The sequence below is a fragment of the Saccopteryx leptura genome, chromosome 5 (assembly GCF_036850995.1).
Source record: "Saccopteryx leptura isolate mSacLep1 chromosome 5, mSacLep1_pri_phased_curated, whole genome shotgun sequence".
Taxonomy (NCBI): Eukaryota; Metazoa; Chordata; class Mammalia; order Chiroptera; family Emballonuridae; genus Saccopteryx; species Saccopteryx leptura.
This window is the reverse complement of record NC_089507.1, coordinates 156,320,690-156,392,778: the sequence shown is the minus strand read 5'-3', so window position 1 is coordinate 156,392,778 and position 72,089 is coordinate 156,320,690. Positions and strand designations below refer to the sequence as shown.

Below are 72,089 nucleotides of genomic sequence, written 5' to 3'. Positions count from 1 at the left end.
CCTGAACCCAGATGTTAACGGTTAAAATTCTTGTGGGGCCAGACAATGGGCCCTGAGAGCAGCTCTGGGGGCCTGCGGGGCAGGAGTGCCCGAGCATGCAGTGGGATTTTTCAGGTCCCCTTTGGGACACTGACCCCAGTATTTACTGAGCAAAGCCACATGCTGGGGGGGGGGGGACAGGGTGCTCTGGGGGCTCAGGCCTCCCGGGCCCCTCACTTTGGGCGGGCTGCTCGCTAGAACGAAACAGGATCCAGGATCCTGCTGGCCTGAGTCAGAGCAGCTCATTAGCTGGAGGCCTGAGTCCTGCAGATTTATGGTCATCTGGGGGAAGGTCTTTGATCTTAGCTCAGGGTGAGGGGCAGGGGATTCTGGGTCTTAATTGGCATCAGTCAGGCTGATGATGACCAGGACCCCATCCTGACCAGCCTCTGCCCTGGCCTCTGTGACTTACGCTGACTGGGGTGCAGAAGGCTAGGGGAAGACAGTGTGTATGGCATTTATCCTGGCTCTTGAAAGGGGAGAATTAACAGCCCCAAGGGTCCTTCTCCCTGCAGCCCCTCCCAGCCTTGACCCAACCTTGACCTCTTCCCCTTCCTACTCTGACCTTGCCCGGTCCAAGGGTCACATCCCTCCTCAAAAGGTCACCATAGGCCTGGGCCTGTGCTGGGCACTGTGAGGATGTAATTCTAGCAGAAAAGCAAGATTGGAACCCAACAGCAAATCGCAGATGAAATGACAGGCTGCGCTGTGAAGTCTTAGACTTGCTCAGCCCAGCGGCGCCATTTGCATGAAGCTTTCATTGTGTTTTATTCTTTGTTTTCTGGCTGAAGAGGAGGGAAGAGGTACATATATGGGACAGTACAGGGAGACAGAAAGAGGGAAGGGAGAGAAGGGGCGGAGGAGAGGGCGGGAGGAGGACACGCTGAGCTGGGGGAGGGGCAGAGAGAGGCACAGTGAGGAAAGGTGGTGAAAGCAGCACGCACGAGAGAGGACAAGGGAGCTCCAGGGAGGCCCCGTGGCCAGGCAGGAATCCAGCTATGTCTAAGCACAGCTGAGAAGGCCAGGGCTTTTTGGCTCTGTGGTCCCATACATTCTCTTTGGGCCGAAACAAGCTGGAGCTGGGCCTCTCTCCTGAAAGTACGCGCAAACAGCCCCTGAGAGTTGACCTTATGTCCAGGAGCCAACCCTCCAGAGTGAAAGTTGCTGCAAGATGCTGTCTGTCCTGGGACAGGGAAGGCAGAGGAGGAGGCCAGAGATGAGCTGCCCGCTGCGGAAGGCAGGAGGGTGTCCAGGCCCAGGGGACATCAGGTCACCTTGTCCTAGGTGGCCTAAAGAAGGCTCGGGAACAAGCCGAGGAGAGGGATGCCACTGCATCCTGGGTTGGTGACTCAAGTGGGACAGTGCCTTCCCCAAGCTGAGTCAGGGAGACACAGAGTATTATTATCTTAAAGGAGAGCTTTGTACTATTCAGGAAAGGTGGGTGCGATTTCTTTCAGGTACAGCAAGCAGGCGTGAGGATTTCAGAGAAGGGGTCAAGGTGGTAGGTACTTCAGGCGGAAACACAGTGGAGGAGGCACTGAGGCCTGAGTCGCTCCATCTGCAGGGTCCACTGAAGGCCAGTGGCTCTGTGACGTCCTGGCATTGCATTTCTTCAAGCCCACCCGCATCTTCCCTTGCTGCTGAAGTTCTTATTTCTGTTAAGCACCGAACACTTCTGAAGAGTTCTCTAAGTGGAGAAATCTTTCCTCATGTGTGTGGCCCAGCCAGCAGGGGTTGCATCTCAGATCCTCTTTTACGAACTAGACCTTTTCCCATGCAACTTGATTGCCATATAGTTTACATGCAGTAAGATGCACCTGTTTTAAGCATATTGTTGGATAAGTTCCACCAAATGAAAATAGCCACATACTTACCAGTGAATAAGATAGTGACTATTTTTATCACCCCATGAACTCCCCTCATGCCCCGTTGCCATCGGTGCCCACTCCTACTTCCCACCCTGCCATCCGTAGACTGCCTTCGGCAGCTCGTCGGGCCTTCTCTAGACTTCATGTGCGTACAGGCACTCGGTGTCCGTGGCCTTGGCCGTTCTTCTCTCATCCTGCCGTTACAGTTTAGCATGAGCTCTTGAGATTCTCCCTCAAGTTTGTTCCTTTTAATGGCTGAGCCTCATTCCCTTGTATGGGCACACCCGTCTGTCCATTCGCCAGCTGGTGACTGCTCGTTTTCCCCAGTTTGAGAGACGATAGAGAAAACAGCAGGAAGGCAGGTGTCTGTCTCCCAGTGAGGGGCCCCCTTCATTCTGACCCTGCTCAAGACGGGTGGGGAGAGAGAGGCCAGAGCCTGACCCCACAGCATGCAGGGGACAGTGACAGCACCAAGCGACCCCAGGGAAGGGCAGGGCCTGGGAATCTGAGGGTTGGGGGTGTCCTCGCAGGGACTTCCTAGACATCTTTAGTAATAATGGCCACTGTGAGTTAATAGCCCACTATGTGTGTGCGTCTCCAGTCCTCTCTGAGACCACACAGAGAGCCGTGTGGTCCCACTGGACAGACTGAGAAAGCTCATTCATAAAGGGCAGGTGACTTGAGACCACAAAGCTATAGGTGGCCAGTTAGAATTCAGATCTCCAAAGCCTCTGCCTCCCCATGCTGTCTTCCTGGAGGAGGTGGGCTTACCCAGGGAGTTCCGCAGGTCAAAGGCACTGCAGAAGAGAGGGAGGGAGGAGGACATGCTGAGCTGGGGGGGAGGGAACGGGGGACAGAGGGAGGCACAGTGAGGAAAGGTCCTGAAAGCAGCACGCACGAGAGAGGACAAGGGAGCTCCAGAGAGGCCCCGTGGCCAGGCTGGAATCCAGCTATGTGTCAGAGAGGTAGCTGGTAGCACGCTGAGGTTGGTAAGGACCCTTCAAGACTTCAGAGTAACCAGGTAGTGAGAAGGCTGTCAGCTTCCACGGCCTGCAAAAGAAGGTGGGAAGCTCTCCTGCCTCCTGACTGCTCTGGGGATGTCTGAGGTAAGCTCTGAATGGGAAAGGGGGCAGCTTGGGAAGAACTGGGCCCAGAGCCTGAGAAGCTGACCCTGTGCAATTCTCTACCCTGCTGCCAGCTTCCTGCCTTCCCCACGGGAACCACAGTCCCAGGAGTGTTAGGAGCAAGGCCATTCCCTGGGGGTCCGGTGGCCTCGACTTGATAAGTCCCCTGGGGAGAACGGCTTCTGTTCTATCCAGCAGCCTCCTGAGGCACCCAGCTCACTCCTCCCAGCCCGTGCCACCGAGGTGCAGGGACACAAACGGGCTGGAAGTTCAGAAATCTAAGCAAAGTCTTGGCTCTGCCACTACCCGACTTTGTGACCGTTCCCTTCCTCTTTCTAGGCCTCAGTTTCCCCATTCATAAGAGAAAGCGGTTTTAGAGACCAGAGGACATCTGATTCCAGGTGGAGTAGTCGGTGATGCCAAGGGCAGCGAGCAGACCCAGGGGGCGGGGTGCAGGGTGCTGTTCCCTCTCTGGGCACCCTGGGCCTCTCCTGGGAGAGCCTCTCCGGGGAAGGGGCTTTTGGGGGCACCCCTCTCAGTACACCCCTTTGCTCTCGTGCTGCAGCTCCCTGGGGCCTTGGTGAAGGCGCGGCCCCCTGCAGAAGGCGGGTTGCAAAGGCAGGGAGCCAAGCAGCAGCAGAGCCAGCCTGTGCCAGCGCTGCCGCCACCACATCATCATCGAAACCAGGTCAGCTCCTGACTATTCACCCAGCGAAACTGGGAGAGCGCTCAGCTGGGGCCATCTGCACAGGCTCCTGGTTTTACGATTAGAGTGCCCAGAGGAGGAAAGAATGAGTTCACTCCGATTGCCCGCCCCTCTGAAGGGCTGGCTCTGTGTGGCCCGTGCCGTGCCCCTCAGCTCCGCAGCCTGCCAGGCGCCACATCCACGGAATACAGGAGGTGTCTCCTCAACCCCGGCCTGTCCCTACTTAGCCCACGGCTGCGGCTAATGGGGAGAGGCTGCCAGTACCTGTCCTGGTCTAGGGTGGGCTGGGGAGGCCTGTGGAAGTGGAGGTGACAGGAGGGCAGAATGGGGTCCCTCCATTCCTGTCTCCCCCAGTACCTGTCTCAGAGCGGGGGCACTTTCTTTCATAGACTGGGTTGGACTCAGAGATGGAATACAGGTGATTCCTACCTCTCCTTATTTCCTGGAGGTGCCTTTGGAAGTCCATGGACACTTCTGCATCCTAGAGGTGACCTTCTCTGCCCACCCCCTCCTCTCCCCACCAAGTCACCCTCTCTCTCTGGGCCCTGACTCACTGTTGTTGTACCAAAGCCCCCAGCTGGGTAGGACAGGCAGACTGCAGGAAAGCAGAGCCCGCTTCCTCAAAGCCTTGGGCACAAGCTGGTCCAGCAGTGCCCTTGGTGGTCATTTAGGACTGCCCCCACCCCCCACTCACCCCCGCCGGATCCGGCCACAGGTGTTCTTGGAACCATGCTTGTACTTAACCCCAGCCCTCCTCTTAGGGACCAGCTCTGCCCAGCATCTCACGGGCTTGTCCTCGGACCCTGATGCTCTGCCACGTTCAGAAAGCTTTCTCCCAGCTGCACCACGGGCTCCATCAGCGGCTCTATCGTGGCTGTCCTCCATACTGTTCCCTCGCTCAGGACTTGGGAGAGGCTTCTGGGCCCGAGGTCACGGGGTGGGGTGGGGACGAAGTGAGATGAAGGAGCGAAGACCACGGCTGTGGTCATGGTGGCTGGCTGTGAGGGGTGTCTCTCCTGGCCCCTGCAGCACCTTTGTGGGGATTAGACAAAGGAGCCTCCACTGGAAAGACACAGCCCCGTGCCTGTGGGCTTGGTGGAGAGAACATGGCTGGCATCGAGCCCCAATGTGGCCTCTTAGTCACTTTTCTGGCTCTCACAGTGCCAAGGGGGCAGCTTGTACCAAAGTTTAGAGTGATAACTGCCCCCAAAGATGTCCACGCCCTAATCCCTGGAACCTATGGACATACTACCCACAGAGAGGACTGAGTAGGTATCATTAAACTAACGGACTTCAGATGGGAGATTACCCTGGCTTACCCGGGTTGGCCCTAAAAGCAATCAGAAGGGCCCTTACAAGAGGAAGACAGGAGTGTCAGAGTCGGAGCGAGAAGAGTGACCTTGGGAGCAGAGGTCAGAGAGAGAGATGGAAGGTGCTGTACTGTGGGCTTTGAAGGGGAAGGGAGGGGACACGAACTGAGGAGTCGGGGTATTCTGAAGCCAGAGGTGAGGGAATGGATTTCTTCCTAGGGCCTCCAGAGAGGACACAGCCCTGCTGGCACCTTGATGGGAGCCCCTTAACACCCAGTTTTGGGCTTCGAACTGGTGGAACCGGATGATGAGGACTCTGTGCTTTGAGCTGCCATTGTGCCAGTCTGTTCCCGCAGCCACAGCAGCGAACACGCGAGCCATGCCCGTCTGTGGGACGTTGTGCCTGGAGCCCGGGGTGAGGTAGCGATGGGGATGCAGGAGGCTAGACTGGTAGGCAGGGACTACGAAGGGCCTCCCAAGTCACAGAGAAGAATTTGCCTTAGTCTGAAGGCAGCCCAGCAGACCTACGCACAAATGGGTGACATTTCAGGAGGACCCCTGTTGTGGAAGATGGACTGGTGGGAAGTGACTAGAGATAATGTGAAGAGGGCTTCCTGCAGGTGTGGGGGACAATGACATGACTCGGGCCCAGCTAGTGGCAGTTCAGAGAGGCATAACCTGCTCCAGTGGACACCTGGAGACCTGAGACACAGCACATGGCAAATCCCTCCTCTGCCAGCCCCTGACGTTCCTGTCCTGCCTCTCCCCGCTCTGCGCCGAAGGCTCCTAAGGGCCCCTGAGATGAGGTAGTGACTTTGGAGGAATGGTAGATACTGGAGGATATTCCCAAGGGCTCAGTTAGAAGGGTAAGTGGCATCCTGTGTATGTGCACACACACGCACACAGGTGTGTATGTGCGCACCCATGTAGGGACGCTCACTCACACGCGCGCACACATGCACACAGGTGTGTATGTGCGCACCCATGCAGGGACACTCACTCACACATGCATACACATGCACACAGGTGTGTATGTGCGCACCCATGCAGGGACACTCACTCACACACGCATACACATGCACACAGGAAGGGTTCTAGCACACCCATGCGGGGACGCTCACTCACACACGCGCACACATGCACACAGGAAGGGTTCTAGCACACCCATGCGGGGACGCTCACTCACACGCACGCACACATGCACACAGGAAGGGTTCTAGCACACCCATGCGGGGACGCTCACTCACACATGCATACACATGCACACAGGTGTGTATGTGCGCACCCATGCAGGGACACTCACTCACACACGCATACACATGCACACAGGAAGGGTTCTAGCACACCCATGCGGGGACGCTCACTCACACGCACGCACACATGCACACAGGAAGGGTTCTAGCACACCCATGCGGGGACGCTCACTCACACGCACGCACACATGCACACAGGAAGGGTTCTAGCACACCCATGCGGGGACGCTCACTCACACACGCGCACACATGCACACAGGAAGGGTTCTAGCACACCCAACGCGTGCGCACACATGCACACAGGTGTGTATGTGCACACCCATGCAGGGGCACTCACTCACACGCGCGCACACATGCACACAGGTGTGTATGTGCGCACCCATGCAGGGACACTCACACACGCGCGTACACATGCACACAGGAGGGGTTCTAGCATGCCCATGCAGGGACGCTCACACACGCGCGTACACATGCACACAGGAAGGGTTCTAGCACACCCATGCAGGGACGCTCACTCACACGCGCGCACACATGCACACAGGTGTGTATGTGCACACCCATGCAGGGACACTCACACACGCGCACACATGCACACAGGAGGGGTTCTAGCATGCCCATGGCCTTTCTCCTTGGCAGCCTTCTTTCTCACCCTGCCCGTTCACAGGTGCCCCAAGGGTGCCCCCCGGGGCCTGTCTGATGCCAGGTCTCCAAGGGTGACTGCCTTTTGGGGCAGCCAGACTGAGGAGCCAAGGGGTGGGTGACAGAGGTCTGAACCTTTGGTGGGGACACAAGGGGTGCAGCAAATGCATTTTTTGGTCACACCTGTGATTGCTGCTAGGGTCACTCCATCTGAGAGTTCAAGATGAGTCTCACTAGTCAGACGGCACAGGCCCGTGGTGCTCCGCCCTGCCCTCGCCCACCCCAGCTCACAGGGGCAGCGCCAGCCGCTCTCAACCATGGCATCCTGGGCTTGCCTCCTGCTGCCTCAGCTCCCTGACATTGGGCTCTTTCTCCGGGCACTTGTCCCTGCCGAGGTCTGCCTCGCCAGCCCCTCTGACCCTGCCACTGTCACGTCCAGAAACAGCGCTCCCCTTGCACTCAGCCTGGGTCTCCCATCCCAGCTGTGATACCGGGTGGGCTCTCCTGGAGGCCGTGACAGAAACGCCGCATGTTGGCTTATGAGCTGGCGCAATCCAAGGCTGGGCTTGCTGGAGGCGAGGCTCTATCCAGGACTCGACCCAGGAGCCTGGCCGGGCTTCCCGCACTCCCTTCTCCGGCAGACTGTCCTGTGGTCCCAAGGCAGCTGCACGCAGCTACAGGACCACCGCTCCCTCACGAATTGTATAGCTAACTTATATATAGATTCCATACTTGTATTATTGTATTACTAAATTTTATTTATACTTAAAGTATAAGTTTAATATATATGGACTTTATATATCATTTTGTATATTAAGTGATATTAGATTTAAAAGATAAAGAAGGAAAGAGAGAAGCATTTTAAAATGAAGTGCTAGCTACACAGTCATTCAGCTGCTGCATTCAACTATTATTATAGCTCTTATAAAAACACACTGCTACACACTGCTGGGTGTGTGTTCCATGGAACTGCCTGGATAGTTCATCAAAAGAAGTGATGTTTATAATAACTCAAATCTCTTATTATTGTAAAATTGGTACAGATGCATATACAATTTAATGCTACAGAACAATAAAAGACATGCCCTAATGCTGCATGCTTAACACGGATGAACATCACGATGATGCTGAACAAAAGGGTCACACATACAACAGTTTGTAAAGTTAAAACACTGCAAAGCTTAAAAATAAAATGAAGTGCTGTCTCCTTCCTCGTTCTCTGCCTGCATGGGTCTGCTGGCCATGCGGAGGGTGTTCTGGTAAGGGACTAGTAGAAAAGCATTGTAAAGCTTGGTGGTGTGTTATTGAGAACTTAAATGTGAGGTAGAGGGTAGCTACAATTTAAAATGCACCTGCCCTTGACCCAGCAGTCCCTTGTGATATGAATTTATCCTGCAAATATATGATACTTTCAAAATCACATAAGCACAAGGTTATTTGTTGTAGCATTAATTGTAATAGTGGACAATTAGAAAAAGCATGAATAACTATTGAGAGGTGACTAGTTAAACAAATGATAGTTCATTCATGTGATGGAATACTATGATACCATGCAGTCATTAGCCAAGAACAGTGCTAGGGGATGAGCTTCCAGGTATGTTAAGTGAAAACAAAAACAAGATGTAGAAGATTGTGTGACTGTTTATGCAACAACGGGGTGTGTGTGTGTGTGTGTGTGTGTGTGTGTGTGTGTGTGTGTGTGTAGGCAAGTGTGCATGTGCAGACTTAAGCATAAAATGCAGAATGTCTGGAAGGTAAACAATAAGGGGAGGATGGGCTCCTCAGGGTGGCATCAGCACCTTTGAATTTCGAGCCCTGGCCAGTTGGCTCAGCAGTAGAGTGTTGGCCCAGCCTGTGGAAGTCCCGGGCTTGATTCCCGGTCAGGGTACACAGGAGAAGCAACCATCTGCTTCTCCCTCCTTTCTTTCTTCCTCTCTTTCTTCCTCTCCTGCAGCCATGGCTCCAATGGTTTGAGCAAAAGTTGGCCCCAGGCTCTAAGGATGGCTCCATTGCCTCGGCTAAAATAGCTCGGTTGCTGAGCAATGGAGCTGTGGCCCAGATGGGTAGAGAATTGCCTGGTAAGGGCTTGCCAGGTAGATCCTGGTTTGGCATATGCAGGAAGAGTCTGTCTCTGCTTCCCCACCTCTCACTTAATAAAAATTTTTTTTTTCGTAGTTTGTCCACATTTACCTATTCTAAAATAATTTTCTTTTTGAAGCACTTCAAAACAATGAAAACAGAGAAAAATGAAGTGTTTACACCTGACCTGTAGTGGCACAGTGGATGGGGCATTGACCTGGAGAGATGAAGTGCTTAGAGTATAATAATCACTGGTGAATTTTATCTCACGTGCGTGTGTCTCTGTTCCCACTGCACTGTGTGCACAGCCCCACACTGGCATTGTAGTATTGCTGTGTAATCATTGCCTATATACCTGTCAGTCTGTCCAACTGGATCAAACATGACTCTAGGGCAGGGATGATAGTTTTCACTTTATGTCCCTGTACCAACCAGAGACATTGACATATAGTAGATTGTTGAGTGAATGACTGATGGACTGAATTCACTATGAATGTGTTAGAAGGAAAAATGAAGCCATAGTTTCTGCTCTCTAGAATCTCATGATCTAGTAGTGGGGCGGGAGTCATACATGACACATTTCTGGCCGCTGATGGCAATGACCCTGTCATCCTGGAGATCTGGGGGAGAAAGAGGGAAGGATTCCCAGCCCAGAGAAGTGGTTACAGTTGTGGGAGTGGTGTTCAGGCCCACAAAAGATGAGAGCTGGGAAAGAACTGGTCCAGGACAGGCAAAGCATGGAGGCCGTCGCAGGGGGGGTCGGGTCTGCTGTGGTGGGAAACGTGGGGAGCCTCGGGGAGGCCGGGTGACACAGCTTGGCTCGGCTGACCCCCTCCCCTGTGAGCCGGGCTGGGAGGTGGCTCAACCATCCTGTGCTGTTATCCCACAAGCTTCAATGCAGAACCGTGCAAGGCCATCAGAATGGCACCTGAGTCTTACCATTCTGCTCCTTTGGACCAGCACCCAGAAACAGAGCTGGGCAGCTACCCCGTCCCCTGCTTGGGTCTGCAGCCCTGTAGGAATGGGTTTTTGTTTCTGGAAGCTTAGTCTTAGAATCTGACAGCGTGTGTGGTCCCTTTCCTGCACTTGTCCTGAAACTGCCCAGCCTGCTCGAAATGGCTGTCAGTGTGGTTATTCTCTTGGTCACTCACCAAGACCTGACTTAATCATATAAGATTTGAGGGCAAAAAGGAAGGTGGCACAAGACTTGGGCATCTCAACCAATCTGCCCAACAGAAACATTGTTTTTTGTTATCTGTTACTGAATAACAAACTCCAAAACTCAGTGGCTTTTAAACAACTGCTATTTTATAGTTTCTTGTGATTCTGTGGCTTGACTGGGTTCAGCTGGCTGGTTCTTCTGCTGGTCTTGCTTAGGGGTCTTTCGTGGAGGTGCATTCAGATAAATGCTGGGACCGGAGTCATCTGAAGGTTCAGCTATGATGATGGGTCAGCTGGGCCTTTCTTCCTCTTTATGTGGCCTCTCCACATGCATCTGTCAGCAGGCTAGCCAGACATCTTAAACAATGACTCAGGGATCTCAAAAGTGAACCTTCCAAGAAAGAGGAAGTAGAAGCTACCATTCCTCTTAAACGCTAAGAGGATCACTTCTGCCACATTCTGTTGAATATGCCATGTGTCACAGGTCAGCCTAAGTCAGTGTGGCAGGGGACTACATCGTGGCATGAGTGTCGAGAGGTGTGCGTTTCCGGGGGCCGTCCTTGGACACTAGCTTACACAGTCCTGTGGCATGGCAGAGTGGCAGCTGAGACACCCAGGAGAGAAGACATCCATGGTCAGCGAGAGATCCTGGTCTTTAGGTCCTCTCAGCTGGGCTTAGGAGGTCCTGGACTGACGTTGGCTCTCCCTGGCACCGAGGCGGCATGTATAGGCAGCTCTCCCGGCATACATCACTGTCCCCACCCCTTGTCTCTGCTAAGAGCTTTGGCTCCATGTCCTCTGAATGGGTGCACCCTGACTGGCCACTTTAACACAGGGTATAGGAGCTTTCAGCATGGCCGTAGGATTCGGCTATTGCAGGGGAAATGTCAGTCTCATATACCCAACTGCTTCCTGGGCACTTCCACCTGGGTATCCCAAAGGTACCTCAAACTTAGTGCCTCAAGCACTAATTCCCCACTTTCCTGCCTGCCTCCCTTCTGAGGGAAGCTCTACCCAAGAGCTCCAAGGTTATTAGTCCTTCTAAAGGAGATGGCCCATCGGACTCCAAGGTGATTATCAGAAAAATTAAGTTCAGTGTCTGGAAGTGTTCTTGCTCTGTAGTCAAACAAGGGTGCTAACCATACCTGCCTGGCTCAAGAAAATCTCCTGATAAGCAAACTGAATAAATTATGTGGAACTGTAAAAAAATGTGAAGTACTATATAACCAAGGGAGCGACTGATGTTTACAGCAGGGGTGTTTGACCTCTGTTGAGTACCCATTCCCTACTTCTTCTGATAACAGAGGACCCCTTTTCCCCTTAGGAAACTCATTCCATGGGGGTTGGGCAGGGCCGGAGTGGTAGGAACATTCCTCAGAGAATTCCGTATCTTTGAACACAAAGGTTGGTTCAGAAATGGGCACGTGACCTCCGATGAGGCCGGTTAGAGTCCTCCAAGCCTTTTCTCCTAGAGCTCTCAGGAAGACAGCTCTGGGCACTTGAATTGACAAGTACACTCTGGCTTCCCATGTGGTGGGATCTAGTTGGGAAGTGTCTGCTGAGGGACAGAGCCCTGTTGACATCCTGCTAGCCTCTGAGGCCAACCTGCCTGAAGCCAGATCAACCCTGACTTTTCAATACCATAAGTCAATCAATGCACCATCTTTTTTGTAGCTCGAAGAGCCTGATTAACTCAGTGTCTTTAAAAAACAAAGCAAAACAACACAATACAAAACAAAACCCTTTTCTGTTAATTCTCACTATTCCATGACTTTCTTCATGACCTGGCTCAAATTCTCCTCTTCTATTCTTGAATTACCCCATCACACACACACTCACAAGCACGCACACATGCACGCACACATGCACACACACACACACACACATACACACACACACACACACCATATAGTTCAGATTACCTTGCGCTGGTTTGTTAGAAATGTTTAGGGGAGAGAGAGTTTCTGGAACCCCTGTGGTCCTGGTAGCATAAGAGCTTCCAGAGGGCAGGAGTGTGTTGGGGGCCTTGAAGTGTCTGAAAACTGGTTCATTGCTGGGGTGGGGTGAGTGAGTGTGTGTGGAGTACATGCCTATATGAGGTCACAAGGCAGGTGTGTGTGCGTGTGTGACCAGAGCAGAGGTGACAGAATATCTCTATGTGCACTGAGTGACTGTGAGTGCATGAGCAGTAAGACATGTTCTTCAGGCAGCAGGACCAGTTCAGTGACAAGTCCCTGCAGGGCTGGCAGGAGTGTCCCTGCTGCAGCCAAGACGCCCAGCACGCATGGGGCTGAGGGCCCCAGCAGTGCCCTCCACACTCAGTGGCTGGGACGTCCTTCACCTTCAGAGCTCAGCTTCGTCTCTTCAACCACAGAGACCTGAGCCTGTTCATGTCAGCCTCCCCAGCACATAGCACAGGCCCTGGCACGCTGTCAGAGCCCGGTGCTCAGTGTTAGCATAGAATAAATGAAAGAATCAATGATCTGATCCAGATGAGGGACCCCTCCTCTGAGTAGCCCAGAAAGGAAGTAGGACCACCCTTCTCCTGCCAGGCAGGCCAGGTGGTCTGCAGGTGCTGTTCTGGGAACCCCGTCACTGAGCTCTCATTCACATCTGGCTCTTTGTAAGTTCAGGTATTCCCACCAAGACATGGTCCTCTTCCTCCCTATACTGGCTTACTGTCTGGTAGGCCTCACCTTGGATAAGACACGACTTCCCCGAGAAGCCCACCCCATGCATGCTCACACACACTGTGGGTAGGTGCCCCTTCCAGGCCCCCACAGCACCCGTTCTGGCATTTATGGAAGTACTTGTCACATTGCATTATAAATGCCAATTTGTCTTCATCGTGCCTCCACAGCTGAGCCTGTGGGCCCGTGTGGCCGGCTGTGTTCCAGGTGCAGGAGCTACGGCAGTGAACGTGACAGGTTCCCTGGTCTCATGGATCACCCACCTTCATGGAGGAGGGACAGCAAGTGGGTACACAGACACGTGGAACAGATCGTTTTGATGATGATGAATGCTATGAATAAAACCAACCAGGGAGATGCAGAGAGAGCCCCCAGAGGGGTCAGAGACTGCCTCTTGAAGGAGGTGATGTTCTAGCTGAGACAGGCAGAGATCTGGGAGAGAATATTCCAAGGTGACACTATGCCCTTGTCCCCAAATGTGACAATGGGAAGAAGGTCATGTAGAGCAGTGGTCCCCAACCCCTGGACTGTGGACCGGTACCGGTATGTGGGCCATTTGGTACCGGTCCACAGAGAAAGAATAAATAGCTTGCATTATTTCTGTTTTATTTATATTTAAGTCTGAACGATGTTTTATTTTTAAAAAATGACCAGATTCCCTCTGTTACATCCATCTAAGACTCACTCTTGACGCCCGTCTAGGTCATGTGATACATTTATCTGTCCCACCCTAAAGGCCGGTCCGTGAAAATATTTTCTGACATTAAACCAGTCCGTAGCCCAAAACAGGTTGGGGATCACTGGTGTAGAGGAAGAGTGGGGAGAGTTGAGGTCAGAGTGGCAGGGAGGGACCTAATTTTGTATAAAATTTTAGGCTGTAGTAAGGCATTTAGGTTTTATTCAAATAACAGTAGGGAAGGGACATGACCTTATTTCAAATCTTCAAAGATCAGGCTGGCTGTCGTGGTAGACAGTTTGCTGGGGACAAGAGGAGGAGTGGGAGTCTGTTGCAGTGATGAGGGCGAGACTGTGACAGCGACGGAGAAGCAGAATGGACTGGGGTCGGGTGCACTGAGGTGAGTTTACAGGGCTGGATGTTGAAGCTCCCGGAGCTAGCAAGGGGCGGGGAGGCAGGAGGATGCTTAGTCTTGGGAAACTGGGTGCGTGTGTGTGGGTGCCAGTCATCAAGATGGGAAGGATCAGATCGGGGTGGGGACAGAAATGGAGAGTTTGTTTTGCCTCTGTTAATTTTGAAATGCCTGGTAGAAGTCCAAATGGAGATGACAAAGAAATACGAGCCCGTAGTAGCTCAGCAGAGGAGCCACAGCATACATCTGGTTTGAAAGCCTTGATGGTATCATCTAGGTAGAGAATGTGTACAGAGTAATAGAAAGCCTGTGACCAGGCTCTGACGCATGGCAACACGTAGAAGTTGATTGAAACTAACAGAGAAGCCTGAGATAAAGGGGGAGGAGGGAAAGACAGACAGACAGAGAGACAGAGACAGAGGAGGGAGGTGATTTTCACAGAAGCTGAGAGAACATGCAATAAGGAGACACAGCCAACCATTGCAGGGCTGCTTGTAGGTTCAACAAGTGGTCAGAGAAGTGACCGCTGGCTTCTGCAACGTGCCGGTGGCTGGCGGCGTTGACAAGAGCAGGTCAGTGGAGTGGCACAGAGGGAAGCCCGGCTGGGGTTGGTATGTGGAGAATGGAGGTGCAGAAGGACAGCAGCAGGTAGAGAGCTTCTTCAGGAAGTTTCTCCACGGTGGAGAGCAAGCCGCTGGAGCAGTAGCTGCTGGAGGGGAAAGGGCATCTAGGGGGAAGTGTTTTGTTTGTTTTGTTTTTGTTTTTAAAGAGACAGGAGCTCCTGTAGCTTTATATTGGGTTGGGGAATAAGTTCGTAGCGTTTTTATATTTTATTTTACAACGATTTGTTTGCTGTTTGGCAAAGGGTAAGTATTCATTCGATAAAACTCTTTCTGCTCTACAAAACTATGTTAATTGTATTTTTGAGTTATTTAATTTTTTATTAGTTTTGAGGTTAGAAATGGAATACCCAGGAGGCAAAAATCAACATTTTCGACACCTGCTCTTCTTTGCTTTTCATTGAGGTCAAAAAGCTGCCGAAGCAGCCCGGGACATTTGCTACGTGTATGGAGAAGGTGTCATAGGCGAGTCTACAGCACAGAAATGGTTTGCAAAGTTCAAAAATGGCGACTTTGACGTCGATGACACGTGCCGCAGCGGAAGGCCTTCTGAATTCGATGAAGAACTGGGAAATGCTCGAAAAGAACGCCACGGTCAACAAGGAGCTCTACATTGCCCAGCTACACCGCGTGAACGAGGCTATTCAACTGAAAAGACCCGATCGACATGGTCAAACCATACTCCTTCACGACAACGCCAGGCCCCATGTTGCACAAGTCGTCAAAGCCGCACTGCAAGAGCTTGAATGGGAGGTCCTTCAGCATCCACCATATTCTCCGGACCTTGCACGGACCGATTACCATCTTTTCCGCTCCCTGTCAAACCATATGAAGGGCGTTACCTTCGATAACAAAGAGGTCCTTAAAAACTGGCTCAACAACTTCTTTGACACCAGACCAGGCGATTTTTGGCGGAACGGCATCAACAAATTGGTCGAGAGGTGGGAAGAGGTTGTAAACAGCAACGGCGAATATATAATTGATTAACTTATTGATATAATTATTGTTTTTTGATTAAATAAAAGTCCGGTAAAAATGCTACAAACTTATTCCCCAACCCAATATATGCTGATGGGAAAGATCCCACAGAGAGGGGAAATTATGACAAAGAAGGGAAAATAATAAAATATTTTCCTGACCAAGGATATGGAGAAGGTAGAAGGCACAGGACCCAGAGCTAAAGGCAGAGTTGCCTTTAGGTGGGAACTGGGGCAAGTGGGCGGGGAGACGGGCACAGATGTGAGTAGGCAGACGGTTTCGGTGGTGGGAAAATGAAGCAATCCCTCCCAACATTTTCTATGTTCCCAATGTAATATGAGACAAAACGACGATCTGAGGGACAAGTGGCATTAGAGGACAGAGGACATAGAGTGAACAATGCCAGGAATGGGTAGAGAAAGACTATGCTGGGTACCTATTCAAGAATCCTGTTAGTTGAGTGAGATCAGTCCGCTTGGTATGTGTTTCTCTGCAGCCACATTCAGCCACATGGGTGCAGGCACAGAGGAGAAAGTTAAGACATGTGGTCGCCGGGCAACCCCAAAGCTTGGGCCTAACTGAGATGATGAAATGTCTCAAGTGTCCCAGCTGATCTCGGCCTCACCAGCTGAGAAGTCTGTCCCACCACGGCCAACGCCTGGTGTGTTCAGCACTCAGGAAACATCCGCCCTTTCAATGGTTGGGGAACAACTTGGGGTTGGGATGTGGGATAGAGGGATGACATCATTGTATGGAATGCTCATTTCTGCTCGCCCAGCCCTCGTCACATCCCTGCTCCAGCATGACATGGAGTAACCATTCCCATGTGCGGGACCCGGAAACAGAAAGATAACAAAGCCCTGGCCGCCAGGCGGCCCTGGGACCCAGCCCAGCCACAAAGCGCTTCTCAGAGGAGTTTTATTGGGGTGCGTGTGTGTGTCTCTGCCTCATTGTCGGGCACCCACTTGCCTCCAGAGAAAGGGCTCCTTCATCCCTCACATTAGTCATCCACCCCTGCACAAACAACTGGCCCTCTCCTCCATGTTCTCACCCACCCCAGGCCAGAGCCGAGCTCAGCAGCTGGCCCAGAAAGATGCCTCATAATTTCTTATTGAATGAATGAATGAATGGACACACCAAAGCATCCATCATGCAGGGGAAGAAAACCCCTGCCTTCCACCTGGCCAGACTGAGCAGCCCCTCCCACAACCCTCCCTGCAGCGCTGCTGGGTGATCAGGGCTAACCTGGGCAGAGCCAGAAGGTCTCCAGGTTCAAAGAAGTTCATCCTAGCAGGAGACGGCAGAGAGCTCTTGGGGGCTGAGGAAAGAAAGCAGGACTTTGCCTTTCCTGAGTCTAGTACAAAAGGGCCTGGTGTCGATTCAGTTCCGGACCCTGGATGGGACCAGCTGGGCTGCCTTTTCTCGTGACCTCCTGGTCCCGACCTCTCTCTTGGTGGCAGGGGCAGCCTCAGGCGCACAGGCCTTGGCTCCTCCCCAGCAGCTGGGAGGCCCCTGACTCCAGGCTGAGGGCACTCTGAGCAGAATGGCCACTTCAGTGACTGCAGGGCTAGGAGGTCAGCAGGTCAGGGGTAGTGCCAAGCAGGCATTGCCTTTTCCAACAGGGCTCCAGTTCTGGTTCAGGCAGAAGGGAGTGCTGAGGAGGACGTGTCCCTGGGCATCCCGGCCTCAGGGGAGACAGGCCATCACGCCCATCGGTCCTGCTCCTCAGCCTGTTCCCCTGCCCCTTTGTCTCCATGACGCTCCTGAATGTCCTGGTTGGCTAGATGAGACATGGAAACTCCAGCTGGATTTCTAGAGTCGGTCTGAGAAGCCAGCCTCAGGGAACACTTGCTGAGCCCTCCCGAGGGGGTTCTCTTTCTGGCTGGGAGCCAGGAGAAAGCGTAGGCCATGAGGGCCGAGGGCCTCGATGTGGGCAGCTGAGGGGTGCCCACTCCCAGCTCTGGGCTCCTGCTGAGGGGCTGGCAAAGCCTTGCTGGGCAGGAGCGGGCCCAGCTGCCAGTCTGCTGACCACAAAGAGGGCGAATGTCCTGACAGGGGTTGGCCAGGGAGGAGCCACACTTTAGGAGACAGTGAGGGTGACCCCACCCCAAGTGTGGGGCTGGGAGAGGGGCATGCAGCTGGGTGGCCCTTCAGGGGTCACCCAGTTCAGTACCCTCCCCAGCAGTGTGGAAGGGGTTTGCTCGCGGCTGCCACGCCCCATGGCAGCCATGGTCTGGAAGGTGGCGGACGTTTGAACACACTTGTGTCTGTTGAATGAATAAATGAATTCAGGTCCCCAGGTAGTTCCACTGCGCTCCCCACCGCACCCACCAGGGGTCACGGTCAGGGACTTGAGACTCGGTCCATCGGTGCGATGTGTAGTGGACACATCTCCGCGTCCACCAGGGGCTCACAGGAGGTATTCTGATGGGAAGAGACGGCCGGTCTGTCTCGGGCGGTTGCTGCGAGCATGGAGCTTTTCAGGAAATAAAGAGGCATTGATTTGTGAGCCCTCTCGCAGGTAATTGAGACTGAGTCCCCCCAGACCAAGCCCTGAGGTGCTCCGGGCTCTGAGCCGGCAGACAGTGAACGGCGCTGACTGGGGCCTGGCCCAGCTCCAGCAGGAGTGGCGTGGGAACGCGGCCTCCAGCCCCTGCCCGGCCCTGCGTGGGGGGAGCTGGTGTGAGGCCAAACACCAGCACGGCCTCTGACGGACACTTCTGGGCCTGCCGGGGCTCACTGCTCCCAGAGCAGCCACTTCTGTGTCATTCGTCCCTCTCTCTGAGGGCTTTCCAGACTGTCTTTGGTGGGAGGCAGTGAGGACTCATGGTGGTCCCTCTTTCCCCTGGTAGACATGGGCTGTGTGGCTATGGCCCCTCCCAGGGGCAGCATGGGGCCCAGTTATTCTAAGACATGACGGTTAGAGAGGATGGAATAAGACCCTGGTTGGAGAAGGCTGGTTGGAGAAGCCTGAATCCAGCTATCCCGTTCTCTTTCCTCCAGATCTTCAGGAGAAGGTAGATTGCTGTTTTGACACATTGGTGACTATAAATGTGGGGGACAGGGGTTGTGGGGGGAGCTGCTCACGTCTAGAGGCTATGAGAGGGGCTGCTGCCCCGTGAGTGGCAGCTCTGGTGGGCAGCCACAGCAACACATGGGCCTGCTCTGCCGGAAATTCTTGGTCTGGCCTGGCTGCTCTGGAGCCCGGGGCCGGCAGGAAACCTGCCTTTCCTGTCCGCTGCTGCCAGCCTGTCAGGCACCCCGAGTGAGGGCAGGGCACACTCAGCAGTTCTCACACAAAGCTCTGGGGAGTTGGGTTCCCAACAAACAAGGTCTTGCCCATGGGACCTGCTCATTTTTTCCTCCTTCTCTTCTGCTTGGTGCAACGGAAAGTGGCAGACCTTCTTGGGTTCAAATCCCAGCTCTGGATCTTTCTGACGGGGGCCTGGGGAAAAGCCATTTATTATTTCCAAGCCTGACTTTCTCATCTCTGAAACCAGAAGGGTGGTTGTGAGAATCACCTGGGAAAATGGAGGCAAGCATAGCTGGCATATTGGAGATAGTCCTTGGTTGGCAGTTCCCACCCTTACTCTATCTCCAGAGTCCTGAGCCCTGAGGTGTCTGTGTCCCTGGACTGACCCTGAGAGACAGTCACCCTGCCCAGAGTCTGGCCTGCCCCCTGCATCCCCCTCCTCGCAGCCACTGGCTTGGTTGCTGTCCTTGGAGTCTGCTGGCTAAGTCCCATCTCTCAGCCTCATCTGACAGTTGGACCCTGCTGATTGGGGCCACCCTGCCTCCTGCCCGCCCCCTGGACCCTGGTTTGACTGGATTCCCAACAGCTCTCAGGCTTGGGACTGAGACCACAGCAGAGGGTCTGCGGAAGATGGAGGACATTTCCTGGGGCTCTGGCTGATTCAGGAACTTCAAAAGCAAAATCACTTCCGACTTTTGTCTGCATGAAAAAAAGCTGGTAAAGGGAGAATTGAAGGTTTGTCTGCTCTTGCAGAGGGTCAGGGGCCTGCACGATTTCCAGCAAATGGATCTGTCCCAGAGGTGGCCAGGCATTCCCATCACATGTCCTGGCAGCTTTGCTGGTCACAGAAATGGCTGCAAATTACACATTGTTAGAACAGTCTTGATGCTGAAGTCACTGCAGCCCTAATACTATTTATTTCATTGAAAGCTTTAGCAAAGCAGTAAATTTTGCTTCCAACCATGTCTCTTGTGGCTGGTTCCCCGAAGGAACTATTGTCAGAGATGATTACAGGGAGAGGTCACTGTTAGAGGTCACTCAATGTACCATTCGTCACTTTTTTCCTTCAAATGTCAAGTTCTTCCAGGAAAGCTTATCGTGTAGTGGACTGGAGTTTTCAGAGATGGTGTATCCTATGTCATATACTCTTCTCGACACTTTCCCACTGAGTATGCCCCTCTCCTTGACCTTGGGTGGGATTTTGTGACTGCCTTGATGAGTAGACATCACTGCAAAATGACACTATCTGACTTCCGAAGTTAGATAAGAAAAATGCCATGCACTTCCACTATATTTTGGGGGGACTCTTGTTCTTGGATTCCAGCCACCATGCTGTGAGGAAGTCCAGGGCACATGGAGAGACCACATGTAGATATTGTGGCCCATAGCTCCCACTAGGTCCTAGCCAACCATTCATATCACAGCCAGAGGAGGGAGGACACTTTCCCGGGGACTCTGTCCCCAGCCAGCATCTGACTGTAACTACAGGCCCCTGAGTGAGACCTACCCGGCTGAGCTCAGCCAACTCCCAGAACTGTGAGAGATAATAATACAATGATTGCTGTTGTTTTAAGCCACTAAGATTTGGGGGTGATTGGTGACGTATCATTGGATCCCCAGAACACCCCTGAATGATGATCATGGACAGTCACGGCCTCTCAGGCTTCGCCGTTGTTGGAAAATGGAAGAGCACTCCTTCTTCTCAAATGTACTTCCTTAGGCTCTGAACTGTAATATCTGGGTGAGTCAATCTCTCAGGACAGGATCTGAAAGTGGGAATTCCAGTTTTCAGAAGCTGTCAGACTGCTTTCTTACACTCACCTCCCCACGCAGGCTTTTTTGAACATGCCTGTTCAGAGAGAGGCAGTTGTGGTCTCGTGGGGAGATTGTGACTCAAATGTCAGGTAGACCCCACGTCTTCATCTGTCCAGGGTGGTATAACAAAATACCAGAGACGGAAAGCCATAGAAACAACAAACAGTTATTTTCACAGTCTGGAGGCTGGGAAGCCAGCAGTTGAGGTACCAGGGGTTCGCTGTGGGGTGAGGGCCCATCCCCAGGGCACAAACGGCGCCTTCTAGCGGTCACTCACAGGTGGCAGAGACAAGCTGGCCCTCTAGGGTTGCTTTCACAGGCGCTAGTCCCGATTAAGAAGGCAGAGCCCTCATGACCTAACCCTTTCCCTCAGGCCCCACTTCCTCACATCCCATCTTGGGGGGACACTAACTAACATTCAGACGACAGCGCCCAGGTACAAACCTCAATTCTGCCACCTCCTGGCTCTCTGTCTTTGTTACTTTACTCCTCTGCACTTCAGAATGATAAACCTCATGTCTACCTTACTGGGTTGGTACAACAATTCCAGGTTCTTTAACCAGGCTTATTCTTATTTATTTATTTATTTTTAGTGAGAGGAGGGAGGCAGAGACAGACTCCCACATGAGCCCCAACCGAGATCCATCCAGCAAGCCCACTAGGGGGCAATGCTCTGCCCATCTGGGGGTGGTTGCTCCACTACTCAGCAATCAAGTCATTTTTTTAGCACCTGAGGCAGAAGCCAATGAGCCATCCTCAGTGCTGGGGCCAACTCATTCAAACCAATTGAACCATGGCTATGGGAGGAGAAGAGAGAGAAAGAGAGAGAGAGAAAAGGGAGAGGGGTGGAGAAGCAGATGGTCACTTTTCCTGTGTGCCCTGACTAGGATTCAAACCTGGGATATCCACATGCTGGGTCGATGCTCTACCACTAAGCCAACCAGCCAGGGCTACTTATTCTTAAAAACAAAACAAGAAGAATTTGAGACAGGTCATGGAGATGATCTATGTGGATTGCCTTGCCGTAGCAATAACAACTGATATTTGTCAAATGCTTACTAAGTGCAGGGCCCATATTAACTTATTTGATGGTCACAGCAACCATGTGAGTTTAACTAGACTATTATTTGCATTTTACAGATGGGGAAACCAAGGCAAAAGAGATTAAGTAACTTTCTCAAGGCTACACAGTTTGTAGGTAGCCCAGCTGCAGTCTGACCCTAGAGCCCACTATACCATACTGCCTCCGTAACTGGCTAATTGTGGGTAGGGGTGCTGATGGCATCATGCCTGGCCCATACCCTTTCTGAAGAACATATCCGGAGAGATCCAGGGCTTGGACCAATATGTTATGAGGCAGTGTGCTAATGGGGGAGACACAGTAAAGGTGAATGTCACACCCGGGAACCCTGAGCTGCTATGGGGGGGGGGGGTGACAAACCAGGAGGGAGAGCAGTAGCTGAGGAAGAGGACCTTTTACAACATCAGGACAGTAATACCTATCCAGAGTCCTTGAGGGCCTGCACCCCCTGGAGAGCGGCAGCCCTGGGGAAGCGGAGCAGGTGGAAATGTCAAGGCCACTTGACATTGAAACTTGTCCTTTTACTTAGGCCAAGGGACCCTCAGTGAGTCACCTGCCCTTATCTCTGATGTGATGATATATTGTGCAGCCTCCCAGCATGAGAGCTTGGGCACAAGTGCTTGGGAAACCTGAAACGGAAGAAGCTACCGCGAGTGAAGGTTATATCCTTTTAAGCTTCCTTTTAAGTAAATTTGAGCCAGTTGGAGGGAAACTTACTTCAAATGAATAGGGTGCTTCCTTAACTACTTAAACAGTATCATGAACATCATCTAACTTTCTTTGTGACTCAGGGTTAATGCTGATGAACATTCATTTTCATACTGAACTGCAAAGAGGACACTGCCCCATCTAGGTGTGGCTTGGTGCCCCAGGCCAACGCCTCCGGCTGCTGGGCTCTCCAGCTCCTCCCGAGTGCCCTTAAGATCATCAGACTCATCCCTCCCTGAGGCTGTCAGCTGTCCCATCGCTGAGCTGTCAGGATGTCGGCCCAAAGCAGTTTAGCGGCACTTTGATTTGTTGTTCCTAACCTGTTGTGGATTTGCAGACCAGATGCCTGCATTTGTTAGAAATGTTCATAAAGGCAGGAATTCCTGAGTACATAGAACTGAGGGGTTCAACTCAGGGTAAAGTGCGTGAGCTTTAGTGCATGGAGTTTGTGACATCACTCTTGGCCACACAGAGACACTTTATGCTCCCTTTATGGATTTCAACAGCTTCGGGTCATGGAGGTGTTACTGTAGCCCGTGACCTGCCAATGATCCCCTTTTATTTAGTTATGCAATTTTTTTTTTTTTACATAAAACTGTTTCTTTTCCTTCCTGCAGTCAGTCACAGTAACTCCAGGGTCACCATGGGCCCACAGCCTCAGTCCATGCCCTGCCCTCTCCAGCCTTGCCCGGCCTCCATAGGTCACACCTGGAAAGCACGTTCTCAGTGCCCCATGTGCCCGGCGCCCGGCTCTCAGGGGGACTGCCAGAGCTCAGTCCGGCTGAGGAGTCCAGGTTAACGTATGGGAACAGCTAGGGGACACACAGGCCAAAAGTCGAGGCTGGCGATGACCCTGCGTGACCAGTATGTTAGTGCATGGGCGATCAAGACGGAAGGCTATCAGGAGTTTCGGGGAAGGCTGTGGGGAGACCTTTAGCGACACATGCTGGAGGGACAGCTAAAACTGAGCAATGCTTAGGTCCCAAAAAATGCTGAGGGGCATGAGATGTGGGCAATGCCAAGCCAGGGTCCCCGAGCAAAGTGAGGAGCGGAAAGGTTGGAGAGCATGCAGGGAGCCCCTCAGGGTGATTGGCTGATGGAGAACTGGTGGGCAATGTGGGTGCAACCCACAGTCTCCCTCAGGAGGTTTGAGGTTGGGAGTGGGCGTGCGAAGAACATCAGGAAACAAACAATGGGAGCGAGGGAGGGTGGGAGACAGGAGGGCAGAGTCCAGGCTGGCAGAGCCCCGCTGTGTGGGGGGAGGGAGGCCAGAGCTGCCCCAGCATCCCGGGGCTCTGGCCATGGTGCCCATCACCAGCTTGTCTACATAGGCAGTTATCGAAGTGGAATATAAACAGGAAACTTCTCGTTCAATCACCTTAAAACTGGTTTGGAGCAATACTGCTGAGAATGGACACGCTCCTGGCACACCTCACCATGAACATCAGAGTAAAACAGTTTCTTCTTTTCAAATTCACAAGCGATGGCCAGCGCTCTTGCAAGAGGGCTGGGAGGCCACCTCTTCTTCCTCCTCCAACAAAGCAACTGGTTTGAGCGCAGAGATGATCCAGGAAGTATGATCCTCAGAGGTCCCAAGGAAGGCCCTGGGAGGGTTTCAGGAGGTGCCTGTGCGCTCCTGACTTGGTTGGAACGCAGATGATCAGTCAGTGTCCATGAGGCCTGGCCTTGTCCATCATGCCCGGCTCCCACACCCACTGCCCTGAGGGCCTATCGGTGACACAAGGGTGGGGTGGTGGTCCTAATGGGGACTCTGGGAGGGCAAGGTCAGCGGGGAATCGTGGCCTCTCTTCCAGAGACCCCATTGCAACCCCCATACCCTTCACCTTCTGTTATATCCTCTGGGTGGACTGATACATCTCTGCTTTCTTCAAACAAGGCTGCCTAGGCCCAGAGTGCTGCAGCCACTGGTCTGGGGTCACACAGCTGCTAAGTGGCAAAGCACAGATTCAAGGCAGCATTCAGGTGCAAGGTGATGGAGAGAGGCCGTCAGGTGGGGGTGAAGGAAGTAGGGGGCAAACAAAGGTGCTTCTCATGGTTTGGAAAGTGAGTACTGTGTTCCAAAAGGAGTCCACAAGATGTGAAGGCCTCTGGGACCCACCCAGAGAGGACAACTCCCTGCCTACCCCCTCCCCTGATACCCGGCTTTCTAAGGACAGCTCCTTCTGGAGGGAAGGCTCCCAGGGCCTGCGGGGACGTGCGAAGTCCGCGCTGGGAGCCCAGTGCCCCACCGTGCGGCGGTAGCGGGAACTGCAGTCACGCCCTCTTCCACCCCGCCCGCCCTGAGGTGCCCGGGCTGCGCGGACCTCCCTACCCGCAGACCCCATCTTCACAGAACGTTACCCTGTGCCTCCTTCTCGCTGCGCGCCCTTGGACACCGGCGAAAACTGTTGTCAAATGACATAATGGGCCACAGAGTGACCGATGCCAAATGGGGACAGGTGCAGGAGTGTTGAGGGGTAAGGGGTCACCAGAGACCCAGAAGGACCCATCCCCAAGGGACAAAAGCCTTCCTGGAGCAAAGGTCGGAGGGGCGCCCCAGGGTCCAGGGCTGGACGGAGCCAGGGAGGCCCTTCGCTGCTGTGCAGAGGAACTGTGTCTTTTCTTGGGTGGCGATTGTTGTTTCTCAAAAGAAAGGGGTTGGCACCCCTGCTTCCAGAGCCATTTGATGACATGCAAGGAATTCCAAAAGTTCCCCGATAACGTGACTTGCTTTTCTCGAGTTTGCTTGAGTACATAATTAAATGCATAAATGTTTTTAAATGACGGTTTTATGGAACCTATGATGCAAAGTCCCCATGCATTTAAAGCAGGGACAGGAGACTTCGGTGCCATTTGAGCCATGGTGGGCTGCACTGGCATGTGTCCCAGGTAGGGGAGACCATTCTCTCTGCCATGCAGAGTGGTGTCTATGGAAATGCTAGCAAAGCCCTGGGAAGTACCTGGCAGGAAGGACGGCAGGTGACCTCTGACAGAGATCACTCTGGCTTCTCCCGTGGAGAAGAAGAGAAGGCCAGGAGTCAAGGAAAGAAGTTAGGGGGTGTTCCCAAGGTCCGGGAGTAGGTGAACTGACAAGGGCTCCCTGAAAGGTCTTGGAGACTCCCAAGAAGTCCCAGTCCACCTGGAACACTGCTTAATTGAGAATATGGTCATGTGAATCAAGGGCCTGGTTAAAAATCTGGAACCTAATTTTTTTAAATGGCTATCTTTGGAACTCGGGGTCTCTATTCTTTGCTTATTCAGAAAACCCTGAAGTACTGTGTGCTGATGGATAGAGTCTGTGTTCCTGTGACGTTCCTCCTGCCGAGTACGGAGGCCATAACAGGGCTCTTGATTGCTGTGTTCAGTAATTCTTTAAAGACAGGTAGGCAAACGTACTCACAGATACTCTTCTATTCTCATTTACAAGTAATTTTCCAACACAGGGATCTAAACAGACTTATGAGACATTAGAGCAAGTAGGACGCTGAAAATTCAATCCAATCCAACAAACATGGCGGAGCACCTACGATGTGGCCAGCAGAATGAAGCAGAGTTAGATGCCAGGGACTGATGACATCTTCCTGGAAATCTCTGTTGACCCTGTCATGAGACCAGCCCCCAGGGGTGAGGATTGCTATGAACACATCCCCAAATCTCCTGCCCTAAAATGCCCCCTTTGGTGGCTCTTCCATTTGTCTGAAATCCCCGTCACTAGAGATTTCTCTGAGGGGTAAGGCACAGCAGGCCACTGTCTACCACGTGAAAAGAGTGATTCATTAAATCCTGGTGAAGTTTAAGGAGTGAAGAGTTAACCAGGAACCCTGGAGGTGGGGAGCAGAAAGCGGAGCGTAGGGGGAGCCCTCTGAGCAGTGCTTTTGGGTGGCAAGGGCTGACTCAGGGACAGGTCTGTTTCTTGGGACAATCAAGAAATCTTTTTCAGCTTTCTTGTTTTAAAGGAAAAAAGTGGCTGTCCCCCAATTCTGTTCAGGGGTTCAGGAGTAGCCTGAACTGAAGGTAGGACCGTCTGACAATGTCAGGCACTGGTGCTTTGCATATATTGTCACAAAATCTCCAGGCTCTAAGAAATGGCCCAGCAGGGAGATGGGTGAGAAGCGCTGTGGGGAGTGCCCAGAGATGGCAGCGATGCCACCTCAAAGGCTCCCCCGCCTGCCTGGGCTGGGCTTGCAGGTCAGGACCCTCTCAGACAGAGCAAGGCCATTTCCTCCCTGCACATAGAGCATCATGGGAGCACATACCCTGCCCGTCTCACTGCTGGTGTGGTCTTTGGATAGCAAAGAAAAGGGAACCTGCACGTCAAAGACTTTAAGTTCTAGATCTGTACATGAGCCTGCGGTTCATGTGACCATATTAATTCAGCACTTCACAAAGTGATCTAGGGGCTGGAGGGTTCCTAAGACCCTTTCAGGGGGTGTCAAGGTTGAACTGTTTTTATTATAATAATACTAAGAAGTTACATGGCTTTTTCACTCATTCTTTCATGAGTGTCCAGTATTTTCCAGAAGCTACATGACATGAGACATGGCAAGGGACTGATGCAGAAGTTAATATAAGAATCTAGCTCCTGCCAGACTGGTGGTGGTGCAGTGGTTAGAGCATCGACCTAGCTTGCTGAGGTCCCAGGTTTAAAACCCCAAGGTCGCTGGCTTGAGCATGGGCTCATCAACATGACCCCATAGTTGCTGGCTTGAATCCAAGGTCTCTGGCTTGAGCCCTCCTCCTCCTACCCCATCAAGACATGTATGGGAAGCAGTCAATGAACAACTACAAGTGACGCAACTATGAGTTGATGCTTCTCATCTCTCTCCTTTCCTGTCTCTCTCCCTCCCTCCTCCCTTGCTAAAAAAAAAAAAAAAGAATCTAGCTCTCTTCTACCAAGCCAGACATAAAAGGGATTTGCAAAAGTGTAAAACAAAGCCACACTTTTTGCTCTTTTTAGAAAAAGTCTTCTTAATTTTATATTACAATGTTTTGTTAATATGGGTTTATTATTGCTATTTTAAAGAATTAATAATTTTTTTAAATTCTTAGCTTTAGTTCCTAATATAGTATAAATCAGTGGATGTCAGCCACATGAACATACTGAGATCCTGATAATTTTTAAGTGTATAAACATGTATGGAGTGTAACACCAAGTGCCCGAGAGGCCAGCAGGAAGGAGACAATGGCAAATGCAGGGAAGAGACACAAACCGCGGGAGTCCTACCACTGCAAAGACCAAGTTGACCTTGCACTGTAGTGACACATGAGGGCGCCCTAACCAACCGGCAGATTTCTTGTAACGACAGATGCAAGGATTACCAATACAGTGTGTCCTTAAAGTCATGGTGTACTTTTGACCGGTCACAGGAAAGCAACAAAAGACGATAGAAATGTGAAATCTGCACCAAATAAAAGGAAAACTCTCCCAGTTTCATACCTATTCAGTGCAGTTCGATGTGGGCTCACGCACAGATTTTTTAGGGCTCCTTAGGTAGCTATCCCGTATAGCCTCTACAGACTCGTCACTGACTGATGGCCTACCAGAACGGGGTTTCTCCACCAAACTGCCGGTTTCCTTCAACTGCTTATCCCACCGAGTAATGTTATTCCTATGTGGTGGCGCTTCATTATGAATGCGCCGATATTCACGTTGCACTTTGGTCACGCATTCGAATTTAGCGAGCCACAGAACACACTGAACTTTCCTCTGTACTGTCCACATCTCTACTGGCATAGCCGTGGGCTGCTCCACTGTATACACGGTGTTACATCATCATCTGCACATGCGCACATGATGCCACATCATCCTACAGAAACTGGGAGGGTTTTCCTTTTATTTGGTGCAGATTTCACATTTCTATCGTCTTTTGTTGCTTTCCTGTGACCAGTCAAAAGTGCACCATGACTTTACGGACACACTGTATAAAGACCAGTTTTATCCACCACATTTGAAGAAAATTTAGTGAGACAACCAACTGCAAAGGTAGAACAAAGACTTTTCCTAACCACTACACTGGGCACCTGAAACTAATATAATATTGACTGTCAACTGTAATTGGACAAAAAAAAAAAAAGGAAAGATTTTTCCAGATATTCAAATGTCAAAAAAATGTGCCTCAAATGCACTTTTTCTGAGGATGCTATTAAGGGAGGTGCTCCAACAAAATATGGAGGCAACACAAGGAAGAGGAAAGCCAGGAAGCACTAACCTAGGAGAGAGGTGAGGGGAGGTTCCAGCAGCGGCTGTGCACAGACCTCCGGGGGAATCTTCCAGATGGAAGGGCTCGGGAGGGACGCCCAGGAAGATAGAACTGGTAGGACGCAATATGCTTCTGAGCATCTTGAAAGGAAATATGGATGCTTGACCAAAACTTTGAGGTTTAATCAGTGATAAGTACTTCAAAACCTAGACAAAGCAAACCAGTCAGCCAACCAACCAAACAAACAAACAAACAAACAGAAGAAGATTAATTTCAGGAAAAGCAAAAAATAAGCAAGAAAGAAAAAGTTACACTAGCACACTATATCATTCAGCGGTGAACGTCACTGAGAGTAATCATAATGTAAATGCAAAATAGTGATCTGACTGAAATTGTAATGTAACTATACTGAAGGGGTAGGAAATATGTTTATGCATAATGGGAAGGAGTGAATGACTCATCTTCTATAGCAGATGAATGACATTCATAACTAGAAAATCAAATAGCAGTAAGCAAGTGTAATATTTAGAGCTAAGGAGGTAAATCCTGGAAGAACCAGCTAAAAGCGTGGGGAGGAGGAGGAAGTGAGAGCTGGGGCTGGGAACAGGGTCTTTAAGGTATGAGCATATTTATCTGATCAAAATGAAGCCCCCCACCCCTGCCCGGCTCTCAGTGTTCTTTGTGCTTTGGCCACAGGCTGTTTCTCTAAGCTCACTTTTCACTGCCCTTCGCCTTACCCACGTCCCTATGATATTTCAGCCTCCACTGTAGCTCCTGTCCAGAAGCAGGCGCCTCTGTGTAGAACACATTTCCGTCTATCTCCTGTCAACTTCCAACCAAAGACAGAAGCTTTCTAAGATCCCATGGGTTCCACCCACCCCCCAAACAGGAATCAGCTCTTCAGACTTCCTTATCTGTAAGTCTACTCAGCCTGCTCATCAGAGCCTGTGAATCGTGCACGAGGCTGCCCCCCTCCACCGGGCTGTGGGATCCTGGGAGGCCGTGATCCTTGTCACACCCCTGCAGGACTCAGCTCACAGCGTCTGGCCCCCACAGACTTGTTCAGTCTCAGCTCTTGGCATCAGGACCAGATGCATGTATGCATGGTTTGATCCAGGAGCTGCAGATGCCCAAGCTTTGGGCTGCGAGGGGAAATAACTATGACTTCCTCCTGCTCCTTCTTTTCTTGCTGAACTGACCAACAAGCTCCCCCTAAGACCCTCCCACCCCCATCCCCTGGCCAATCCCAACATGCCCCTCAGCTCTGGCCCTATGCCTCTAGACTCCCACCCTCATTAGAAGGCAAGTTGGTATAGCACAAGGCAGAGGGCCAGTCCATTGAGATATATGTATTCCCCCAGCATTTTCTCCTCCCCGTTACAAGCCGGTAGCCAGACCCACTGGCTATTCTTCCCTGAGAGGATTTTGCAAAACAGGCCTGATGTGCCTCTAATAATTGCCCAAGCCCATGGAAGAGATAGTGCCAATGTCCTGCAGGAGGCGCCTTTGAGAGTAGCATGGAAGAGAACTTTTTCTGCCCCCCTCCGGGTCTGAGGGATATCACAGTGAGGCCTGTGTGAACTGAAGACGGGCCTCAGGGTGCACCTGGGCCTCTTGGACCAAGAGCCTGGCGCTCCTGGCATCGCTAGAACTCCTGCACTGGGAACACTGAACAGAAAGCACAGCAGCATCAGACCTGAAGCGTCCGTGCCAGACTGCCGAAGTCAGTGGGTGTCCTGGTGATAAACAGCAGGGCAGTTAACTGAAAAGCAGAAAGCTCCTTAAGTGTCCACACAGTCCAAGTGGGGGTGGGAGAGTGCTTGGAAAAATTGAAGATATGAGTCAGTAAAGAAGAGTGAAATCTTCCCATTTGTGACAACATGGATGGACCTAGAGGGTATTACGCTAAGTGAAATAAGTTGGACAAAGAAAAAAAAGTACCATATGATTTCACTCAGATCTGAAATCTAAAGGACAAAATAAGCAACTAAAGAAAATTGAAACAGGCTTAGACACAGAGAACAGACCGGCTGACGGTTAAAGGGGGAGAGTATTTGGAGGGGTGAGTAAAGAGGGGAAGGGATTAGGAAGTGCAGACTGGCAGTTACAAACTGGCTCCAGGGATATAAAGTAGGGGGTATAGTCAGTAATATCATATGTCACTATGCATGGTGCCGGGTGGTACTGGAAATATAGGGGGACCACTTTGTAAAGTACATGATTGTCTAACCACTATGCTGAACACCTGACACTAATACAGAATGATATTGAATGTAAACAGTAATTGAAAACTAAAATAAAATGTGTAGCACCTATAATTACATACCGTACATAATACTTGATAATGATGATACAGATTTTTTTAAAAAAAAAATAATTTACATTATAAAATAAACATTTTCTAAAAAAAAAAAAAGATGTAATTCAGGGGAGCCATGCGCACTACATGGTTCTCAGGGCCTGCCTGAGTGAGGAAGACTCCAGCTCCCGGACGGCTGTGCCCGGGGCATGGCTGGGCCGACTGAACCCTGGATGCCAGGAGCACGGAGACCACCGGCAAGGGGACAGGACTGACCGCAAATGGGTCAAGCTTATTAAGACCCATCTGTTGTGTCTTGAGTGAGGTCCTTGAGCTCAGGGCCACCTGATACCCGACTGAGACAGAAAGGTGGACAGCGAAGGCTGCTGGGAAGGAAACCGCCGTGTCCGCTTGTTCACACCTGTTTGCATGCCTGCTACCTTGAGACTTTCCGGAGTTGGATGTGTTTAGCCATTTACCTTGAAAGGAAGAGAGAAGGGACAGAAGACCAACCTGTTCTTTCTGATGATAAAAGTAACACAGGGGGAAGGAGCATGGCTGCCCCGGAGCCAGGGACAGATGTGTGTGGGCCGGTCTGGGTTGCTGGTGGGGAGGGCCCCAGAAGTCTGTCTGCCCTGGGGACAGAGGAGCCCCTGAGAAAGGATTCAAACTTGAGACGGAGGGTACCCTCACGAAGGGAGCCCAGACATGGCAGGTCTGAATCAGTACGAGTCCCCCAGTCCTCAGAGAAGAGGACTGCTTGAAGGTCGGCACAGAGGCTGTCACTCAGATTTATTCCTTTGCCCAGCACCCCTTGTCCTCAATGGTTATCAATCCCATAGTTAAGTTAAAATGGGATGTGTGGCTTCACTAAAGCTCAGAGTGGTTGAGGCCCGGGCTTGGACATTGTGTGCCGAAGTCCAGTGCTTTCCCTCAAATGACGGGGCGTGGAGGCTCCAGAGAAGACAGTGTCACTGTGCCACCTCATGGAGACCCTCCTCACCGTCAGGGTGGTGTCCTGAGGTGGCAGCCATGCTCCTTGCAAAGGCAGCTCAGCCCATTGGGATTTGACAGCATAACCCAGAAGTCATGCCTCGGGTTGTACCAACCTGGCTCTGCCGCCCCCCTGGCCTCAGCTGGCATGTGCAATCCCTTCACAAGCGTCCGTCTGGGCAGACAGATCATGGAGAGGCTCCCTTCCTCTGCTCTGAAGAGGGCTTCACAACTGGGGCTCAGGCTGAATTCTGGCCTCCAGGCCAGGCACTTCTGAACAATGACCCTGAGCATCGGTGAAACATCATGGTGAAACATCATCGGAGAGCCAGCTGTGCGGGGAAGAGAATGGGGGATGTTATGAAAGGGCTGGGAGCTGGAGAAACACCCCAATTAGAGCAAAACATTTGTAAAATCCAGAAAAATTTAAAGAAAATTTAAATCTCCCAGCAGTCTGATATTTGATGTTCAAGCCTCAGAAAATTTGATGCAGAACTAAATCAGATCCAGAGGGTCCTTTAATGCCCTGCCTTTGAACAACAATGCTCAGTTTTGCTGGCCAACCCTGGGCCTTTGCTGGACACTGGACCCACTGGACAAACTGTTCTCTCACCAGCCTGGGGCCCAGCCATGGTGACACACAAGTCAGGCTGTAAACCATGATTGTCTCCTCTGCAGTCTAGATGCAGGAATTCCATTTCTCTTCTTAAGACTCTATGTGTTGGAGTCCTGGGGTTCACAGCCGCTGGCAATCTCCCAACTTCTGGAAAATGACTCACTGATTCATACCCATTCACAAATATTTCTTGAGCACCTTGTCTGGCCCATTCCTACCCTCAGGAAAAACCATCCCAGGGTGTAAAATGACCCCGTGAGTCCCTTCCCTGTCTGCCTGCATGGCCAGCGGCTCCACCTCCCCGGAGCGGTCTCTCCTGCTCAGTGCCTCGCCTCCCTTCGGCTGCGTCCAGTGGAGGAAGGATGTTTTAGGCACAGGGGGCATGTAAGCAGAACAGATGGACCCTTGGGGCATGACAGTGTCACTGCACAGTGTTTCAACACACATAATTCTCATGTGCATGCTAATGTCACACAACTGTAGGCTCACGATTGTGTACAGGGCTTCTACCTAAGGCTAAACTCTAATTGCTTCCACACTTCCACAGTGGGGAAGGGGTGGAAAGTAGCTTCTGATACCAAAGGTGACAGCTTCCATTTGCCTTTAGGGCAGATATTTCTCCCTTCCTCTCTTCCCTCCCTTCCTACCTTCCTTCTTTCCTTTCTTTCTTCCTTCCTTCTTTCCTTTCTTATCCAAAAGGGTGAGAAAGAGGAAGAGTCCCACAAATATACTATGACCATTTTTCTTGAGGAAAGCTATAAAGGATTGTGTATGGATGTGTCTGAACTATGTCACCAAAACTTATGGCAATGTGTGTGTGGGGGAGGGCAGTGAAGAAGGAAGGGAAAATAAAGTTCTGGAAGCATGCAGAACAGATGACAACCCTGCACCTTGCTTGCTTATGAGAAAATAGGGGATATATTGCACCAGACATTCAGTGATATTTTTAATAAGTCCTTTTTTTTAATCAGGGACATAAAAATTCAAAATCTATAAACACATACATGTTAACAGATAATTGCATAACATTGTTTTGATCTAAAAGAACTGTTTCTAAAAAAGAAATATATTTAAAAAGCTGCACCATCAACAACATAAGTTAATGGCTGATGTGTATACTGATACATTTCAGCCCTCCGCAAGCTGGTGCGCTGGTGTGTCTGATGACAGCTGACAACTGAAGTGGGACGAGCAGGGGACAGGCTGAGGGCGGCAGTGGTGCCAGAGCAGCTTCCCTACACTCTTCAAAGAGCTCACAGACTGCTTGAAAGTCATGCAGGGATCCAAGTTAAGAACAGAAAAAACTAGGGAAAATGCATCATAAATCATTTAAACCAACAAGTCCTTATAAGAAAAAAAATAATATGAGGCCCTGGCTGGGTAGCTCAGTTGGTTAGAGCCTTGTCCCAATATATCAAGGTTGGGGGTTTGCTCCCTGGTCAGGGCACATACAAGAATCAACCAGTGAATGTGTAGATAAGTGGAACAACAAATCTATGTTTCTCTCTTTCTTTCTCTCTCCCCCCCCCCCCGAAATCAATCAATAGAAAAATTTGAAAAAGATGTTTGATAATCTTGATTTTAATTTAAAAATTAAACTTTATATTGAAAATGCATCCTGACCCTGGCTGGATGGCTCAGCAGTAGAACATCCGCCTGGTGTGGCAGTCCCAGGTTTGATTCCTGGTCAGAGCACACAAGAGAAGTGACCATCTGTTTCCCACCCCCTCTTCCTTCTCTCTCACCATCTCTCTCTTCCCCTCCCATAGCCATGGCTCAAATGGTTCAAGCAAGTTGTCCCTGGGTGCTGAGGTTGGCTCCATGGCCTCACCTCAGATGCTAAAATAGCTTGGTTGCTGAGCAACAGAGCAGCGGCCCCAGAAGGGCAGAGCATTGCCTAGTAGGAGGTTTGCAGGGTGGATCCTGGTCCGGGCGCATGTGGGAGCCTGACTGTCTGCCTCCTCACCTCTACTTAATTAAAAAAAAAAAGAAAGAAACTAACAAAAATGCATCCTGCTCAAATGCTATTATATCCTAGAGGAAGTGGTGCAGAGAGCAGAGGTGGTTCAACATCCATCAGAAAGGTCCTCTCTTTACCAGGACAGGACACTGGGTTCCCCAATCCTGTGTGACACTTCCTGCTGTAGTATAAATTTCTTTTACCAGAGTAAATTCAACAGAGATTTACTGGGAAAAAATGTAAACAAACCCAGGTTAGCTGATTCCAAAGTTTGTGTTTTTGTGTGATTTTTTTTTCATCATACCACAAGTACTGAATTAGGCAAAACTTTAGTTATTTAATAACTATAATTAAATTGTTGAACTGTAATCAAAGGATATAATTTAAAAAGAAAACCACTGGGCTTATATTCCCAGGACTGTGCTGGAGGGAAAGTTTAGAAAAGAGACCTTGTATTCTGGTCAGGGAAAAGGGACACGGAGCCAGGCAGCAAGCAGGGACACGGCAGCCCGTGACAGAAGGGGCGAACCGCAGCTGCGTGTGTGAGTGTGGGCCCGGCAGACTGTGGTGGGGCCATTAAAGGCCAGGGAGGGCGGACTGGCTGGAGAAGAAGTAGTTTTAAGTGTGTCCTTTCCCCTTGCCAGGCCTGAAGTTTCCGGTCCAGTCCATAAGGGGGTGTGAACAGATTCCCCCTAGGATCTTTCTCCAGCTCTGAATTCCATGACTGCCCAAGGCTGGGTTGAGTCACAATGAAGTCATTGTTCTCTCAAGAGTCTTGCTTGCTCAGAGTGTGGATGTGCTTCAGACAGTGAGAGGGGAGACTCCTTGAATGCCCAAGAGATTCAAGCTGGTGCTCTAGGCAGTGGGAGCCATTGTAGCTGCTAGAGCCGTGATGGCGAACCTATGACACGCGTAGCCATTTTTGATGACACGTGGCCACATCCAGAGAAGTATGGGGCCGCATGCTGAGAAGGACGTTTCATCCTCAGCTCCTGCACGGCCAGGTGCAGTAGCCAAGGATAAAACATTTGCTGTAGTGTAGACACTCTGTGCCGGAGGTCTGTAGGCCAAAACAACAGAACTCTGGCACAGACCGTCTAGTTCTGGGACTTCCAGTTAGGCTGTTAGGGGATCTTTGACCTCACTTCTGGCCCGCGGAGCAGGGAGCAGCAGAATGCTGGGGGGACACATCTCTGGGGGCCCTGTGATCGCCAGCAACCACATAACCATAGCAACCATCATCCAATCTACTGTTCTGGGGTGTCATGGATTTCTAACTGACCATCATTACTGACATAAGTGAGGGGGAGGCTGGGAGAGGCGAGGGCCTGTGCTATGGGTGCTGTTTCCCGCCATTAGAAATAGCGGCAGCCATCTTAATTTGCAGAATTTCAAGACAGCATCTGGGCTCAGGTGTTTGTCAACTTGAGGTCAAAGCTTGAGAATCTGGAAAGGTGCCGCTTGGAGAATCAAGCAGAGTGCCACTACGAACAGGAACTTTGGAGTGCCTGAAACCGATTACCAGACACTTTTAGCACCCTGAAAAATATAGCAATGACTTTACTCACAATTTTTCCTTCTACATACTTTTGTGAGACCTTATTCTCAGCATTAAATAATGTCAAAACCAACAAAAGAACAGATTGACAGGTGAAGTTAGTAGCGCTTGCTTGGGCTTGAAGTGTACAAAATACTAACCTTCAATTGAAGATTTAGCCAAGGAAATTCAGCACCAAAAAAGTCACTAATAGGCAGGTTAGTTAAAGAATTCCCCCTCCCCCTCACTTATCTTAGTTCACGGCACCCCACACAAGTTAAATAATATCAAGACCAACAAAAGAAACCGACTGATAGATGAACAAAGAAGTCACTAAGCAGGTAAGTTAAATAATTAGTTTTTGGTTTATTAAATAGTTATATATTACAATGATATATTTTTGTTATTTAGACTATAAATATCACGAAATTATGGTTTTTTTTCTTGAAGTGACACACCACCCGAGTTATGCTCAGATTTTTTGGCGAATTTTGACACACCAAGCTCAAAAGATTGCGCATCACTATGCTAGAGTGAGGTAGTAGTAAAATAAATCCAAAATGCTGAGGATGCAGTGAGTCGTAGATAGAAATCTGTATATAAGCTGTGTTGGGTATTTTCTGTACCTCTGTCCAGATCTTTATTGTGCTGAGTCTTCTATTCTATGAACACAGTATGCATTTTCATTTATTTAGGTCTTAAAAAAAAATTCTTTTGGCCCTGGCCGGTTGGCTTGGTGGTAGAGCACCGACCTCGCATGTGGATATTCCAGAGTTGATCCCCAGTCAGGGCAACCATGAGAAGTGACTATCTACTTCTCTTTCCCTCCTTCTCCCCCTTCTCTCTCTCTCTTTCCTTCTTGCAGCCAGTGGCTCGATTGGTTGGAGCATTGGCCTCAGGTGTTGAGGATAACTCAGTTGGTCTGAGCATCAGCCCCAGGTGCTAAGGATAGCTTGGTTGATTCAAGCATCAGCCCCAGACAGGGTTACTGGGTGGATCTTGGTTGGGGTGCATGCAGGAGTCTGTCTCTCTATCTCCCCTCCTCTCACTTAGAAGAAATTTCTTTTAGGATAAGTGTGTCATAAATATTACAGTTAAAAAATATTTATTCTTTACATAACATTCAAATATGTCTGGTCCTTCTTTATTTTTATGTGTGCAATCTGGTAACCCCATTTTAGCCCCCAGTCCTGCCGAAATGCTATAATGGTCCTTTCTGGGGGAACCTTTAGGGGGGTCCTCCATTTCCTGCTGTTTCTGGCCCCCACCCAAGCCTTCTGCTTTCCACTGAGGTGAAGCCTATGTCAGGTCCTGAGCCCTGGTACCCAGGTCTGCCAGCATGTACCCCTTTTTCCATTGCTTCCCGAAGTACAGGATGATGGCGGCCCTGAGGGCACCCTCGCATGACTCAGAGGTGCTGGTGACCTGCACGAGGAAGGGGGCCATGTCGGCTGGTGCCTGAGGACAGCAACTGTACAGGAGCCTCCTACACAGGTCTGGTTGTCTGGGAGGGGAGACCCCACGACGCCTGACGCCTTGTGGCGGGAGGTGGCCTGGGTGGGGGCCAGCCAGGCACCGTACGCTTGACCAGGTTCTGCCACTTACTGGCTGGGTGGCCCTTACCGCTCTGAGCTTCGGTTTCTCCATCCATAACTGGGAGACACACTAATGCCTCCGAACAGTCAGGAGGAATAGAGACACTGTATATAAAAATTTTGGCACATAGAAAGCATTTCAAAAATAGTAATTATTGTAATTATCCTTAGTTGTTCGCATCTGCCTCCCCTATGAGTCTGTGAGCCTTCGAGGCCAGGAACGGCTCTTACCCACTTCTGCCTTCTCAGCCTCTGCCCGGGGCCTGCAGAGCGCAATGCTCCGAAATGTCAACAGTCAAGCTGCAGTGACATCTGGGCGGCTGTGGGTCGGGCTTCTGAGAAGGGGGAGCTTATGATAAGGGGCCAGATTGGGACTTTTCAAGGTCCCAAAGCTTACTGTAAAAGTACAACAGAGCTGTCATGATCATTTAGATGATTTTTTCAGTTATCAGCATCTCACAGTCTTTTCTGTGCATGTAATTTGATCTAGCTTTGCTGATACATGAAATATGATCTCGTTATCTATTGATTACATGAGTACTGGGAGGTCAGACTGGGGTAGGGTTTTTCTGGGGCAAGAGACTTCGTCTCAGGTGGGCGGTCAGGCCCTCCCACAGCCCTGTGGCCACACTGTCCTTCAGGAGAGCCAGGACGTCTCCCCCAGGGCTGCAGACAGGGAGAGCCGGTCTGATCTCTGCTGGTTTCTCCTGGGCCAGGCCACTGACCAGCTCCGGGAGGCCCTGGGACGGAAGCCCTGGGGTTTGGGGGTAGATTGTAGAAGGGATAGGGCTGAAGGGGTCCATTTAGGAAGCCCAGAAGTATTGCTCATACACCGCTACTCCCAGGTGACAGTGGGACCTCTGAGGACCCTGGGGCCAGCCCATCCCTGGTTTGACGCTGGGCTGAGTGTGGACTGTGTCGCAGACCACCCAGCATAGGCCTCCCCGGGCTTTTCAAAATAAACATGTTAGCAACACCCGGCCACACAAATGCAGACCTCCCCAACCCCAATCCTGGACTCGGAGCTCCCCATGTGTTTACTTCACTGAAATCCCATGCTTGGAGCCAGGCCAGGCCAGAGGTAAACCAGTGGACACCAGGGAGGATCAGAGCCACCTGGCACATTCCAGGGCCCATCCCTCTGCCGTGGGGACACAGACCACAGACCCACCCCATCCGTGTCCCAGATGCCCTGTCTGCAGAGAAGCAGAGGAGGTAAGCAAAACTGGGACAGCTGCCTGATAGATTAAAGGAATGCATCAGATAAACACTCTGGAATGGGTGAAAGGTAGTTTGCATTTCTTCCTGCTTATGGATGTTAGCTTGGTAGAAAGATCAGATCTACTCTGCAAAATTTACAAAGCTGTTTTCTCTGCAAGTCCAAGTGGTGATACAGATCAACTATGGACCCTATAGCTAATGGTGAAAGTGCTTCAATAAAGTCAAGAATTACAGTGTCAGTATGCCACTAAGGGACCTGAGAATGATTTAAGGAGGTCAGCAGCGGACCTCCAGGGAGACACATTACATCTGTGATAAAGTGGAGAGGAGCCATGCCATAGAGATCTCTGAGTTCTCCCTAGTCAGTTGTTTTAGTGACTGGCTGTTTCTCTGAGGCCACATGCCAGGGCCAGAGGACCTGGGCTCAAGGGTGTGATTTCACGTGGCCACAGCTCTGAAGACAAGGGCACCTGTGTGTAGCTATCGGCCTGCTGCTGACCTGAAGGCGGTCTTGCTGACCACTGCTGAAACCCTAGACCCATTTAGGTGTCTTGTGGGATCTGTGAGAGACATGTTTTATTCTTTTTTTTTTTTTTTTACTTTTATTAGAGAGAGAGGGGAGAGAGAGAGAGAGGAAGAGATAGAAAGGGGGAGGAGCAGGAAGTATCAACTCATCAACTCCCATATGTGCCTTGACCAGGCAAGCCCAGGGTTTTGAACTAGCGACCTCAGCATTCTAGGTCGACACTTTATCCACTGCACCACCACAGGTCAGGCCATGTTTTATTCTTTATCAAAGGGTGGAAGGACCTTCACACAGCCTCCAGGTCTATTGTAGCAAGGACCTTGGTAGTGGTAGCTGTCTCTCCTTACCAATTTGTGAGCTCTCGCACTCAACAGTGGCTTCTCCTGCAAACCTTCCCTGTTCTCTCACTTTTAGCTCCCATTTGTCACCATTTCTCTGCCTTGATCTTCCCTGGGAGGCTGACAAATATGGACTGTGTGCCTGACCCACGTGCCGTGCTCTCTGGCTTCCACTTGGGTTTGGTCGATGTACAGGTGGAGGAGAGTGAAAGCAAGGAATTCATCCACATTTCTACACACACACACACACACACACACACACACACACACCTTTCTTTCAGGTAACACAGCTCCTTCCCCTGGTTCCCTCACACTTCCTCTGATGCTGGTTCTAAGATGCTTTGACACCCATCCTTTGTCCCTTCACTTTGACATACCTCAGATCCTGGTTCAGTCCATTAATTCTTTTCAGTTAGACATCTATGAGTTCTTACAGGGAAGAAAGCCTCACAGAGTTCACTATTCACCTCATACTCTGAACACCCCGGGGCCTCTATAATGGTTCTGGAAAACTCCAGTCTGACCGTTCTCAGTTTTGGGGCAATGTTGATGCCTTCCGTCGCAGTGGCTTGTAGAAGTCGCATGAGCTGAGATTTGGAAGTTGTGGTCTCTGTCTGGACCTGTCTGCACACCATGGTCACCTTCACACTAATTCTAAGATCCTCCTGGTCACGGGTTGCTTTGGCAAAAATCCTCACAACCCTTCTAGGAGACAGACCTGCTGGATTGATCCTAGGACCCTGGGGAGAAAGGGCATCACCTTTACAACCACTGCTACCTCCGAAACATGGCTAGACCAGCCCTGGGGTCAAACTGGGTCACATGTGGCAAAGGCTAAGGTGAACCAGGCTACAGAACAACCAAGGGAATTTTAAACCTGTGAATTAGAAGCTGAGACTGCTCACTTTCCACCTGATGAAATTATTCTAGACCTAGCTCAGTTCTCAAATGTCAGCTCCTCTGTGAGGTCTCCTTCCCTCTGCAGAATTCATTACGGATCATGTTCCCTGGTGTTTGGGGACATATCGCATTGTGTTCATGGTTTGCCGCCAATCCCCACACTCCCACCCACTGCCATCCTCAGCACAACTTGGAGCACTTCTAGGACAGACTCGTCTCATTCATTGCTCAATACCAGTCTGAGGAAAGAATGAGTTAGTTAATGAATAGTTCCCACTTACTAGGCGGAAAGACTAAACCATGGATATGTAAGATCAAGCAAGTAAACATTTTCTAGATGGTTACTGAGTAGGTATTACTGAACATGCCTCAAATATAATTACCCCAGGATCAAAACCAAGAAATTTGGTTCATCAATTTTGTTTGTCTTTCCTGAATACCAGTGGGAACCAGAAACCTAGTTTCCCTTCCTTTCCCTTCTCTTCTCTTCCCTTCCCTTCCCTTCCCTTCCCTTCCCTTCCCTTCCCTTCCCTTCCCTTCCCTTCCCTTCCCTTCCTTTCCCTTTCCCTTTCCCTTCCCCTTCTCTTCCCCTTCCTTCCTTCCTTCCTCCCTTCCTTCCTTCCTTCCTTCCTTCCTTCCTTTGTTCCTCCCTCCCTCCCTCCCTCCCTCCCTCCCTCCCTCCCTCCCTCTCATCCTCCCTCCCTCCCTCGTTCCCTCTTTCTTTTTTTTTTTTACCATGCTCTGAAAATATCATATTTTGGATACAATCATATACTAAAAAATATAGCAATGCTGACATTGGACAATTAAAAATCTTACTTGTACCCTGACTGAATAGCTTGGTTGGTCGGAACGTCATCTTGATATACAGAGGTTGTTGGTTCAATCCCCGGTCAGGGCACATACAGAAACAGATCAATCTTTCTGTCTCTCTCTCTCCCTTCCTCTCTCTCTCAAATCAATAAAAAAATATTTAAAAATTTTACTTGTTAAAGGCAATAAATAAATGATGTTTAAAATCATCTATTTTTGTCCTGGCCGGTTGGCTCAGTGGTAGAGCATTGGCCTGGCGTGCAGGAGTCCTGGGTTCGATTCCCGGCCAGGGCACACAGGAGAAGCGCCCATCTGCTTCTCCACCCCTCCCCCTCTCCTTCCTCTCTGTCTCTCTCTTCTCCTCCTGCAGCCAAAGCTCCATTGGAGCAAAGTTGGCCCGGGCGCTGAGGATGGCTCCGTGGCCTCTGCCTCAGGCACTAGAATGGCTCTGGTTGCAACAGAGCGATGCCCCAGATGGGCAGAGCATCGCCCCCTGGTGGGCATGCCAGGTGGATCCCGGTCAGGCGCATGCGGGAGTCTGTCTGACTGCCTCCCTGTTTCCAACTTTGGAAAAATACAAAAAGAAAAAAAAAATCATCTATTTTTAACATGTCCAAAAAAGTTGCATTTATGATTTTACATGAACATTATGGAAGTTAGAGAATAATCAAGTTGTCTTATGCAAGGTGACTTAATTATTCCTTCATTTCCAGAACTCATCAAGCAGTCATTACATTTATTTATTATTTTTTTAATTCATTTTAGAGAGGAGAGAGAAAGGGAGAGAGAGAAACAGAGAGGGAGAGAGAGAGAGAGAGAGAGAGAGAGAGAGAGAGAGGGAGAGAGAAGGTGGGGAGGAGCTGGAAGTATCAACTCCCATATGTGCCTTGACCAGGCAAGCCCAGGGTTTTGAACCGGTGACCTCAGCATTTCCAGGTTGACGCTTTATCCACTGCGCCACCACAGGTTAGGCCAGTCATTACATTTATGAGGTAAGTCAACCTATTGCTTGAAGTCTGGATAAATTTTGCCTGACCAGGCGGTGGTGCAGTGGATAGAGTGTCGGACTGCGATGCAGAAGGACCCAAGTTCGAGACCCCGAGGTCACCAGCTTGAGCGCGGGATCATCTGGTTTGAGCAAAAGCTCACCAGCTTGGACCCAAGGTCGCAAGGGGTTACTTGGTCTGCTGAAGGCCCATGGTCAAGGCACATATGAGAAAGCAATCAATGAACAACTAAGGTGTTGCAACGCACAACGAAAAACTGATGATTGATGCTTCTCATCTCTCTCCGTTCCTGTCTGCCTGTCCCTGTCTATCCCTCTCTCTGACTCTGTCTCTGTAAAATAAATAAATAAATAAATAAATAAATAAATAAATAAATAAAAAGTCTGGATAAATTTTAAGATCTTTGATTTGTCCCATTGAATATGCATAGTATTGACATAATAAATGCCTTCAGATAAATGTGAATGTAAGTGTTCACAATATTCTAGTATACTTGAAAAGCCTTTGCCACAGTCATCACAAACATGAGGAAAAATTTTTGTATGGTCTATATAGCAACATGCCTGTTAGCATTTGTATGAAGTCAACTCCAAAAACCACCTACTTGACAGACAAGGTTTTTACATTTGTCAGAGGTAATTTTGTTCCAGAGGCTGTACTGCCCCTGCTCTCCATTGTTATACTGTCACTTAATTTTGTTAATTTATGAGCATGTTCATTTACTGCATGGCTATTAGAGTCTTCGGGATCATTTGGTTCACATTCACCCAACTGACCGGTGCACTCTTAATCACCACATGTTCCTGGGCATGCAGGCAGAGTTCGCTGCTTGGGGGGCTGTGCACCGCACGGTTCATACCAGTAAAGGCGGCCACTGAAGTGGTGTCTGCAGGTGCTGGCTGAGGTTCTCAGGAATGACTGCCTGACAGTCACAGTATTTACAGAGGTAGCGACCTTATTCCTGCAGCGTGGTGTGTTCCGTCAGGAGCATGTTGGTAGAGAAGCTTCTCACATACTCGGCACACATTTGGATTAGTATGCTTATGCTTCAGGATCATATAATGCTTTATTTTTTTTCCTTTTTATTGATTTGAGAGAGAGAAAGAGAGAGAGAGAGATTTGTTATTCCACTTAGTTATGCATTCATTGGCTGATTCTCGTGTATACCCTGAAGGGGGGTGGAGCCCGCCGGCTTGGCATATGGGAAGGCACTCTAATCCAACTGAGCAACCTGGCCTGGGCAGGATCATCGTCTTTGTTGTCAAAATATTTTAAGTCCGGTTATCTGGTAGAACAACCACCATAACAATGATCAGAGCAAAATCCCATGGACCCCACCTGCAGTTCCGCTTGTTCCAGAGGGCTCTGAATGAGGAGGAAGGTGTCAAGTCTTTCTTTTTCTCTTCTAGGATATTCACTCATATTGTCTCAGTTTGGTATAATTCTTAATATGGAAGTGAGGAAAACGAATTATGGGGATGTTTTCACAGATGGTAGAAACAGCCAGTTCCTGAGTGGGGGCCCGCGACGCCAGCCCTGGCGCAGCCCGAGAGGCTCCTGGCTCCCATGTGCAGGCAGAGGGACCGCACACACAGTCCCGCCCCCACCGGGCATGTGAGGTGGGCGCGCTACCCTGGCCCTCCTACTAGCCGGTGCTCTGCGCTGCGGACCCTTGCCCCACCATGCGCCCAACACCCTGCCCTCAAAGTAGGTTTGGAGTAAAGGGATCTAGGCTATAATGTTAGCCAAAAAGAAGAATAAAAAACGATACTCATTAAACTCCAGCGCTAAACAGGCCAACGACTGCCTTTCATCTGACCCACCAAGCATTAGTCTCAAAAAATGGAATTTGCTTATTCACTGCTCTTCTTTGGTAAAATAAGAAAAAATAAAGACGAAAAAATTTAATTTGCCAAAAGTTGCCATGAGTCAAGCAACAACTATGTATTGAGCGCTGGCTTTGGGGGAGGCTCTGAGCCAGAGTATGGGAGCTTCCATGCTAGAGGGGGCAGCGGAGAACGGACGTGCTCACCTCCCGTGTGGCACAGGCAGAGTCAAGCATGATACAGGAGGGATTGGGGGAGGGTGGACGGGATGGGGAGGCCTGGTTTCTCTGAGCTCAGATCTGAGGCACAGGTTGAGAGGAGTAAACCTGGCCTGTGGGGGGCAGAAGGGAGGCAGGGTGGCCTCCATGGGGAGGGACTGAGGCCGAGAGTCCCAGGAGCAGAAGGAGATGAGGATGGAGGGAGGTGAGATCCAGATCACGGAGGGCTTAGAGGTCGTGGTTAGGAATTTGCATTTGAATAAGGGATGTACTATGATCTGATTTTTTTTTTAATTTACCCTTTTATAAAAAAAAATTTTAAATAGGGTAAACAACTCATCAACTGCTTTCTAGTACTAAAAAGTCCCATGTCTTTGGAACCCCCTCAGGCCTGAGCAAACTGGGGGACCCTGGTCACCCTAAGTCAGTGACGGGCAATCTTTTGAGCTTGGTGTGTCAAAATTCACCAAAAAACCGAGCATAACTCGGGTGGTGTGTCACTTCAAGAAAAAAAACCATAATTTCACAATATTTATAGTTTAAATAACAAAAATGTATAATTGTAATATATAACTGTATTCAATAAACCAAAAACTAATTATTTAACTTACCTGCTTAGTGACTTCTTTGTTCATCTATCAGTCGGTTTCTTTTGTTGGTCTTGATATTATTTAACTTGTGTGGGGTGTTGTGAACTAAGATAAGTGAGGGAAAGGGGGAATTCTTTAACTAACCTGCCTATTAGTGACTTTTTTTTTATAAATAAATTTTTATTTTAATGGGGTGACATCAATATATCAGGGTACATATATTCAAAGAAAACATGTCCAGGTTATCTTGTCATTCAACTCTGTTGCATACCCATCACCCAAAGAGAAATTGTCCTCTGTCACCTTCTATCTAGTTTTCTTTGTACCCCTCCCCCTCCCCCTCTTCATTCCTCCCTCCCCCCACCCCCCGTAACCCCCACATTCTTGTCCATGTCTCTTAGTCTCGTTTTTATGTCCCACCAATGTATGGAATCCTGCAGATCTCAGTTTTTTCTGATTTACTTATTTTACTCCATATAATGTTATCAAGATCCCACCATTTTGCCGTAAGTGATCCGATGTCATCATCTCTTATGGCTGAACAGCATACCATGGTGTATATGCACCACATCTTCTTTATCCAGTCCTCTATTTTTTTTTCTACAGTGATTAAAGCCTTAAAGCAAACTCTTGGCCAATACAGCAAGAATCCATAAAAGAGTAGTGTCCTTAACATGTTCACCAAGTCCAAGTTGGCCCCAACACCATGCCAAATCCCTGAAAAAAGCAACCCAACCCCAGTTCAGTCTGTTAGGAGCTGTCACGAGGAGCAGGAGTCCAGGAAAAGTCCACATCCAGGCAAGGTCCGCATGGCACTGGAATTGTTGTCACAATTCTATACTTTGCAGCTCACGTCCAAGTCCCAATGACTGCTGCGTCTAGCTGTTAATGATTCAGGTAGACTGCAGCTTGTGTGGATGTGGAGCTTCTGTTCTCCTCTGCCTGGAGAGATGAGACCAGGTTGCTTTTCCCTGGAGCTCTGTGACTGTGGCTTGGTAAAGAGAACCTTGAAATACACTAAGCTGGGTGGCAAGGGTAGATTCATAATAGAAGTTGGCAAAAGGGGGAGAGAGAGCTCTAAATTAGGAGTAGGTCCCAGCCTGAAATATGAGTGGGGCATTGAGGTAGGAGGAATAAAGGAAACATTATATATTAAACAAAGCAACAGAAAATAGGACTATCAACACCCACAACAGAGATCTTTGAGAGAAGAATTAAAAACCTGACTATTTAGGCAAGACATAGTTAAGTGGCCCTTGTGCAAATGAGATCAGTTTACCTGCTTCTTGGAAGAAATACCCTAGGCTCATCCACAGTGTTGTAGATGGGGCTGACGGCCCTGGGCACCTTCAGCCTTCAGTGGCAAAGCCCAGCATTCTGGGCAAGGTTAGGTCATAGGTGGCTGGAGCAGGGCTGGAAGAGACTGAACCCTCCCTTAGAGGAGTGAGGGGGAAGCCTACCTTCTAGTGTCCCTGTTTCCTCACAGCAGAGGCATGTAAGTCTGGCAGGCTTTAGCTCAATGACCTTCCTTTCCACTATTGAAGCAGGACCCAGATGGCATCCTATGAGACCCCTTTGGGGCGTTGGAGCCTTTAAGGGCATATCCTAAAAGCTGGTAGTTTCCCTGATCTCTATTGGGCTTTTTCTGCCTCTAGGTATCTTAAAAGCCATGCTCAGAAGATCTCGCTGCGGGGTTTGAGGATCCCCTTCCACCTATATAAATCTTTCCCATATATCTGGAGCTATTTGGAAAAAGACAAAACAGTGTTATTAGCTGGATCAAATAAAGTAGGTTGTAGTTTGCAGGTGAAAAAGATTTGGCATCTCCTGTTCATCAGCATTCAAAAGAAATTTAAATTTTTTTAAGTAAAAAGCATGATATGGTAGACCCATAGGAGTTCCAGGATATGACTCCCCTCTTTTAAAATTTTTTTTAAGTTGACCTTAAAATATTTGCTGAGTACACTTTAATAATACCTTAACTTTGAAGATTGTAAGAAATACCTTAAATTCGAAAGGTTTGACAAAATACAGTGAATGCTTTTGCTCCATATGCAGGATTATTTTCAGTTTAACCAGTTTAGGAAATCCAATAATAGAACAGTGCATACAGACAATGAGCTATAGCATGCTTAGCAGCCTCTCCTGTTCTGACAGAGGTTACTATAAATCCAGAATATGTATCCACTGTAACGTGGACATAGGACTGTTTGCCAAATGAAGGTATATGAGTAACATCCATTTGCCAAAGTTGTCCTGGTAGGGGTCCTTGAAGGTTAACTCCAAATGAAGGGGCAGATTGTAGTATAGGACCCTTTGGACAGGATTTTTTAGTGACTTTTTTATTGCTGAATTTTCTTGGCTAAATCTTCAGGTTGGTAATCTTGAAGGTTGGTATTTTGTACACTTCAAGCCCAAGCAAGCGCTACTAACTTCACCTGTCAATCTGTTCTTTTGTTGGTTTTGACATTATTTAATGCTGAGAATAAGGTCTCACAAAAGTATGTAGAAGGAAAAATTGTGAGTAAAGCCATTGCTATATTTTTCAGGGTGCTAAAAGTGTCTGGTAATCGGTTCCAGGCACTCCAAATTTCCTGTTTGTAGTGGCACTCCGCTTGATTCTCCAAGCGGCACCTTTCCAGATTCTCAAGCTTTGACCTCAAGTTGACAAACACCTGAGCCCAGATGCTGTCTTGAAATTCTGCAAGTTGCATCTTACGTAAATTAAGATGGCTGCCGCTATTTCTAATGGCGGGAAACAGCACCCATAGCACAGGCCCTCGCCTCTCCCAGCCTCCCCCTCACTTATGTCAGTAATGATGGTCAGTTAGAAATCCACAACACCCCAGAACAGTAGACTGGATGAGGGTCGCTGTGGTTATGTGGTTGCTGATAATGGCGATCACAGGGCCCCCAGAGATGCGTCCCCTGTGGCATTCTGCTGCTCCCTGCCCCGCAGGCCAGAAGTGAGGTCAAAGATCCCCTAGCGGCCTAACCAGAAGTCCCAGAACTAGACGCTCTGTGCCGGAGTTCTGTTGTTTTGGCCTACAGACCTCCGGCACAGAGTGTCTACACTACAGCAAATGTTTTATCCTTGGCTACTGCACCTGGCCATGTAGGAGCTGAGGATGAAACGTCCTTCTCGGCATGTGGCCCCATACTTCTCTGGATGCGGCCACGTGTCATCAAAAATGGCTACGCGTGTCATAGGTTTGCCACCACGGCCCTAAGTGTATCAGAGGTAGGAATCTCAGTCTACATTTAGGTCATCAAGAAACACTATATTTCTTCTAGTAGCTTCTAGTAGCCTTAAGCCCCTTCCTTCCTGAGAGGTAATTATGGAGAACTATGTCCTTTCAGGACCACAGGGAAATCAGTAGGCACTCAGAAAACTGGGCCAGGGCCTCCCATTGGCATGGTTACAGCAGGTACCATGACTGTCAAGAGGAGGGTGGTCCCTCAGTGACTCTCTGCCCCTCTGCCCTAGTCATGGGTAAAGCCCCCCTTCCTTGGCACCCGGTTCGCCATGCTGTCTGATCTAGTTACCTTCTTTCCTAGAACCTCAGCTGGGCTCCTCACAGCTCTCAAGAGCCACAGAATTCTCTCTTTCCTGGATCTGGGAAAATCTCATCTCTGAGTCCAGACACTCTCTCTGAGTCCTCATGGCCTCCAGGGACATCCAGCAAAAAACCATCTGTTCTAGAAATACAGAGACATCATTAGGTCCCTTTACAGCCTTCCTATGATTCCCGGATGTGAGATCACAATGTCTGTCTACCTGCTTGAAATATGAAATGGGGGCAGGGGAGTGAAGCAAAGAAGGGGAAATAGAGAACTTTTAGATCATTTTTTTTCTGCCCCAAGTAAAAGCGAAGAGACAAATTAGAAAGCTGTGGCATATTCCAGGTGACAGAAGATGGTCGTTGGATTAGAGTGGTGGCAGTGGAGGTGGAGAGAGAAGGACACTTATGAAACATATTTTGGAAGTAGGACCAATGCTACATACTAAGGAAGGTGGAAGATGGAGGGGATGGAGGGACTCAAGGGTCATGTCCTGAATAATCCTTTTCGCTTGAGCTTTTGGTGTAAATAATTCTGATGTGGAAATTAGGGGCTCAGGCCGAGGGTGTGCAGTGGGCTGTTCATCTGAGGGACAACTCTGTCATAGCAACAGAGGGTGGCAGTCACAGTAACATGAATGAGCCGCCAAATGGCAGCTCTATGTTTTAGAAGCTCTCGGAGGCCTTGGTTATATATTTGTCTTTTAGAATGTGGTGCCAACATGCGTGATGCTGATAGTGAAGATACAAGCTGCACTTTTCTCAAAAGCACAAAAATGTGCTTAAACCTCTTTAAAGAATTCAAGAATTAAATAATATTTTAGTTATAAATAATTTACATGGCAAAAAACACAAAAACAGAAAACCCTTACACTTTTAAAGACAGCTTGACCAAGGGACAAACATTTTTTGTTTTTTAATTTTTTCCTTTGATGTTATTGGGATTTCTGGTTGAGTCTTCAGAAGGTCCTGAGCCAGAAAATGCTGGTTTTCTGGAAAGAAGGAAAATGAAAAGAAGAAAACAAAAATCTGTTGAAGAATTCCTGTCCCCCACCTTCTAAAAGAAACTCCACCAAAACAAAACAAAAAAAACACACAAAAGTTTAAAACGTGTTCATGGGACAACTGAGAGGCAGTGGGGGCAGGGTTTCTGTTCCCTGCTTTGAACTCGTGACAAAGAAGTGGGCTGGGTGATCAGGATGAGAAGGGGAAGTAGGAAATCAAATCAGTCTGGGAAGCAATTGGGGGGAGTGGGGGGAGGGGAAGAGGGAGGTATGAGCTTGGGAAAAGCAGAGAGGGCTGGAAGAATTTGGAATTACGGCAAATGACAGCACACGATTAACTACTTCCATATGTTGATCACGAATTAGCAACATACACTTTTTTTTTTTTTGAGCAAAGCCTTATTTTTGTAGACTCCAAATCTTAAAGAGCTAGCTAGCAAAGCAGAGGTTTAAGGGTCTGCCCCATGCAGGGATTCCTCTCCAGGCCCCCTGCTAGGAGGGGGTCCCTTAACACAGTTTAGTAGACACCAGATGTCAGGACGAGTCTAGTCTGTAACCAGAAAGAGATTTCCTCAGAGTGGAGTTAAAGACCTCTGGGACCTATGTCATCTTAACTGTCTGCAGACCAAGAAGGCCATACCTCCCTGCAAAGCTAAAGGCACTGTGTGGTGGGGCCCGGGGCACTTCTTGGTGGCTCAGCCTCCTCTTGGCTCTCACAGGTGGCCCAAGCTCCATCCCTGCCTTCCCCTGTTCCCGACCCGGGCCATTCCCCGCCCCCCGCCCTCCCCCCCCCCCCCCCCCGCAATAAAAGGATGAATTGCAGTCTTGGATGCTGTCCACTCGGGACCACACTCTGGCCTCATCCCTGCTCAGCCCACCTTGCCATCACCTTTGCTCTAAAATGGCTGCCCTGTGCCTGCAGCATTCATGGTGGGAGGCTGGGACACGTGTCTCAGCTGGGATTTAAAACCAATGCTTCTGCACAGGACAGAAAATTTCAAAAATACAAAAGGATATAGAGTGAAATAAAAAATAAGTCTCCTTTCTTTTCTATTCCTTGACCATTCAGTTTTCTTTTTCAGAGGCAACCTCTTCCTTTTACTCCATACCTATATTTTTTATGTCCTTTAAGATATATACCATGCATCTATAATCATAACCACATATATAATTTAAATTTTTATAATGGTAGCATATATTACATACTGTCTATATTTGTATTTTCTCACATAATTCTATATCTCTGAAATAAATATATTTCAGTAAATATAGAGCTGCCTTCCCTTTTTAATGGCTATATAGTATTCTATTCCTAGCTGTGCTGCTTAATTTTATGTGTCAATTTAGCTGGGCCCCAGGGTCCTCAGATAGGTGGCAAAGTGTTATTCTGGATATTTCTATGAGGGTGTTTTGGGATGAGATTTATATTTAAATTGGTGGACTTCGACTAAGCAGATTACCTTTATGATGTGAGTGGGCCCCATCCCATCAGTTGAAGGCCTGATTAAAAAACTAGCTCACCATTCTTTAGCAAGGGGAATTCTTCTAGCAGACTGCTTTTGCATTTGAACTGCAACTCTTTTCCTGAACCTCCAGCCTACTGTTCTCCATCATCAGATTTTGGACTCACTAACCTTCCACAATTATATGAGCCAAGTCCTTAAAATCAGTCAGTCAGCCCTGGCCGGTTGGCTCAGCGGTAGAGCGTCGGCCTGGCGTGCGGGGACCCGGGTTCGATTCCCGGCCAGGGCACATAGGAGAAGCGCCCATTTGCTTCTCCACCCCCTCCTCCTTCCTCTCTGTCTCTCTCTTCCCCTCCCACAGCCAAGGCTCCATTGGAGCAAAGATGGCCCAGGCGCTGGGGATGGCTCCTTGGCCTCTGCCCCAGGTGCTAGAGTGGCTCTGGTCGCGGCAGAGCGACACCCCCTCCGGGGCAGAGCATCGCCCCCTGGTGGGCAGAGCGTCGCCCCTGGTGGGCGTGCCAGGTGGATCCCGGTCGGGCGCATGCAGGAGTCTGTCTGACTGTCTCTCCCCGTTTCTAGCTTCAGAAAGATACAAAAATAAAAAAAAATAAAAAAATCAGTCAATCAATCAATCCATCTATTGTCTATATCTATCTATCTATTTATCTATCTATCTATCTATCTATCTATCATCTCTCTTACTTATATATCCATCCTATGGTTCTGTTTCTCTAAAGAACATAGGGAATACAATACTATAATCTATTTGACCAGGCCTCTAATTAATGGACACTTAGGTTTTGCTTTTTCTGCTGTTACAAACAATGCTATAAGGAATATTCTTGTACATTGTCATGAAGCACATACCAAGACTATGGTATTTTGCTTCAATATAAAGGAATTTAGAAAATCCTCACCCCAAGCAATAGCCAGGCTAGCTTGGGCAATGTCTTGCTACGAATCTTATTTTGAATGTCATTACTCATTAGGAAATTGCAAATTGCAATCATAAGGAAACACCCCTGTATACCCAGTAGAATGGTTAAAATTATAAAGACTGGCCATATTAAGTGTTAGTGAGGATGTGGGACAATTGAAATTCTCATACCCTATTTTAAAAAACAGTTGGACAGTTTCTTAAAAGACAAAAATACAGTGATGACATGACCCAGCCCGTCCATTTTTAGGAATTTTCCCCAAAGAAATGCAAGCATATTTGCACACCAAGACCTGTGTGCAAATGTTTGCAGCAGCTTTATTTGTGACAGCCCCAAACTAGAAACAACCAACTGTTCATCAAGGAGCAAATAAATATACTATACGATATTCATACAAGAAATATTACTCAGCAGTAAAAAGGAAAGACATACTGATTCATGCAACATCAAGGCTGCGTCCCACAATAATATGCAGTCAAAGAAACCAGGCCAAATGTGTAAATACTCAGCCTGACCTGTGGTGGCACAGTGGATAAACCTGGGACGCTGAGGTTGCTGGTTTGAATTCCTGGGCTTGCCCGGTCCAGGCACATATGGAAATTGATGCTTCCTGCTCCTCCCCCTTCTCTCTCTCTCTCTCTCTCTGTTCCTCTCATCTCTAAAATGAATAAATAAAGTCTTTAAAAAATATTTTTAAAAATGTGTAAATACTCTGTGTATCTAAAATTCTAGAAAATAACACATTAATCTATAGTGACAGAAAACAAATCAATGGTTGCCGGGGGCGGGGCAAGTGGGAGAGCAAGGAAACTTCTGAGGTGGTAAATATGTTCTGTATCTTGATTCTGATAACATATGTACACATACACCAATGTACACATACATCAACACTCATCAAACTACACACTTCGAATAAGTGCAGTTATTGTATTTCACTTATGTATCAACAAAACTATAAAAAATTTATTTTGAATGTCAAAAAGTGAGTATTAAGATTTTCTTTTTGTATTCCTTTTAGAATAAGCTCAGCCTCCCTCATGTAAATGAGCGGCTTGGGAAGACTAGAGAGTATCACATACTCAGAAAGGCCAAGAGGAAAAGCACATTAATATCTTTCCAAAGTACCACCCCAGCGATTTACCAATTTATATTGTGATTATGCCCTACTCCCCTCACCCTGCTCTTCAGCTGCACCCTCCATCACACCCCAAATGGTAGTTAAGTTACATGTGACTGAACTGTCCGTTCCCCAGATACACCAGCTGTGGTCACTGTGACCTGTGGAGCAGGCATGGCTGAGACCAGCTGTAAAGTCTCCAGGACAGGAGCTTGCTGCCACCTAAGGACTCACACCTGAGGACGTCCAGGGGGCTGATGCCCTTCCCCATTCTGAGCTGAGCCCTCCTGCCTGGCTGCAAGCTGCGGGAGGAGAAAGCTGAGCCAGGGCCACCGTGCAGCCTACAAGAGGCCAGCGGGGAGGCTGGGGCAGCCCTTGCACTTGGCAGCCTGTGCAGATGCCCTCCTGCCAGACCCAGACAGGCCCTCAGCAGCTGCCCTGGATCTGAGGCTGGATGAGTCATCAGTGCTCCGGTGGTGGAGCAGCCAGCCTCTGCTCGTGTCAGCACAGGCCAGAAGCAAGAAGACAAAGGATGCACCGTGGGGAGGAGGAGGAGTTGCGTGCTGCAGGTAGGGCCAGAAGGTGCCACACTAGCTGGTCCAGCCCTCCTTCAAAGCTGTGCCCAGAGGGAACCAGCAGCCTTTCTACATCTCATGCTCACTGTAGTTCAGCAAGCTCTCAACCCCACAGCCTGGGAGTGTCCAGAAGCAGAAGACCCCGGAAACCCTTGCTTGTCTTTTATATCATTTTCACTGATGTCCATTGTTAGTGCCAGGGACCCCTCGCTCCCCATTCCAGCCCCCTAACCCCTGAAAGAAGGATCTGCTGGGCTCATTATGCCTCTCTTGGACTTCAGAGGACAGTATTCTGCATTTTATGGAATGAAAAAGAGGTCAACACATCCTGCCCATCACCTCCTCAACCAGTAGAGACTAACGTGAATGGAATCTGCAGTTTTTTAGTTTTTAAAATTATAGTCCAGGTGTTTGGCAAGTTCATATTTGCAGAATGAAGAGAGAGAGAGAGATGATTAAAAGCTCAGTTCTTGAAAATAAAAAGGCAAAGGACTCCGGGTTCTTTAGTTTTACTGTTCCAAGGCCCCCTCCAGCCGGATTCCGTAGACTCTCCTCACTTGCAGGATTGCTGGAGCTCACAGATGCAGGGTCCTGCTATTCCCTGGAGACTCACACGCTTGGCTACACTTGGCTGTTTGGATTCATTTTACTTTTTTTTTTTTACTTTTTTTTTTTTTTTTTTTGTATTTTTCTGAAGCTGGAAACGGGGAGAGACAGTCAGACAGACTCCCGCGTGCGCCCAACCGGGATCCACCCGGCAGGCCCACCAGGGGCGAAGCTCTGCCCCCCAGGGGGCGATCGATGCTCTGCCCCTCCGGGGCGTCGCTCTGCCGTGACCAGAGCCACTCTAGCACCTGGGGCAGAGGCCAAGGAGCCATCCCCAGCTCCCGGGCCATCCTTGCTCCAATGGAGCCTTGGCTGCGGGAGGGGAAGAGAGAGACAGAGAGGAAGGAGAGAGTGGGGGGTGGAGAAGCAAATGGGCGCTTCTCCTATGTGCCCTGGCCGGGAATCGAACCCAGGTCCCCTGCACGCCAGGCCGATGCTCTACCGCTGAGCCAACCGGCCAGGGCTGGATTCATTTTAGATGTTCAAGAGAGCTATTAAATTAAACGATGAAAGTTGTGGAATATTCCATTCTCGGGAAGAGATATTGACAAGATTCTGCCATTAAAAGTAACATCAGGTAACGAAATGTACAGAGAATGCCAAGATCAAGTTGTGAGGTCGTAAAAAAACAGCAAAGGCAGAAAAAAATTCAAGCACCTTATTTTCCTGGGCCAGAATGTGGCTGAGAGTAGGCAAATTTATTCTGCCTAGGTAGAAAATGTTTGACACGCACTGTCAAGGTCATGAGGGCCGGGACTAGAGAACTAGGGTGCTGTTTGTGTTTCATATTTTTCAGAAAAAACCTGGAGACCACAGGTCAGGCCAGAGGTAGCATAGAACAGTGTATTGGTCAGGGTTCAACCAGAGACACAGAATGAGTAGGAAGTAGATACTAAGATGTCCTTCGAGGGACTGACTCAGTGATTGTGGGGGCTGGCGGAGCCCCATAGGGAAAGCCGTCAGGAAGAGCAGGCCGGAACTCAGGGGCATGGATGGAAGCTACCGTCCACAGGTAGAATTCCTCCTTCAGCTCTGCTTCTGAGGCCTTCCAAGTAATGTAATGAGGCCCACCCACATTATCCACAAGAATCTATTTTGCTTCAAGTCAACTAATTATGGATATTAATCATATCTACAACATTTGTTTACTGCAACATCTAGTGTTAGATTGAATGAGTAGAGACTCTCAATCAGGTTGACAAATAAAAAAGCCGTTACAACATATTCCACCTGTTGGCCTCAGTCTCAACCATTTCCATGGGGTCCTCCTGAGAAGTCTGGTGGGCCAGTAGGTGAGTGACAGCTGGGACCTCGGAGGGACATGTGCCCCTGTGATGGGTGCGTGGAGGATCCCCAGCCCAGACTGTGTGGTACTACCTGGCTGCGTACCATATGGGATTTTTACACTGACTCCCAGGAAGACTAGAGCACAGAGATGGGCAAGCCTTTAGAGAATCTTCGTCAAATTCATTGTCCTTTGAGGAAACTGTGGCCCTCATCATGAAATAGCCAAGACCAGCCAGAAAAACAAATCCAGTTTCCCATCTGCAAGAATGGGGAGAGGAATTTGAAGACTGAGGGGATAAGGAAGGACGGGAAAAGGCCTGGTGGAGAAGGAGAGGCAAGCAGCTCCTCCAAGCTCAGAGCTGGGGCTCCCAAAGTTCACCCCCTCATTGCACAGATGGGGAGCCGAGGTCACTCTGTGATATCAGGGTGGAACTGGAACCAAAGCCTGGGACAGTGCTGGGTCCCCACCTGGTCTTCCTGTCCTCCCAGGGAACTGGGGACACAAAAGGTTGCCCTCTAACCCTCAGGCATTTGGAGTTTGGTGGTCTTAATAAACCAGAATCAATTCATTAATCTAGATAATTAGTTTAGAAACCAGAAGGCTTGGGAACTGTGCCAGGAGAACAATTTCAAACTCAGTCCCTACCCTGAAAAAAAATAGTGTTCACAGGTGACATCCCCACCTCAGCCATCCACTCCAAGGGCACCAGGGACGGGCTGAGTGGCTCCGTGCATGCCACCACTGTTCTGCCCGCCCCAGTTCTCATCCCTAGAGGGACTCCTGGCTCTAGGCAGATGTCCTGTGGATGGCAGGGCAGAGGCACCCTCCTCTTGTCCCTCTTCCGTGCCTTACAGATGGCTACAGGGAGCAGAGAGAAAGAATCGGCTCAAGGACATCCAAGAGTCTACTGACTAAAAATTCCAGTCCTCTAATTCTCATTTCATTGTCTTTGTCTGTTGCCCCCACCCCCACCCCACTGTTTTCCACTTATTTCAATTGATTCCAGGAGGGTAGCCCCACATATAGACAATGCCATGAAAGTGTTCATAGCAAGGGTTAGTGGCCAGATAGAAGGTAGGCAGACGTAAGAAGGCCCCAATAAGGCAGAATTTAGCTACACAAACTCTTCTTACATTAGAGGAGAAGTATTTAAGCATGGTTTTGATGCCTTATGCTTCAAAGAAAAATCACACAGAGAAATAGCTTGGGCCTCTGGGAGGAGGAGAAATGTGAGCCCTGGCTCGCTCGGAGGCTGCATAAACAGTGGTTATGACCATGACTAATCCAAACCCCTTTCTGGGTTTTGCCGAGTGTGTCAGTTCTCCCTGTGGCGCATGAAAGCCCTGCTTAAAACCGAACCCTGTTAGGAGTAGGAACCCAATCCTGGTAGCAGGGAAAGTAAGCCACCGTGGCTCCCGTCACACTGCTGCTCAGAGACGCCCTGTGTCATGAAAGGTCATATTTCTAAATGATTAATGTAAGCCCCAGATGCTAGAGCTGTTCAGAATCGTGTGTGCTGAGCCCTAAAATAGATGCCCTTACCAGGTAAAATAATCCAGTTATCTGCGATTCAGGGTTAAAGACCCCACTCCTGGATTGCCCATCCATCAGCAAATATTTATCAAGCTGGGCTTAGTGCTAGGTGCTTTGGTATATTAAAAGATTTATAAACATGTCACAGCCAGCCAGGAGCTGTCTAGCCAAGAAAGTAAGACGAACTCACGCACAGATACTGAGGCAAACCAGCTAGGTGTGTATAGAGAAGGCCATGTGACTGAAGCCCTACAAAGCAGTCAAAGCCAGAGAGCTCAGAGCAGGGGCCAGTCCCAGTGGGCAGAGCTGGGTAGGGAAGATGGCTGTTCAATGCCCACATCCCTCTTTTCTGCTCTCCTGCTGGCCATCACCGCTGGACCTTTGGCCAATGACAAGGTGAAACAGCAGGAGGGCACCAGTCTGGCGGGACAACCCGCTGACAGCCACGTTCTCCCCTCATGAGGATTTCCTCGTGATCGTCCGGGCATCACCCTATCATAGCCGGCCAGCCTTCGATCTATGCCCCTGGTCTCTTGCCAAGTGTCCAGCTGCAGGGCTGGCTGGGCAATGCTACACTGTGCCTACAGAGGCCACTTGCCATTCCCCATTTCTCTAACCTCCCCAGTACCTGCCTGACCGCCCTTCCAGAGGGGAAGCTTTACCTAAACTGTTACCATTAGAACTTAATTCTGACGGAGTTAAGTGGCGCCCTCCCAGCCTCCCTTTTTTTTTTTTTTCAGCCTCCTTTTTTGAAACACCAATAAGGAAGTGGAGGCACTTAAGTCTCCATTGCCTTGGTGTGAACTGTGTGTTCAGGTTAGTGGTATCAATAAAATGGGGACTCAGGAAAGGCAGACTGTCCCCCCATCGGGTCTGTCTGGTCTGAGTCACACTGGGAATAGTGCCTTCCTAGAGACGTCGACCTGCTTCCCCACGTCCGAAGGAGGGAAGAAACCAGGGAGGTAGGGGGACTCAGAATCTTGAGTCAGACTGAAGGGAGTTTGTTTTAATTTGGAACCATGTGAATATATTTCCTGATTTAAAAAATTACGTTTGAAACTGTTTTGAGACAAGAGGTGTTGTTACAATCACAGTGATGTTGTAATGACTACAACTGTATGACCAAACCAGAAACCTTGCAGACTAGAGGGGCATCAAAGTCCATGGAGGTGGGACAGTGGTACCCGTTCATGTCCACATCCCATCACTAGGCTCATGGTGAGATCAACACGCGGAAGTAACGGTGATGGAGGGAAAGGCCCAACTCTATCAAAAAGCTGCTCTGAAATGAATTTCCCCTTTTTTGACCCTCCAGAGACATGCTTGGGTCTGGCTGGACTCTGGTTCCCTGAGTGTTCTGCCTATTTCAGTCTAATCCACTCCAACCAGTAAACTCAATACCACGAGGACCTGGTGGCAAATGATGCGCTTGTGGCTAGATCAGGGGTCCCCAAACTACGACCCGCGGGCTGCATATGACCCCCTGAGGCCATTTATCCAGCCCCCGCCGCACTTCCAAAGGAACATCTCTTTCATTGATGGTCAGTGAGAGTACTGTATGTGGCGGTCTTCAAAGCACGGCGTCGCTCATGTACAGTGATGCGGGACGCACGCATCACGGCTCCGGAAGTGCGTCATATCACTTGTTACGGCTAGCAGTGACAAATATGGAACCTGACAGTGACCATCTCATTAGCCAAAAACAGGCCCATAGTTCCCATTGAAATATTGATCAGTTTGTTGATTTAAATTTACTTGTTCTTTATTTTAAATATTGTATTTGTTCCCGTTTTGTTTTTTTACTTTAAAATAAGATATGTGCAGTGTGCATAGGGATTTGTTCAGTTTCTTTTATAGTCTGGCCCTCCAACGGTCTGAGGGACAGTGAATTGGCCCCCTGTGTAAAAAGTTTGGGGACCCCTGGGCTAGATGGTCTTAGCCCAGCTTCTCCAGATGTCCCCCTGGGGTCACCTCCAACCTTATGTGATAGGAATGACTGTCACAGCTCAGAGGAATCTCATTCTGTTTGCACAACACAAGTTTTGTAACACTGAGCTTTTACGACATTACATCGGCCTCTCAGGTGGACTTAGAAGCAGCCAGGTCACACCTAGTTGCTTGCTCTTTTTCTAAAGGAAAGTTTAGAATCAGACTCTGACAGATACATTGATGAAGTAAGTTTCCAACTCTGTGTGTTTTTCCATTTTTTTTTTCCAGAGACAGAGAGAGAGAGAGAGTCAGAGACAGTCAGAGAGAGAGAGGGATAGATAGGGACAGACAGACAGGAACGGAGAGAGATGAGAAGCATCAATCATCAGTTTTTTGTTGCAACACCTTAGCTGTTCACTGATTGCTCTCTCATACGTGTCTTGACCGTGGGCCTTCAGTCGACCTAGTAACTCCTTGCTCTAACCTTGAGTCCAAGCTGGTGAGCTTTTTTGCTCAAGCCAGATGAGCCCATGCTCAAGCTGGTGACCTCGGGGTCTCGAACAAGGGTCCTCCACTTCCCAGTCCGATGCTCTATCCATTGTGCCACCACCTGGTCAGGCTGTTTTTCCATTTTTGATTGGATAGTACATTCGCATGGTTCATCCCTCCAAGCACTGTAACAGTAGTCAGAGAAAATTCCTTCTTCTACCCTTGTTCCCCATATGCCCAGCACCCTGTACACCACCCCTCCCAGATTATTAGTTATCAGTTTTGTATTTTTTGCAGAATACATTTATGCAAATATACATAAACACAAATGTATATTCTATTTCCCCTTTTTTGTTTACAAAATGGTATGATACAGTATTCTGTACATTTTTCTAATATCTTAGTGATCTTACTGTTTTTGTTTATACAGAAAACTTTTTTATTCTTTCCATTAAAAGGATGCAGCACTGTTATTTAAACCAGCCTCTATTGATGACAATTTAAACCAGTTTGGATGGTCTCCAAGCTTTGCTATTACCAACACCGCTATGATAAATAACATCATTCATACATCATTTCACACATGTTCAAATGCGTCCATACTATAAATTCCTGGAAGTTGGATGGCTGGGCCAAAAGGCATGAATACTTTTGAAATTTGATGTATTTTGTCAATTTGCCTTCCCCAGGGGTTTACGTTCCCACTAGCAGTGTATGAGAGGGACTGTTTTCCCCCAGCCTTGTCAAGAGTGTGTATTACCAGAAAATTTTGAATTTTTGCCAAGCTGTTAAGTCAAAAATGAATTTCAGTTTAATTTATGTTGTTGTTGTTAAGGGGACTTTTAATTTTGATAGAATTTAAAACTTCCAAAATTTGTAAGCACATACGAAGATTTTCCATATTTTCTTGGTTGAGCTTAATTTGCATTTTTTTTCTAATTGAGAGTGATGTTGTCAGTAAAGCCAAAGAGCTGATTGATGACATCATCAACAAAACCAGATGCGAGGTATTCCTATGGATGCCAAAGTGCAGGCAGGTGGGACAAATCACTGCAAGCAACCAGACCCATGTGGTATTGGTTACTGAGAGGGGAGGGCGAGGCAAGGGACTGCTGAGGTCCCATTGGCTGAAGAGCCCACACTTGCCAACAGATACTCACAGGAAACTTGGCAGCCCACCTGAGGACAGCACCCACACTGGGAGGGTGCCTTTCAGGCTCCCATTTGTAGGAAGGCAGCTGGTAAGCTTGGCTGCTGCTGGTACAACCTGGGTCCTGTGAACCCTCAAAACTAACCAAACCAAGACCCCTTCCAAGACAAAGCCCTACATTAAAGAGAGCTGCTGGAATAGTATCCAAATTGAACAGAATAAGAGCACTAGGAGCAAAAAAAGCAGAAGTTCCAATCAGGGGCAGAAACAGAGCCAGCAGAAGGTATGGGGCCATATTTTTCAACACGGTGATAGTATTGACGAGGAAGCCCAAACACTTACTAGTAAAAATACAAAAAAATATGTTTGCAAGGATAGTCATTGTGGCTTTATTTGTAACAGCCAAAACTAGAAACAAACAAAAAGAATCCGTCAATAAGAGGCATATTCACGCAATGGACTATTACACAGCTATAACAAGAAATGAGCGATATCTCTGCTTACTGCTGAGGTGTGGTCTCTGAATATATTGCTAATTGGAAAACAAAGAAGGTGGGGAGGAGTTGAGTATGCCACTATTTATCCAATAAGTGGGTTGACAGGAACATAAGGACATATGTGCTTAGATTAAAATCCTTTTTGAATTAAAAATATATCTATGAAGAAGAGAGGGACAGTTTGCAGGGAATAGGAATAAAAGCTGGATACCTATGAATATATTTTGCTTTGTAAATTTGACCTTGGAAACATGCCCATTTTACTTAATTATTTTTAAAAATCAAAATGAAAAAGCAGTTCTTAAAAGTTAAAAAAGTTGCCTGACCAGGTGATGGCACAGTGGATAGAGCATTAGACTGGGATGCGGAGGATCCAGGTTCGAAACCCCAAGGTTGCCAGCTTGAGCATGGGCTCATCTGGCTTGAGTGCAGGCTCTCCAGCTTGAACGCGGGATCACTGGCTTGAGCGTGGGATGATAGACATGACCCCATGATTGCTGGCTTGAGCCCAAAGGTCGCTGGCTTGAAACCCAAGGTCACTGGCTTGAGCAAGGGGTCACTCGATCTGCTATAGTCCCTCAGTCAAGGAACATATGAGATAGCAATCAATGAACAACTAAGGTGCTGCAGTGAAGAATTGATGCTTCTCATCTCTCTTCCTTCCTGTCTGTCTGTCCCTATCCATCCCTTTCTCTGTCTCTGTCACACACACACACACACACACAAAAAGTTGAAAAAGTCAATAAAAATTATTGTACATTCAGTTGATGACATACCATGCAGAGAGGAATAACTTCAAGTTGCTTTAAAACAGTAATTTGGAAATAAATGAACACAAAAAGAAATCAGTAATTTGAGTTGAGGGTAGAGGCTACAGCAGGCCTCAGGATTTACTGCCTGGAAGCTCCCTTCTGCTACTGCAGCAAAAGACTGCTTCCTGGATGTATGGTTTTACGGGTTGAAATGTGTATCCCCAAACTCAAATGCTATCATCCAAAACCCCAGTGTCTCAGAATATGACCTTATTTTGAAATAGGGTCTTTGCAGATGAAATTAGCTAAATTAGGAAGAGGTCTTTTGGATGGGTCCTCATCCGAAGGGCCCTGTGTCCTTATAAAAAGGGGACATTTGGACACAGACAAGCACACAGGGAGAATGTCATGTGACAGTGGAGGCAGAGATTGATGTGAGTCTTCTATAAGCCAAGAAATGCCAAATCTCCAGCAAATCACCAGAAACTCGGAAAGAGGCATGGAACAGGTTCTCTCCCACAGCTCTCAGAAGGAACAACCCTGCCAACGCTGTTATCAAACTAAAGGAATCCACTCATCTGCGCACATCAAAGCCCAATCAAAACAAACAGCTGTTTGCAACCAAGAAAGTAAAGGTTTATTTTTAAGGAAATCTCATTACACCGGAATCACAGGTGAGCTAATGCTCAATTTCCAGGCTCTCCAATGGCTTCCAGGGTATGAATTATATAGGGAAATATCTTTAATCATGGTGGAGTTAGGCTTGTGGTCTCTATTGACTGGACGGTGCTAGCTAGGGTAGCAGGTAGTTGGTCATTGTATCTGGTTCTGATGTCGGCCGGCCGTGGATGTTGCTCTGTTTGGTTTTGCAAGGGAGTGGCTGTAGGGTCAGTTAGTTTTCATGGGCCTGAGGTCAAGATGTTATCTTTAGTTTGACCAAAACTCTGTTTCTGTGGTCAATAGGCCTGAGGCTTTGCTCTTCAGGCAGTTCAAAGCTGAGCAGTATCTAATGTCCTAAAAGCTTCATTGTTTAGGAAGAGTGGATGCACTGAAAGGAGAAATGGAGTTTCTCTGTGGTTACAGCAGGGGTCCCCAAACTTTTTTACACAGGGGGCCAGTTCACTGTCCCTCAGACCGTTGGAAGGCCGGACTATAAAAAAAACTATGAACAAATCCCTATGCACACTGCACATATCTTATTTTAAAGTAAAAAAAACAAAACGGGAACAAATACAATATTTAAAATAAAGAACAAGTAAATTTAAATCAACAAACTGGCCAGTATTTCAATGGGAACTATGCTCCTCTCACTGACCACCAATAAAAGAGGTGCCCCTTCCGGAAGTGCGGCGGGGGCCAGATAAGTGGCCTCAGGGGGCTGCATATGGCCCGCGGGCCGGAGTTTGGGGACCCCTGGGTTACAGCATTTTGATCTCAGACTTTTGGCCACCAGAAGTGTGAGACAAATTTCTGTTGTTGAAGTCACCCAGTTTGTCATACTTAGTTGGGAGCCCTGGCACACTAAAGCCTAAGGCTTCCTTTTAATTATTTGTGCAGACCACTTCCTCAACTACTTTATAATAGATCAGGTTCCAAGAGGACTACTGCCACCATTCCTGTTCACCAAAATCCTATTCACCAAAATTCACTGACATAAGAGGCACACGCCCTCCCTCCAAGATGAGTCACTCACTTAGGGAAATATGCTTGTTGATGTGCTTCAGACTCTGCTGCTGCTTGGGCCTCATGTCTTCTCCTCACTTCCTCCCTTATGGCGTCTGTCTAATCTCAGCTGCTCTTTGCATCCCTGATTTATTTTGAAGGCACTGGATATCTATCTGCTTCCAATTTTGCTGAACATCAAGTTCACTTATTTGTCATTGTTGGTCAAATAAGTTTTTAAATATGATATATATGGTTGCTTGCTTAGAGTTTGCATTGGGTGTGGGGGACAGTCTGTAAGCAGGCAGGGTGGTTATAGCCTAAGGCTTAGTTTTAAGTCTAAACTTTTCCCCACACCCTTGACTGATTGCGTGATGTGGGGTGGTGCACTTTTATGAGGAATCCCATTATGCCTCAGATAAGTAACTTTGTATCAGAGACTTCCTTGTTTGTATATTGGATTAAAGGTTTTGGTTTCTATACTATAAAGTGGGGCAGAACGGGAGCTTGCTCTCTGTGGGTTCCTGAGATTAGCATTACAGAGAAGAGCAGAGAAAGGCCACGTGGAGGAGGCCAGGAGAAGCAGCCAGGATGGTGGAGTGCTGAGGGAGAAGCCAGTTTGTGCATAGTTTGTGCAGGGAGAAGGAAGGAGGTGGGGAACAGAGGTGAATTAAGTCTGGTGAGCTAGAAACCTTTGATTCTAGGATACTCGGATAACTCAGTAGCTTTGTGAGCACTGAATGAGTGGGTTTTGGAGCCCAGTGTGTGTTTTTACTTGCCTGCCGGGTGCAAGCTAGGATTAAAGATGATGGCTGTAAGGCCAGGAGCCGCCATCGTGGCCATTCACATGCAGGTTCCCATTGGATTCGGGCAGACGATAAAGAAATGGCGGAGTCAGAGGATGGGGGGCCATCCTATTTATTGGTGTCTCACCAAGACAGGCAAACCACAAAAGAAGACAAGGGAAAAGCAGAAAACCAGCTCTTCCCATGAAGGGCCAGGGATCAGGGAAGCCCCTGCAATTGTGATAGCAGGAACTGTGTGTCCAAGCTCCTGGTCTGTCCCACTTTATAGTGTAGAAAACCAAAATCCCTTAATCCAATATACAAACAAGGAAGTCCCCGACACAAAGTCACTCATCCAAGGCATAATTGGATTCCTCATGAGAGTGCACCACCCAGATCATACAATCAGTCAAGGGTGTGGGGAAAAGCCCAGTCCCAAAACCAAACCCCAGGCCACAACGACCTGGCCTGCTTATAGCCTGTCCCCCACACCCAATATAAGTCACAAGCGAGCAAACATATATATCATATTTACAAACTTATTTGACCAACAATGGCCCACCAGTTCTTGGCTCCATTGTTTCATTACCTTCTGTCCAAATCTAATGCGAACCTGCATGGGCTAGATGGCTATGATGGTGGCTGTGGTTACTGGCCATACACAGTCATTCTTCTTGATGCTTCTGTAAGGCTTAAAGGAGAAGAAACAGAGAGATGCTAAACCTATGTGTTGGACAGATAAAATATATTATGCTCACTTTGTTAAAGATGGCGCTGCCCATGTGGAAGCCCGTCGCCCAGGTAATGGTATTGGTTGCCCTTCTTGCTTAGGATGGGCGTGATTATATTAATGTGTGTTGGGGGTGGGCTGTGGGCAGGCAGGATCCTTGTAGCCTGGGGCTTGGTTTTGCGCCTAAGCCTTTCCCACCCTTTTTGATGTGGGGTGTTGCACTCTCATGAGGAATCTCATTATGCCTCAGATAAGTGACTTTGTATCAGAGACTTCTTTGTTTGTATATTGGATTAAAGGTTTTGGTTTCTACACTATAAAGTGGGGCAAACTGGAGCTTGCTCTCTCAGTTCCTGAGATTAGCATTAGAGAGGAGAGCAGATAAAGGCCACATGGAGGAGAGGAAAAGTAGCCAAGATGGCGGAGTGCTGAAAGAGAAACCAGTTTGTGTCGAGTTTGTGCAGAGAGAAGGAGATGGGAAACAGAGGTAAATAAGGATAGTGAGCTAGAAAACTTCGATCCTAGGAAACTCGGATAAGTCAGTAGCTTTGTGAGCACTGAATGAGTGGGTTTTGGAGCCCAGTGTATGTTTTTACTTGCCCGCAGGGTGCAAGCTAGGATTGAAGCTGATGGCTCACCAGTTTTTGGCTCCGTTGTTTTATTACTGTCTGTCCGAATCTAATGCGAACCTGCACAAGCCAGGCAGCTGTGATGGTGGCTGCGGCTACTGGCTTTACACCTATGTCACCATGTCCATACCAGAAGTCCTTAAAGTTAAAATTTAATTCCACAGTCCAAGTAGTGATTTTAGCCAAGTGCATGGAAAGTAATTTTCCTATGGTGATAATTCAACATAGTACTTTTCAACTTCAAGATACTTGGACAACACTTACTAATTACTCCTTCCAATACCTTGGAGCAATTAAAAATAGAAACCACATGCTTAATTTGGCTAAAAGAGATAATTACCAATATCAGCAGGCAAATCACCCTTGAGGGACTGGGGATAAATAATTAAATCATAGTAGAAATATTTTAAGATATGATTTGCCTTCTGCTCTCATCAGAGTAAAGAAATTAAAGTTTCATGAGAAAGCAACTTTTATTCCATTTTACACGTGAAAATGGAAAACAGATTTCAGAGAAAAAGCTTCTTGCCCAGACAAACACTGATTAGCTAGTAATCTAAACTGTTAATGTGAGAGTTATATGAACCCACAGTATTAAGAATTTTGAAAATCATAAATTCATTTTCCTCTTCTGTTAAAAAAAATCTGAGGGCAGCTCTTAGTATCTTCAAGTTCTCTTCCAAATATCAGTAATGTAAAGCCAGAAGCCAGGGCCAGGGCCACTATCACAGCAGCCTTCTGGCCTATGCAGGTTCGCATTGGATTCGGACAGTCGGTAAAGAAACAACGGAGCCAAGAACTGATGGGCCTTCATCTTTAATCCTAGCTTGCACCCGGCGGGCAAGTAAAAAATACACACTGGGCTCCAAAACCCAATCACATTCAGTGCTCACAAAGCTACTGATTTATCCGAGTTTCCTAGAATCAAAGGTTTCTAGCTCACCAGACTTATTCTCCTCAGTTCCCCATCTCCTTCCTTATCCCAGATACAAACTGCACAAACTGGCATCTCACTCAGCACTCCGCCATCTTGGCTGCTTCCCCTGGCCACATGGCCTCTTTCTGCTCTCTGCTCTGCTCCCTCTGCTCTCTCATGCTAGTCATCCCAGGAACCAAGAGCCCAAGCTCCCACTCCGTCCCCATTTTATAGTGTAGCTTCACAACCTCTAATCCAATATACAAAACAGGGAAGTCTCTAATACAAAGTCACTTCTCTGAGGCATGATTGGATTGTACCGCCCCACATCAAAAAGGGTAGGAAAGGCTTAATCCCAAAACCAAGCCCCAGGCTACAAGGATTCTGCCTGCCTTTAGCCCACCCTAACACACATTAATATCACCTGGGCGACGTAATCTTTAACAAAGTGAGCATAATACATTTTATCTGCCCGACAAATAACCATTGCCCACTGTGGTAGTTAGAAGGCTTAGGTTAGTGGTTCTCAAACTTTTTGGTCTCAGAACCTTCTACACTTCTAAACATTATAGAGGACACCAAAGAGCTTTTATTTATATGGGTTATAGCCATTAATAGTATTATATTAGAAATTAAAATTAAGATAATTTAAAAATATTTATACATTGATTTTAAATAACAATAAATTCATTATATGTTAACATATAATCTTATGAAAATTATATTTTCTAAAATTTTCAAAGTAATGAGAAGAGTGACATTATTTTATATTTATATAAAAATCTCTTCAATATTTGGCTGGGGAGAAGTAGCTGGATTCTCACATCCACTTTTGCATTCAATCTATTATGATATATTCTTTTAGTTGAACTAGACAAAGAAAATTTAGCAGCACACAGATACATAGTTGGAAAAAGGAGGAGCATTTTAGTAGCCCTTTTAGATATTTGTGGCTATTCTTTGATTTTAAACTAAAACTTAAAGTGGTAATTCCTTAAAGGTCAGTTACAATGTAGAATATGAAAACATAACAATGAACATTAAAAATTATCGGTCTAGCCTGACCAGGCGGTGGCGCAGTGAATAAAGCGTCAGACTGGGATGCTGAGGACCCAGGTTCGAAACCCTGAGGTCTCCAGCTTGAGCACAGGCTCATCTGGTTTGAGCAAAAGCTCACCAGCTTGGACCCAAGGTCGCTGGCTCAAGCAAGGGGTTACTCAGTCTGCTGAGGGCCTGTGGTCAAGGCACATATGAGAAAGCAATCAATGAACAACTAAGGTGTCGCAATGCGCAATGAAAAACTAATGATTGATGCTTCTCATCTCTCTTTTCCTGCCTGTCTATCCCTGTGTATCCCTCTCTGACTCTCTGTCTCTAAAAAAAAAAAAAAAATTATCGGCCTACTGTGTATTTTGATTGGATCTTTTACTATGCATGATTTTCTAACATTATGCATTGGTTATCTGGGATATATTGGTTCACCGAGTCATGCAGATATTAAAATGTTGGCATCATACAACATCAAAAAAATCACAGTTTATTTCACCTCCATTCACATCAGGAAAATCTCTATTATCAAGTCATGATGGTAGATATAATTTTTCTCTATTTTCTTCTTTGAAAGTCTAATTTTTATCATTGGCAACAGATACTCCAGTTAACAGATAATCCAGTTAATTTCACTGATTTTCAAGAAACTGAATGTCAAATACGTATGTCTGAATTTTAATGTTTGCTGATGTAAATCCAGTGGCCGCAGCCACCATCACAGCAGCCTGGCCCATGCAGATTCACATTGGATTCGGACAGTCGGCAAAGAAACAATGGAGCCAAAAACTGATGGGCCATCATCTTTAATCCTAGCTTGCACCTGGCGGGCAAGTAAAAACACACACTGGGCTCCAAAACCCACTCACATTCAGTGCTCACAAAGCTACTGACTTATCCGAGTTTCCTAGAATCAAAGATTTCTAGCTCACCAGACTTACTCACTTCTGTTCCCCATCTCCTTCCTTCTCCCTGCACAAACTCTGCACAAACTGGCTTCTCACTCAACACTCCGCCATCTTGGCTGCTTCTCCTGGCCTCCTCCATGTGGCCTTTCTCTGCTCTCTCCTCTAATGATAATCTCAGGAACCAAGAGAGCAAGCTCCCGTTCTGTCCCCATTTTATAGTGTAGAAATCAAAACCTTTAATCCAATATACAAAATAGGGAAGTCTCTAATACAAAGTCACTTATCTGAGGCATGATGAGATTGCACCACCCCACATCAAAAAGGGTGGGAAAGGCTTAGTCCTAAAACCAAGCCCCAGGCTACAAGGATCCTGCCTGCCCACAGCCCACCCCCAACACACATTAATATCACCTGGGCATCAGCTTCCACGTGGGCAGCACCATCTTTAACAAAGTGAGCATAATATCAATATATTTTATCTGCCCAACAGTTGGTCAGTGTAAAGCCAGCAGGCACGGCCAGGGCCACCATCAGAGCAGCCCAGCCCATGCAGGTTCGCATTGGATTCGGACAGTTGGTAAAGAAACAGCGGAGCCAAAAACTGATGGGCCATAGCCTTTAATCCTACCTTGCACCTGGCGGGCAAGTAAAAATACACACTGGGCTCCAAAACCCAGTCATACTCAGTGCTCACAAAGCCACTGACTTATCCGAGTTTCCTAGAATCAAAGGTTTCTAGCTCACCAGACTTATTCTTCTCAGTTCCCCATCTCCTTCCTTATCCCAGATACAAACTCTACACAAACTGGCATCTCACTCAGCACTCCGCCATCTTGGCTGCTTCTCCTGGCCTCCTCCACGTGGCCTCCTTTAGCTGCTGGCTCTACTCTCTCCGCTCTCTCATGCTAACCTCAGGAACCAAGAGCCAAGCTCTCATTCAGTCCCCATTTTATAGTGTAGAAATCCAAACCCTTAATCCAATATACAAAACAGGGAAGTCTCTAATACAAAGTCACTTCTCTGAGGCATGATTGGATTGTACCGCCCTACATCAAAAAGGGTAGGAAAGGCTTAATCCCAAAACCAAGCCCCAGTTTACAAGGATTCTAACTGCCCACAACACACATTAATATCACCTGGGCGATGGCATCTTTAACAAAGTGAGCATAATACATTTTATCTGCCCAACAGTCAGCCATTCTTTCAAGTTGGAACGGTGGTGTGTGAAAAAGCAGATAGTTGAATTATCAAATCTTGAAAGCCCCAAACCAGTTGTTTTACATGACATTTGGCTCACATTTAATTGGTAACAACTGTTCCTATAGCCACATTGAGATGAGGGAAGCTGGCGAAGGGATGCTGGGAAATGTAGCCCATGGCAAGGCAGGTACCATTTCTGCCACACAGACATCCCCCACTCCGTCCTTCCTGTCCACACTTTTCCATACTATTCCTTCTGCCTCAGCTCACCCTTTCTCTTCTTGTTTCCTTCTACTATCAGCTTAGGTGTCCAGGAATCCTGATAAGTGGGTATTCTTATTCTGTGCTACTACTAACACACTTTATTACCTTGTGATAGCAGCTGTTATCTTTTTGTTGTTGTTGTTATCTTTACCTTAATAGCTGATTAGCTTTCCTCCTCCTACAGGCTATAAAAACAACAGCAATGACACAAGTCTGTCTTATTCATTCTTGTGTTCCATCACATGGGATATAAGAAGCCCTCGATAAAATTTTGCTAAACTAATGTAAATAAGACTAAGCCATTACAGTATTTAAAAGAGAAAGGTTGTTTAGGTGAGAAAGATTGATTCGGGTGAGAAGGGCTCACCCTAATTTCTTTTGCTGTGGATGTTTCTAAATTATTTTTTTCTAGAAATACTGCTCACTCCCCAGCAAAAAAGGACAAGCTGCTAACAGTACTTTAAAATTATTTTATCTAAAATGGTGTGTATATTTGTAGAGCCAGAAGCCACGTGTAGCATCCACCGGGTACGAGAACAAATGTCGGAGACTTTCAGGAGTTAAGATGTTACTTTATTGGCCAGTTTAACCTGCGCAGGGGCGAACTCCCGAGATGTCCGGAGACACCGTGCCCACAAGGAGCTGCAAATGGGAGCCGCGCCTGGAGCTTACAGCCAGGCCCTTATATATCCTAAGTGAGCAAGCATAGACAGAAGCAGATGTGGCAGTTAGTCATTGGCTAGGGAGGTCGTGAGCAGTTACGGGGGGGGGGGGGGGTATTGCTCAGTGGAGAATTTCAAACATAAACTTCTGATAAGGGTCTCTGACTCAATGTAGGATGTTGCTGAACTCTTTGTTCTCGGCGTCACAGGGACCTTGTACACTCTTGGCAGCCCCAGCATGTCAGTACTCCCTGAATCTAACATTCCCCCATCTCTTTTGGGCATAAATCAAATCCTTGATTCTTCATCAGTGGGGAGAATAGTATAAGGCTGGGGCTCATGAGAATTTTCTACTTTAGCTGTAGCTATAAGCTAATTAGGTCAGGGGTCCTCCCTAGTATGTGCTGGCACGCTGATAGTGTGCCCTTAGTACTACAAGCTTTACGGACTAATTTCTTTCTGCCTTGCATTTTTCTTCTCTGTACTAACTTCTTACAACTTGCACAAACCTTCTGCAACTTACATAAACCTTCAACTTACACAAACCTTCTGCAACTTACACAAACCTTCTGCAACTTACATAAACCTTCAACTTTTATGCACTTTCTTATCCAGAAATAACTGGCCTTCATAACAACTTACTTTTTCCTTTCCTTTTCAAAAGTACCTCTACACCTTATACCTTCTATTATCAAAACCATACAATTCCTTTCTAATTTATCAGAATTCTTAATTCCTAAAAACCTTAACCTTCAGCAAGGACTAAGTTAGTACTAAGTAATCCTCTTTTAAAGACTGCTTTTTGGAGGTGTCCTTTTCATAAGCAGCCTATTGGACACATGACCAATATTCACAGATTATTCTATAGTGGTAGCTATGAGCACATACATAGCTTTCATTTACCTTATAGCTTCTCTCTCAGCTAAGGGACTTACACTCCCTTTCTGTATGACTCATAGCAGTACATGCATCAAACCTTAAGATGACTTACTTGGCTTTCCTTTACCTTAGTTTCCCTCCCTCCCCAAAGTCTCCACGCGTGGACCAGTTAACTTCTGGTTTGTGGCTGAAGCAAGGCATGCGGTCCTTCTCAGGGTCAGCTTACAAGGGTTGGCAGGGTCAGTCTTCGCTGTCCACAAAGGTGTCTCTGCTGGGACCACAAGCTTCAGCCGGCTGCGGTGGATCCAGGCGGGTATGCCTTCTACCTTGGCAGTAGTGGGAGTGGTCAGGTTCATGGTGTCTGGATCCGTCTAGGTGGGAGTCAGTCCTTGGGTGTTGTACTGCTAGAAGTGCCTCTTGGACAGTCTTTGAACAGTTTGCTGAGTAACCTGTAA

At 48.3% G+C, this 72,089-nt stretch overlaps 1 pseudogene; it reads right to left on the bottom strand.

Moving 5' to 3' along the window:
- Positions 1 to 42,355: 42,355 nt before the first annotated feature.
- LOC136406584 (zinc finger protein 639-like) lies at positions 42,356 to 63,700 on the bottom strand (annotated as a pseudogene).
- Between the last annotated feature and the right edge of the window lie 8,389 nt (positions 63,701 to 72,089).